At 44.9% G+C, this 71,559-nt stretch overlaps 1 protein-coding gene across 1 annotated transcript; it reads left to right on the top strand.

Moving 5' to 3' along the window:
* Window positions 1-11,461: 11,461 nt before the first annotated feature.
* KCTD8 (potassium channel tetramerization domain containing 8) lies at window positions 11,462-54,582 on the top strand. Its single transcript, XM_060688775.2, has 2 exons — window positions 11,462-12,737; window positions 52,612-54,582. The coding sequence occupies exons 1-2, from the start codon at window positions 11,843-11,845 to the stop codon at window positions 53,070-53,072; spliced, it is 1,356 nt and encodes a 451-aa protein (XP_060544758.1). The 5' UTR covers window positions 11,462-11,842; the 3' UTR covers window positions 53,073-54,582.
* The last annotated feature ends 16,977 nt before the right edge of the window (window positions 54,583-71,559 follow it).

Here is a 71,559-nt window from a genome sequence, read left to right as displayed (position 1 = left end):
TTGTTATGTGAATCTGGCTCCCCCAAAACAGGCTGATTATCTTTTTTCTGAGAACTTAACCAAATTTTGACTCTTTCTCTCTAGGGCAGTGATGGCGAACCTTTTTGGCACCGAGTGCCCAAACTGGAATGTGCATGCATGTGCGCATGCCGGAGCACTAGAAACCCACAGACCAGATGGCTGGTGCACGCATGCCTGTTTTTTGGTAATTTTGGGGGCAGTTTTCAGGTTGTTTTCCGGCGCTATGGTGCCCGCAAAGACCTGCTGGCTGGCACATCAGAAGAGCAGCTGGCGATGGCACGCATGCCCACAGAGAGGGCTTTGTGTGCCACCTCTGGCACACCTGCCATAGGTTCGCCATCACCAGTCTAGGGAATAGTTTTTGCATACTGTTGTGACCTTTTGCATACTGTTGTGAGTCACTACAAGACATAATTGGTCCCAAACAAACCTATTTTGTTGTAACAGCTGAGAATTACGTTCATTCCCGTCTGAGTCCTAATTAGTTGCAAAACAAATCCTTCGGGATAATCACCAACCTTTATCTTCTTATCCTTCCTTCCTTCCTTCCTTCCTTCCTTCCTTCCTTCCTTCCTTCCTTCCTTCCTTCCTTCCTTCCTTCCTTCCTTCTTTCCTTTTCTTTCCTTCCTTCCTTCCTTCCTTCCTTCCTTCCTTCTTTCTTTCTTTCCTTCCTTCCTTCTTTCTTTCTTTCTTTCTTTCTTTCTTTCTTTCTTCCCTTCCTTCCTTCCTTCCTTCCTTCCTTCCTTTCTTTCTTTCTTTCTTTCCTTTTCTTTCTTTCCTTCCTTCCTTCCTTCCTTCTTTCCTTCCTTCCTTCCTTCCTTCTTTTCTTCCTTCCTTCTTTCCTTCTTTCCTTTTCTTTCTTTCCTTCCTTCCTTCCTTCCTTCCTTCCCCCCTTCCTTCCTTCCTTCCTTCCTTCCTTCCTTCCTTCCTTCTTTCTTTCTTTCTTTCTTTCTTTCTTTCTTTCTTTCTTTCTTTCCTTCCTTCCTTCCTTCTTTCCTTTTCTTTCTTTCTTTCTTTTTCTTTCTTTCTTTCTTTCTTTCTTTCTTTCTTTCTTTCTTTCTTTCTTTCTTTCTTTCTTTCTTTTTCTTTCTTTCACCACAACCTCCATAGCTTATCAGAATCATATCATATTCAACCTCATTTTCTCATCTGACCGGCCCAAGAGAGCAGGAATTCTATCCAGTTGCCTTTCAGTCATCAATCTTTCATCGCTCCCTACATTTATTTATTTATTCGCTTTTCCAAGGCTTCGACCAAAGGAACAGCCTCTGTACGTAGGTTTTTGTCAGCGGGATTTGTCACTCTCTGGACAATTACAGTATTCTTGCCCGGATCATTATGAAAATGAAATGGAAACTACGAGGCAGAGCTGTGCAAATATCGTTGTGGAGCCACTCACACCCAGCTGTTTTCCTCGGACTATTACTGACAGATCCATCACAGGGTTAAGGAATGCTGTGGTGACACCACTGACCTTTTCAGATGCCTTTAAAAAAAAAAATATTATTATTATTTATGCACTCATTTCACAGCTCAGCTGCTGTTTTTGAAGGAATGCCACCTTCATCTCCAAATAATAGTTTCAGGCAGGAGTGGGCTCCAAAAATTTTAGAAAGGGGTTCTCTGCTGGTTGCTGGGTAGGCGTGGCCATGGTGGGTGTGGCCTAGTCAGCCTCCTGCACCACAGTGGTGTGTGTGTGTGTTTTTGCCCTCCCCGGGCTCCGGAGGCTTTCCTCGAGCGTCCAGGAGGGTGAAAATGGCCTCCCCAGGCTCCGGACGCCCTCTGGAGGCTGGAAATAGGCCCGTTTCTACTCCCCCTCCCCACCTGAAAGGGAGAGAAGGGGATAAGAGAGGATCAATGGGGCCAGCCTGAGGAAGAGAAAGGGGATAGGAAAGGAGAGGCCTCTGTGGGGCAAGCCTGAAGGAGAGAAGGGGATAGGAGAGGATCAATGGGGCCAGCCTGAGGAAGAGAAGGGGGATAGGAAAGGAGAAGCCTCTGTGGGGCAATCCTGAGGGAGAGAAGGGGATAGGAGAGGATCAATAGGGCCAGCCTGAGGAAGAGAAGGGGGATAGGAAAGGAGAGGCCTCTGTGGGGCAATCCTGAGGGAGAGAAGGGGATAGGAGAGGATCAATGGGGCCAGCCTGAGGAAGAGAAGGGGGATAGGAAAGGAGAAGCCTCTGTGGGGCAAGCCTGAGGGAGAGAAGGGAATAGGAGAGGATCAATGGGGCCAGCCTGAGGAAGAGAAGGGGGATAGGAAAGGAGAAGCCTCTGTGGGGCAAGCCTGAGGGAGAGAAGGGGATAGGAGAGGATCAATGGGGCCAGCCTGAGGAAGAGAAGGGGGATAGGAAAGGAGAGGCCTCTGTGGGGCAATCCTGAGGGAGAGAAGGGGATAGGAGAGGATCAATGGGGCCAGCCTGAGGAAGAGAAGGGGGATAGGAAAGGAGAGGCCTCTGTGGGGCAATCCTGAGGGAGAGAAGGGAATAAGAGAGGATCAATGGGGCCAGCCTGAGGAAGAGAAGGGGGATAGGAAAGGAGAGGCCTCTGTGGGGCAATCCTGAGGGAGAGAAGGGAATAAGAGAGGATCAATGGGGCCAGCCTGAGGAAGAGAAGGGGGATAGGAAAGGAGAGGCCTCTGTGGGGCAATCCTGAGGGAGAGAAGGGGATAAGAGAGGATCAATGGGGCCAGCCTGAGGAAGAGAAAGGGGATAGGAAAGGAGAAGCCTCTGTGGGGCAATCCTGAGGGAGAGAAGGGGATAAGAGAGGATCAATGGGGCCAGCCTGAGGAAGAGAAGGGGGATAGGAAAGGAGAGGCCTCTGTGGGGCAATCCTGAGGGAGAGAAGGGGATAAGAGAGGATCAATGGGGCCAGCCTGAGGAAGAGAAGGGGGATAGGAAAGGAGAGGCCTCTGTGGGGCAATCCTGAGGGAGAGAAGGGGATAAGAGAGGATCAATGGGGCCAGCCTGAGGAAGAGAAGGGGGATAGGAAAGGAGAGGCCTCTGTGGGGCAATCCTGAGGGAGAGAAGGGGATAAGAGAGGATCAATGGGGCCAGCCTGAGGAAGAGAAGGGGGATAGGAAAGGAGAGGCCTCTGTGGGGCAAGCCTGAAGGAGAGAAGGGGAGAGGAGAGGCCGATCATAAATACTCATTAATGTTCAAGCTTTAACTGTCAATTTATCAAGCCCGATTACTTAGTTTCATAGCGGAAGGATGGGTATCCAGGTTCTAGGTTTATATATTTCTGAATCGAATCGAATCTGGACCCTTTATTGTTTAAAACGGCAATCTCTCGAAATACGTTCCCAGCAAGTTTCAAGCTATAACCGTAATACCTCATTTTTTAAAAAAAACCATCAACAATAAACAAACTCCTGTCCTATTTCTTTATACCTCCAGCTATTTTTATGGAGGCATTTCAACAGCTTTCCATTATGCATGATACAATTTCTCGGATATTAATCTGTAAATCCCATACGAATCCGTAACACGGCATATTCTCACTTCAAGGGAAATAGGTAACTTTTTCTTCGCAGGCTGTTTTTTTAACCTATCTGTTATTTTGATGTGCGGCGAGAGAAAGAGAAGTTGTACCACAAAGAGCAAATTTTCTTATTTATCGTGAAACAGGTTAGCTTTCCCCAAGGGAAGTGATCTCACAGTGCAAAATCATACAGAGTGTTTTGCAGATTGATGTAGATTTTTAGAACCTAAATTATATCATTGCACCTTCCCTTACCCCCCCCAAAATATGTCAAATCTTGAAAGATTGGACAAAAATCAAAGAACTTATTTATGCACGCACGCATACAAATTCCGGCACGCAAGAGGGCTAGTAATATTTATCATTTCATCCAATTTATTATTCTCATTTCTGTCTGGTGGTCCACAATTTATTCATTTCTTATGCAAAATGATCACATAATTACTACAAGTTAATGACAAATAGGGCTTGCCTTTTGAAAGCAAAGCTAAATCTCTGGGATTTGACTTTGAACCCCCTGATTTATTCACATATTCTCTAGACTAGCCACGTTCTTCATATGTCTTTAATCATCATTAGTTGCTCTTCTCTGCACTTTCTCCAAAGTCCCAACATCTTTTTTGTAACGTGGTGGCCAAAATTGGATTCAGCCTTCCAGGTGTGGTCTAACTAAGGTTTTGTAAAGCAGTACTAATACTTCACATGATTTTGATATTCCATATTGCATCTTTATGATCAGGTGTGACTTTCCTGTATCTCAGGAAGAACCTCTTTGTTCCTCTGTGGCCACCAGGAGATGCTAAGGAAAGGAAGGGTGTTGCAGATAATTGGAGCACCCCAAGAAGGCACTTTGGAGGCCACAGAAACTTGAACACAACTTAAAGTAACTGGGCAACCTTAGGAAAAGCGTAGCATACAAATGTTCCTCTAGTTTTCAAACCAACTTTGAGATATCAAATCCAGAACCCAGCATGAATAGAACAGAACAGAACAGAACAGAACAGAACAGAACAGAACAGAATAGAATAATGGAATGAAGAATAGAATAGAATAGAATAGAAATAGAAATAGAAATAGAAATAGAAATAGAATAGAGTAGAATAGAATAGAATAGAATAGAATAGAATAGAATAGAACAGAACAGAACAGAACAGAACAGAACAGAACAGAACAGAATAGAATAATGGAATGAAGAATAGAATAGAATAGAATAGAAATAGAAATAGAAATAGAAATAGAATAGAGTAGAATAGAATAGAATAGAATAGAGTAGAAGAATAGAATAGAATAGAATAGAATAGAATAGAATAGAATAGAATAGAATAGAATAGAATAGAATAGAATAGAATTCTTTATTGGAGAGAGAGTGAGAGAGAGTGAGAGAGAGAGAGACGGTTCAGGTAAACCGGTAGTTTCGCCCAAACTGGTAGTTACGGCCAGCGGCTGGACCCGCCCTCCCGCCCTGGTGCTATCCCGTCCTATACAGTTGCCATGCTTTTGACGCAGTGCGCATGTGTACAAGTCGCTCGCACAAACGAAGCTATCCCGTCCTATACAATCGCCGTGTTTTTGACGCAGATTGTATGTACGCAAGCTGCACATATATACACATATTTGATTCTGGGCGAACCGGTTGTTAAATTATGTGACGCCCACCTCTGCCCCTTCCCTATTTTCTTACAGCACAATTTTGTCCCCGCTCACCATATGCTGGGCAATAAATTACGATTTACATGGTTCTGGGAGACGGCGTCGCTGAATAACTGCATTTCTGCACGTTCGCTTACGAGATGGTTCGGCACAGCCCGTCCTCTTTAACCTTACTCCGTGTATTGCCGTACTATTTTTAATTTATCCTTATGATGCATTTGGGAGACTTCAGCTTTAAATGCAGCTTTACTGCAGAATTACGTGGTCGGGTGGGTGAAATCCAGCAGGTTCCGACAGGTTCTGGAGAACTGGTAGCGGAAATTTTGAGCAGTTCAGAGAACCGGCAAATACCACCTCTGGCTGGCCCCAGAGTGGGGTGGGAATGGGGATTTTGCAATATCCTTCCCCCAGGAGTGGGGAGGGAATGGGGATTTTGCAGTATCCTTCCCCCAGGAGTGGGGAGGGAATGGGGATTTTGCAATATCCTTCCTCCAGGAGTGGGGAAGGAATGGGGATTTTGCAATATCTTTCCCCTGGAGTGGGGAGGGAATGGGGATTTTGCGGTATCCTTCCTCCAGGAGTGGGGAGGGAATGGGGATTTTGCAATATCCTTTCCCCAGGAGTGGGGAAGGAATGGGAATTTTGCAGTATCCTTCCTCCAGGAGTGGGGTGGGAATGGAGATTTTGCAATATCCTTCCCCTGGCATGGGGAGAGAATGGGGATTTTGTGGTATTCTTCCCAGTGGTGAAATCCAATTTTTTTTACTACCGGTTCTGTGGGCGTGGCTTGGTGGATGTGGCAGAGGAAGGATATTGCAAAATCTCCATTCCCAACCCATTCCTCGGGGAAAGATACTGCAAAATCTCCATTCCCACCCCACTCTGGGGCCAGCCAGAGGTGGTATTTGCCGGTTCTCCGAACTTCTCAAAATTTCCCCTACCGGTTCTCTGAACTGCTCCAGAACCTGCTGAATTTCACCCCTGATCCTTCCCCTGGAGTGGGGTGGGAATGGAGATTTGGCTGTATCCTTACCCTGCCACGCCCACCAAGCCACACCCACAGAAACGGTAGTAAAAAAAAATTGGATTTCACCACTGGGCTCTAGTATCATTCCGGAGCGCGTACCTGGTAATTGTGTTGGCCTCTAAACCTTTTACATCTTTAGCCTGGTGAGAGGATGGGTGGGAGCACACTCTGCCAATCTGCACCTTCCAGATGTGCTAGACCATAAAATCCCTCGTCACATCTGGAGGCCGCTGGAAATTGGGGGACAATTATATGCAAACACATGCCCACAGAAACCCACAACTGAAGTTGCAGGCAGTTATGGACAGGCGGTATATTTGCACCGACTTTCTTAAACAGGCGTAGCTGATGTCAGCAGTAATTTTCTACAGAAGGGTATTTAATCACGGAATAGATGTGAACCGGAATAATTTATACCTTATTGCATTAAGAATGATGGCAGAGCACCGAAGAGAAATATTTTACAGTCTAGTTAAGGTACGATGGTTTGAAGGGGTTGTGTGGCAAGGAGTGACCCAACGGAGATCCAGAGACTTGGGGTAAAGGGTTGAAGTCAGTGCTGTAATCCAATTTTTTTTTTTACTACAGGTTCTCTCGGCGTGGCTTGGTGGGCGTGGCGTGGCTTGGTGGGTGTGGCAGGGAGGATATTTTATTTATTTATTTATTTATTCAATTTATATACCGCCCTTCTCCTAGTGGACTCAGGGCGGTGCACAGCCAAAACTAAAATACATAACAATACAAAATTTAAAATTAATTAAAAGAATTATATACTTTGGCCCGAGTTAAAACAATGCGAATTAAAACCCATTAACAGATTAAAACTAAACAATTAATAACCATTAAAAACTAAAAAACTAAAAAAGGGGGCGGGGTTCACGCCAGCCCTGCAAAATCCCCATTCCCACCCCACTCCAGGGGAAGGATATTGCAAAATCTCCATTCCCACCCCATTCTGGGGCCACCCAGAGGTGGTATTTACTGGTTCTCCAAACTACTCAAAATTTCCGCTACCGGTTCTCCAGAAGCTGTCAGAATCTGCTGAATTTCATCCCTGCTACTACTCCCCCCCCCAAAAAAAGTGGTTGTCAGGTTTCGATGTCATCTCAAATAAATTGCACTCCCAAATAATTAATCTTTGCTGAAATATTCCGTTTATTGAGTATGACAGATCTGGCCCCGTCTTCGTCGTAGCCAATGCTAACCCTCTGACCCCCAAACCCTTCCCTTTCCGTTCCCCAACTCTCATCTTCTCATTGGCCATCTTCCAAGTCAGTCTCCCCAGCTTCTGACCTCAACCCACAGGAATGTCCCCCTCGCATCCCATCTCCTAGGGGATATTATCTACAGAGAAAATAAGTAGATGAAAAGTCAAGCCTCGTCTCCTCCTTTTTATGGCAGCATCAGAATGCTGACAGTGGTGTGATTAGCTAGTTTTAGAAAAGACACTTTTCCCAAAAGGAGAAAATACACTTTTCCCGAAAGGTTTCCACAATTTTGGCCACTCCGGTAGCGCCATCCTTCTGCTTTCTCTGGAGGGCATCTTGCTTGCAGGAAGCTGACATGACACTTTCACAAAAGATGAGTAGAGATGAAACGTAGGCAGGTTTCTAGCTTTACGGCAATGTTTTCCCGGCGGCCGTTTAGACATGAATCGTAGTGACGATCAGAGCTCCAATTTTAGGTTAAATCTTGAACTGAGAACTGGAGGGGGGGCTTTTCCCCTCCCCTCCCCTTGAAAATGATAATATTGCAGTGATTATGAAAGTAGAAGAGCGGCTGCTGGCCGAATAAGATTCAAGATTTAAGAGCTGCATCGTTTACGGAGGAAGCTCCACCTGGATGTGCCACAGGTAGACAATTTATTTATTTATTTATTGGTTCGATTTATATGCCGCCCTTCTCCGGAGACTCAGGGCGGCTTACAATGCGTTAAGCAGTAGCCTTCATACTTTTGTATACACCTGCTTAGTAGGGCTTTTGGCCCCCCCTAAGCGGTGTTCTTTTTATACAAAGTCAGTTTATTGCCCCACAATCCGGGTCCTCATTTTACCTACCTTAGAAAGGATGGAAGGCTGAGTCAACCTTGAGCCTGGTGAGATTTGAACTTGCAGTAATTGCAAGCACCTGGAGCTACTTAACAGCGCTTTAGTCTGCTGCGCCACCAATTCTAACCGTCTTTGCAACTAGGAGCCCTTCTGCTAGGACAGGACAGGAGGGAGTAAACTACAAGCCAGGCCTGACTGTCACTTCTCCTGAAAAAATAACAACAACAACGAATTCTCCTCCTCTTCTTCTTCGACAAGATGAAATGGGTAACCTTCCAAGGTGGAGCCCTCGTTCGGCCAGAAGCTGGGAAGAAAAGATTTGGCTTATCTTGCTGGGCAATTGAATGAGAATAAATTGCGAATCAGCTCCTTCCTTCCTTCCTTCCTTCCTTCCTTCCTTCCTTCCTTCCTTCCTTCCTTCCTTCCTTCCTTCCTTCCTTCCTCCCTTCTTCTCCCTCTCTCCTCCCTCCCTTCCTCCCTCCTTCCTTCCGTCTTTCCTTCCTTCCTTTCTTCTCCCCCCTCCCTCCTTCCTCCCTTCTTCTCCCTCCCTCCCTCCTTCCTTTCTTTCCTTCCTTCCTTCTTTCCTTCCTTCCTTCCCCCCTCCCCCTCCCTCCTTCCTCCCTTCTTCTCCCTCCCTCCCTCCTTCATTCCTCCCTCCCTCTTTCCTTCCTTCTTTCCTTCTTCTCCCTCTCCCTCCCTCCCTTCTTCCTTCTCCCTCCCTCCCTCCCTCCCTCCCTCCTTCCTTCCTTCCTTCTCCCCCTCCCCCTCCCTCCTTCCTCCCTTCTTCTCCCTCCCTCCCTCCTTCCTTCCTCCCTCCCTCCCTCTTTCCTTCCTTCCTTCCTTCCTTCCTTCCTTCCTTCCTTCCTTCCGCAAACCCCACCCCATTCTAGCACTGATGATGTTATATAGTTGGGTAATGAAATATCTACAAGAATACCACCAAGCTCAGAGAACACTCCTCCTCCTCCTCCTCCTTCTACCACGGATGTTATTATCTAGTTGGGTAGTGAAACATCTACAGGAGAACCACCAAGCTCAGAGAGCATCCAGGACCCCACAATCCTCCTCTTCCTCCCCACCTCCTCCTCGTCCCTCCCTCCCTCCTTCCCTTCTTCAGAAAACGGACTGAAAGATCCGACATCCGACGAAACACCTGGCTATGAAGCCGCAAGCAGGAGCCGCCTCTCCCTCTCCCTCTCCCTCTCCCTCTCTTCTGGAAGCCACGGGACGGTCGCTTAGCACGGCCTCCGCCCCGCCGGGAGGACCTTCGCATCTTTCTTTCTTTCTTTCTTTCTTTCTTTCTTTCTTTCTTTCTTTCTTTCTTTCTTTCTTTCTTTCTTTCTTTCCTTCCTTCCTTCCTTCCTTCCTTCCTTCCTTCCTTCCTTCCTTCCTTCCTTTCTAATTCTCCGGCGCTGCTGGACTCCCGGACGTTTTGTCAGAAAGGCAAAAGAATCCGCCAGTTCGATTCCCGGGTTGGCTTATGGATTTTTCTTTTTTCTTTTTTTCTTTTTTTTTTCTTTTTCTTTTTCTTCTTCTCTCCCCACCGGCGCCAAGAAAGCTTCAGGATTGCAAGGGAGCATAATCCATCCTTTGGGAAGTCCTCTCCCCAATCCCCCCGCAAGCCCCAAACCCTCCCCATCGGCTCTTATTCTTCCTGGCTAGGTAGGCGCAAGTTGTAGCATCGCTCCTTGCAAAGTTGCCCCCCCTTTTCCCCCCCCTCCACTACCCCAGAGCCCCCCTTCCAGCTCCCCCTTCTCTCTCGCGACCCAAGCCGGTGCCATCCTCCTGTCCCCTCCTCTGCTTCCCCCCCACCCCTTCCCCTCACCCCCCACCCCCGCCCTTCCCGAACCGGCTCTGCGCAAGGTCCCCGCGGCTCCGTTCCCCCCCCCTTTTTTTTTTGCTGCCTGCGCTTGACGTCAGCTCGTCTTTCCCCCCACCGGCTGCTGCGGCGGGTCGAGCTGGAGAACCGGCCGGCGGGGACTCAGGGAAGGCTGCGGAACCTGAAGACCCCCCCCTCCCACAGCCCCGGGAACGACCCCACCGCTCCCCCGGCCTCAGCTCCTGCCCTGCGGCGGGCAGGACGGGCCAGCAGCGGCCGGGGGTCCCGCAGGCAACCTTCAACCGGGCGCCCCCAGCAGACCCTCCACTAGAGGGGAAGGGGGGGGGAAATCCCCCAGTGGGGTCTGCCGAGAGGCTGCTGGGGCTGCGCGCCCCGCGGAGAAGGAGCCCTTTCCTGCAAGGAGACCCCCCCCACGCCCCCCGACCCTTAGACGCACCGCCGAGGGGAGCTGCCGTTGGAGACCCCAGAGGTTCGGGAAAAGACTTCTTGGGGGGGGGGTCCCGGCTGCTCAGAAGACCCCCGCTCTTAGCCGCATCGCCGAGAGGAGCTGCCGAGGCTGAGGACCCCAGAGGAGACCCCCACCCTTAGTCGCATCGCCGAGGGGGGCTGCTAGAGCTGAGGACCCCAGAGATTCGGGAGAAGACTTTCTCGGGGGTCCCGAGAAGAACCCCACTCTTAGCCGCGTCGCCGAGAGGAGCTGCCGGGGGGACCCCAGAGGAGACCCCCACCCTTAGCCCTATCGCCGTTGGAGCTGCCGTTGGAGACCCCAGAGGTTCGGGAGAAGACTTCCTGTGGGGTCCCGACTACTTAGAAGACCCCCGCTCTTAGCCGCATCGTCGAGAGGAGCTGCCAGGGGTGAGGACCCCAGAGGTTCGGGAGAAGACTTTTTCGGGGGTCCCGGCTGCTCAGAAGACCCCCACTCTTAGCCGCGTCGCCGAGAGGAGCTGCCGTTGGAGACCCCAGAGGTTCGGGAGAAGACTTCCTGGGGGGGTCCCGGCTGCTCAGAAGACCCCCACCCTTAGCCGCATCGCCGAGAGGAGCTGCCGGGGGGGACCCCAGAGGAGACCCCCACCCTTAGACGCACCGCCGAGGAGAGCTTTCCGTTGGAGACCCCAGAGGTTCGGGAAAAGACTTCCTGGGGGGGTCCCGGCCGGTCAGAAGACCCCCCCCCCCGCCCACAACCTTAGCGGCATCGTCGAGGGGGATTGCCAGGGGTTGAGGACCCCAGAGATTCGGGAGAAGACTTTCTCGGGGGTCCCGGCTACTTAGAAGACCCCCACCCTTAGCCGCATCGACGAGAGGGACTGCCAGGGGTGAGGTCCCCAGAGCTTAGGGAGAAGACTTTCTCGGGGGTCCCGGCTGCTCAGAAGACCCCCATCCTTAGCTGCATCGACGAGAGGAGCTGCCAGGGGGACCCCAGAGGAAACCCCCCACCCTTAGCCGCATCGCCGAGGGGAGCTGCCGTTGGAGACCCCAGAGGTTCGGGAGAAGACTTTCTCGGGGGTCCCGGCTGCTCAGAAGACCCCCACCCTTAGCTGCATCGCCGAGAGGAGCTGCCGGGGGGGGGGGAACCCAGAGGTTCGGGAGAAGACTTTCTTGTGGGAGGGGGTGTCCCAGCCGCTCAGGACCCCCCCCCCAAAGAAACCGGCGCAGGATTTTCGCGCGTGGCGGGAGATCGGAATCGCTCGTGGTGCCGAGGACGCCAGCGCCTGGTGGGTGGGTAGGTGGGTGGGTGGGTGAGTGGGTGGGGGGGGTCTCCCGGTTCAAGCAGCGGGAGGCATGGCCCTGAAGGAAAGCGGCGGCGGCCCCGGCGCGACCACCACCACCACCACCACCATCCTCCCCATCAGCGAGATGGTCTCGGGCTGTTCCTCCGCGGCCGCCCCGTCGTCGGGCTGCGCTTTCCCCGAGGTGGTGGAGCTGAACGTGGGCGGCCAGGTGTACGTGACCCGGCATTCCACCTTGCTGAGCGTCCCGGAGAGCACCTTGGCGCAGATGTTCTGCCCTCGACGGAGCGGCGGCCGGGAGCTGCCCCGCGACAGCCGCGCCCGCTTCTTCATCGACCGCGACGGCTTCCTCTTCAGGTACGTCCTGGATTACCTGCGGGACAAGCAGGTGGCTCTGCCCGAGCATTTCCCGGAGAAGGAGCGGCTCCTGCGCGAAGCCGAACATTTCCAGCTGGCCGAGCTGGTCAAGCTCCTGTCCCCCAGAGTGGCCAAGCAGGGCTCGCTTAACGACGAAGGCTGCCAGAGCGACTTGGAGGAAAGCGCCTCGCCCGGCAGCGGGGAGCTCTTAGTACCTGCGCCTCCCCGGGCAGGGGAGAGGCGAGCGGGCTTCCTCACCGTGGGCTACCGGGGCTCCTACACGGCGGTGCGGGACAACCAAGCGGACGCCAAGTTCCGACGGGTGGCTCGGATCATGGTCTGCGGCCGCATCGCTCTGGCCAAGGAGATCTTCGGCGAGACGCTCAACGAGAGCCGCGACCCCGACAGGCCGCCCGAGAAGTACACCTCCCGCTTCTACCTGAAGTACACCTACCTGGAGCAGGCCTTCGACCGGCTCTCCGAGGCCGGCTTCCACATGGTCGCCTGCAACTCCACCGGCACCGCCGCCTTCATCAACCAGTACAGGGAGGATAAGGTCTGGAGTAGCTACACCGAGTACATCTTCTACCGTGAGTAGCTTCCCGCTCTTTCTTTCCTTCCTTCCTTCCCCCCTTGTGTCCGTCCTTACTCTTCTTTCCTGCCTTCTTTCGTTTGATCTCTCCCTCCCTTTTCCTTCCTTCTCTTTCCCTTTCTATCCCCCCCTCTCACCTTCCTTCCTTCTTTCTTTTAATCTCTCCCTTCCTTTTCCTTTCTTCCTTACTTCATTCCCTCCCTCCTTCCCTCCCTCCTTTTCCTTCCTTCTTTCCTTCTGATCTCTCCCTCCCTTTTCCTTCCTTTTTTCTCTTTCTATCCCTTCCTCCATCCCTCTCACCTTCCTTTCTTCCCTCATTCCTTCCCTCTTTTTCCTTCCTTCCTTCTTTCTGTTGATCTCTCCCTTCCTTTTCCTTCCTTCCTTCCTTCCCTCCCACATTCCCTCCCTCTTTTTCCTTCCTTCCTTCTTTCCTTCCTTCTTTCTTTTGATCTCTCCCTCCCTTTTCCTTCCTTCCCTTTCTACACCTCCCTCCTCCTCTCTCTCTTTCCTTCCTTCCCTCCCTCTTTTCCTTCCTTCTTTCTTTCTTTCCTTCCTTCTTTCTTTTGCTCCCTCCCTTTTTCTTCCTTCTCTTTCTATCCCTCCCTCCGTCCCTCTCACCTTCCTTCCCTCCCTCCTTCCCTCCCTCTTTTTCCTCCCTTCTTTCCTCCCTTCTTTCTTTTGATCTCTCCCTCCCTTTTCCATCCTTTCCTCCCTTCCCTCCCTCCCTTGCATCCTTCCTTCCTGTTCTCTTATTTCTTTCCTTCCTTCCTCCCCTCCCTCCCTTGCATCCTTCCTTCCTGTTCTCTTATTTCCTTCCTTCCTTCCCTCACTCCCTTGCATCCTTCCTTCCTGTTCTCTTATTTCCTTCCTTCCTTCCTTCCCTCACTCTCTTGCATCCTTCCTTCCTGTTCTCTTATTTCCTTCCTTCGTTCCTTCCTTCGTTCCTTCCTTCCCTCACTCTCCTGCATTCTTCCTTCCTGTTCTCTTATTTCCTTCCTTCCCTCCCTCCCTCCCTTCCCTCCCTCCCTTGCATCCTTCCTTCCTGTTCTCTTATTTCTTTCCTTCCTTCCTTCCTTCCTTCCTTCCTTCCTTCCTTCCTTCCTTCCCTCCTTCCCTCCTTCCCTCCCTCCTGACAGGTGGACAGGGTTTTCTTTACGACAGGAAACTGCTCCTTTCATTTTTCCTTAAAGGAGTTGGGAAAGTCAAATAGGAAGTGCCTCTTAAGAGACACGGAGGGTGTTTGCTTCACTCCTCTGGGTAGTTAAAAGAAAGAAAGAAAGAAAGAAAGAAAAGTTTCTTGCAGAACATCAGAGCTTTATTATTATTTATTAGATATGTACAGAGCCTCGCTGCCATCCACTTTCCCCAAATAAAAACAGCAAGAAATAATAATAATAACAACAACAGTAACAACAACAACAACAATAAAACAACCTAACAGTAAACAGAAAAGAGCATAACTGGGTAACCACAAACACACACACAGCATTCAAAAGGGGGCTTCAACCCCCCTCCCCAGTCCAAAGCCTGGGCACAGAGCCAGATTTTCAAGACCCTCTGCAATGCCGAGTTTCCTTCCAAGAAAACCTTTGAGAATTTTGTTAATTAGAATCCACCATTAGGGTGGAACCTTGCAACATTAAAATTAATAGCTTTCCCCCCCCCAAGTAGCAAAGAGCAGCATTTATTAAAGCTGAGAGAGATTGTTCCGGTCTCCAAAAATTCATAACATTCAGGCTAGAGTGAAGATTTGGTCTCCGGAACTGTACGTTCCACCTGTAATTTTCAATTTGTGGGTTTTTTTTTTTAAAAAAAACGTTGTTGTCATTTTCCTCGACGCGTCCTTTTTCAGAAAATCCAATTTGGTAAATTCGTGCGCGCGTGTAGAAAAGGGCTAAATCCATTATACACACACACACACACGCACCCGTTAGTGCTGTGCCTAACGCACAATTTATTTGGGTCAAGGTGTGTGGCGACAAAGGAAAAAAAATCCTGCAGGCTTTCCTTTGTTAGTGTGATGTGTTTTGTAGTTGTTGTTGTTGAAATGAATCAATGCAAACACTTGTTTTTTTTTTAAAAAAAAAGATTTGGGGGGATAAAAGCATGAATGTCTTTGAAACTTGAGGGATGCACTATCGATCCACGTTTGAAGATGGTTGGCCTTTTCTCTCGTTTCTGATTCATTTCTTTTTCCTCCTGATATTCTGATTAAGTGTGGTACCTTATGATTCTTAACGAATGTATCTTGTCTTTTATGTACACTGAGAGCATATGCACCAAAGACAAATTCCTTGTGTGTCCAATCACACTTGGCCAATAAGGAATTCTATTCTATTCTATTCTATTCTATTCTATTCTATTCTATTCTATTCTATTCTATTCTATTCTATTCTATTCTATTCTATTCTATTCTATTCTATTCTTATTCTACTCTACTCTACTCTACTCTATTCTATTCCATTCCATTCCATTCCATTCCATTCCATTCTATTCTATTCTATTCTATTCTATTCTATTCTATTCTATTCTATTCTATTCTTATTCTACTCTACTCTACTCTACTCTACTCTACTCTATTCTTTATTCCAATATTTTTTTCTATTCTACTCTATTCTATTCTAGTCTATTATTACCTAATTCTTCATTACATTATTCTATTCTACTCTATTCTTTATTCCAATATTCTATTCTATTCTATTCTATTCTATTCTATTCTATTCTATTCTATTCTATTCTATTCTATTCTATTCTATTCTATTATTACCTAATTCTTCATTACATTATTCTATTCTATTCTATTCTATTCTATTCTATTCTATTCTATTCTACTCTACTCTACTCTACTCTACTCTACTCTACTCTACTCTACTCTATTATTACCTAATTCTTCATTACATTATTCTATTCTATTCTATTCTATTCTACGCTACTCTATTATTACCTAATTCTTCATTACATTATTCTATTCTATTCTATTCTATTCTATTCTATTCTATTCTATTCTATTCTATTCTATTCTATTCTATTCTATTCTATTCTATTCTATTCTTTTGGGGAGAGGCATATTTCAATGATGTTACCCCACAGCAGTCTTTTTAAATCTCAAGTAGGAACCTTTCCCTTGGATGTGATGTTGACTTGATCCTGGTTGATATGCAAGTTCCACCGATGGTGGTGTAAATCACGAGCTTGGTATTTCGGCAGTCAAGGCGTGCGTAAAGATGCACGAGGGAAATTTGCTTGCTTTTATTTCACGTCGAGCATGGAAATACAAGGGGAAAAAAGGTCTTTCCAGGTTTTTACGGCACAGGGTGGTAGAACGTAAGATGTCGGTGAATTGATTTGATCTGTAATTTCGGCCCCTCAGATTTCCAAAAATAATCTTTCGTAAAGGTTTAGAGAGAGTGGCGTTGTTGGATGTTGAGGGTTGGGTTGGGCTCCTCCTGATGAACGGAGGCTTTGCTGAAGAAGATGAAAGCAAGGCGAGGCTAGAAGTATGGAAAGATGGTTAATATTTTATCACTTCTTTCCCTTCTCTTGAACTACAAAGTAAACAGACTCCATCTGGGCCTATTTTCAGTGTGGAGAGAGAGCGGGAGAGGGAGAGAGAGAGAAGGGTTGGGAGGAAGGGAGAGAGAGAGGGAGAGAGGGAGAGAGAGAGAAGTGTTGGGAGAGAGAGAGAGAAGTGTTGGGAGGGAGGGAGGGAGAGAGAGAGAGAGAGAGAGAGAGAAGGTTTGGGAGGAAGGGAGAGAGAGGGAGAGAGAGAGAAGGGTTGGGAGGGAGGGAGGGAGAGGGAGAGAAAGAGGGAGATAAGGAGGCTGGGAGGGAGGGAGGGAAAGAGAGAGAGGGAGAGAGAGAAAGCGAGAGAGAAAGAGAAGGGGAGAAAGAGACAGGGGGGATTGGGAGGGAGAGAGAGAGTGGGGGAGAGTGAGAGAGAGAGGCATTGGGAGGGAGGGAGAGAGAGAGGGGGAGAGAGGGAGGGAGAGAGAAGGGTTGGGAGGGAGGGAGGGAGAGGGAGAGAAAGAGGGGGATAAGGAGGCTGGGAGGGACGGAAAGAGAGAGAGGGACAGAGAGAAAGTGAGAGAGAAAGAGAAGGGGAGAAAGACGGAGGTTGGGAGGGAGGGAGAGAGTGGGGGAGAAGGAGAGAGAGAGGCATTGGGAGGGAGGGAGGGAGAGAGGAAGAGAGAGGGAGGGAGAGAGAGAAGGGTTGGGAGGGAGGGAGAGGGAGAGAAAGAGGGAGATAAGGTGGCTGGGAGGGAGGGAGGGAAAGAGAGAGGGAGAGAGAGAAAGCGAGAGAGAAAGAGAAGGGGAGAAAGAGACGGGGGATTGGGAGGGAGGGAGAGAGAGAGGGAGAGAGAGAAGGATTGGGAGGGAGGGAGAGGGAGAGAAAGAGGGAGATAAGGAGGCTGGGAGGGAGGGACGGAAAGAGAGAGATGGACAAAGAGAGAGAGAAAGAGAAGGAGGAGAAAGAGACAGAGAGAGAGGGGGGATTGGGAGGGAGGGACGGAGAGGGAGAGAAAGAGCTGAAAAAAGCCTCTGAAACCTCCGTTTGAGAGGCTGAAAAAACAGCCTCTCAAATGGAGGGTTCAGAGGTTGAAAAAAAAAAGCCTCTGAAACGGAGTTTTCGGAGGCTGAAAAAAAAAGCCTCTGAAACCTCCGTTTGAGAGGCTGAAAAAAAAATCAAGGCACAGAGTTTACAACCAAGAAACTGTTGCTAAAATTCACCTCTGGGAACAGCTGATTGGGGGTATTCCGGGAGGCCGATCCACCCGCCAACCAGCATTTTTCTTATTTTCCTCCCCAAAAACTAAGGTGCCTCTTATAGTCCGAAAAATACAGTACTTTAGAATTAGAATTCTTAAAATAACAGAGTTGGAAGGGACCTTGGAGGTCTTCTAGTCCAACCCCATATTATTTCAAACATAGGGTTGTCCAACCTCTTCTTGAAAACCTCCAGTGATGGAGCGCCCACAACTTCTAGTGGCATGTAGTTCCACAGATTAATTGTTCTCGGTGTCAGGAAATTTCTCTCCTTAGTTCTAAGGTTGCTACTTTACACGATCACCTCTCCCGTTCAGAAATAGAGAAATAAGCTATAGGTGGGATCGCGAATTTTCATGAAGTTCATTCAGTTCATCCCGGGACACTGCTACGGTCATAAATATGAGTCAGTGGTCAAGCGTCCAAATGTAAATCATGTGACTGTGGGGATGCGGCAAAGGTCGTAAGTGTGAAAAAGGGCCCTGTCACTTTTCCCGGCGCTTTTGTAACTTCGAATGGTCGCCAAAGCGAACTGTTGTAAGTGGAGGACTACCTGGAGCAGGCGGTATTGCTATTATTTTTTTGGTTTGATTTGCTTTGCTTTATATTTATATTTATATGCCGCCCTTCTCCGGAGACTCAAGGCGGCTTACAAGGCGTTAAGCAATAGCCTTCATCCTTTTGTATATTTATACAAAGTCAGCTTATTGCCCCCACAATCCGGGTCCTCATCCTTATCCTTCTCATCTTGTCATTTCTCGTCTTTCTCACCTTCTCATCTTTCCTTGACTACCTTCTCCTATTGGTATCTTCATCGCTTCCTGTATGTATCTTATGATTTATGATCTATGACTTATCACTTTGTTGCTTGTATGGACACTGAGAGCTTCTACACCGGAGACAAATTCCTTGGGTGTCCAATCACACTTGGCCAATAAAGAATTCTATTCTGTTCTATTCTATTCTATTCTGTTCTGTTCTGTTCTGTTCTGTTCTGTTCTGTTCTGTTCCGTTCCGTTCCGTTCCGTTCCGTTCCGTTCCGTTCCGTTCCATTCCATTCCATTCCATTCTATTCTATTCTATTCTACTCTACTCTACTCTACTCTATTCTTTATTCCAATATTCTATTCTATTCTATTCTATTCTATTCTATTCTATTCTATTCTATTCTATTCTATTCTATTCTATTCTATTCTATTCTATTCTACTCTACTCTACTCTACTCTACTCTACTCTACTCTACTCTACTCTACTCTACCCTACCTCCCCACCCCACCCCACCCCAACCCCACCCTTCCCACCATACCACTCCATTTCATATTCTACTCTGCTCTGCTCCGCTCCGCTCCGCTCCACTCCACTCCACTCCACTCCACTCCACCCCACCCCACCCCATTTCAAACTCTACTCTACTCTACTCTGAATCCAGTTCTCTTCTCTCCTCTTCTCTCTTCTTCTCTTCTCTCTTCTCTTATTTTCTCTCTTATTTTCTCTCTTCTCTCTTCTCTTCTCTCTTCTCTTCTCTCTTCTCTTATTTTCTCTCTTATTTTCTCTCTTCTCTTCTCTTCTCTTCTCTTCTCTTCTCTTCTCTTCTCTTCTCTTCTCTTCTCTTCTCTTCTCTCCTCTCCTCTCCTCTCCTCTCCTCTCCTCTCCTCTCCTCTCCTCTCCCCTCCCCTCCCCTCCCCTCCCCTCCCCTCCCCTCCCCTCCCCTCCCCTCCCTTCCCTTCTCTTCTCTTCTCTTCTCTTCTCTTCTCTTCTCTTCCTCTCCTCTCCTCTCCTCTCCTCTCCTCTCCTCTCCTCTCCTCTCTCTCTTCTTTCTTCTCTCTTCTCTTCTCTTCTCTTCTCTTCTCTTCTCTTCTCTTCTCTTCTCTTCCCTTCCCTTCCCTTCCCTTCCCTTCCCTTCCCTTCCCTTCCCTTCCCTTCCCTTCCCTTCCCTTCCCTTCCCCTCTCCTCTCCTCTCCTCTCCTCTCCTCTCCTCTCCTCTCCTCTCCTCTCCTCTCCTCTCCTCTCCTCCTGTCCATGTCCCTCTCCCTCTCCCTATCTCTATCTCTATTTCTATTCTATTCTGGTCCTGCTCTATTGCAGTGATAGTGAAAAGTATTCTGTTAAGCACTGTGGGAACCAAAACTCAAGGAAAAAAACTACCTCATCTTGGTAAGCTCAAGATGAGGGAAAAGAAAGATTAATCCGATGCACGATATTGACACATCACCCGTTTTCATTATGGAATACCAACCTCAGTGGTGCCTAGATAAATTTTTGGCACCATGGGGTACCCCTCCCTCCCCTCTCTCAGGTAATACTACAGAAATGATCTCCACCTCCTGTTGGAATTTGTAAGAAAAAACATTATTGAAGTTGCAAGGGATTTTTTTCCCCCTTGTGTCATCCAAAAGGAAAAAGGAAAAAGAAAGAATTCCTTCATCGGTGTGCATCTAAGAATATATTTCTGAAGAAATGTCTTCAAGGATACAGCTCTCTCCAGATTTCTTTGCAGCCCTCTGGAATTTATTTTCTGTCGCCGGTTTCAACCCTCCACATCTGTGGGATTTCCTGGTGGCGTTTCATCCACGTACCACGTGGGTCTGCCACTTTTTATCGCTTCAAAAGCCGGCCAAGACCAACCAGAAACGATCGTTTCCGGAAGCTGCGGAGCAAGCAAGCAGACACAAAAAGGTTTCCACTTTCTAAACTGGCCAGAGTCCAATGGATGCATATAGATATTGATTGCATTTTGAAAGAGTTATGATCTCCAGACTGGCCAGAGCTATTTTCTCTTGAGTTTGCTGTTCTTCTCTCTCTCTCTCTCTCCCTCTCTCTCTCTCTCTCTCTCTCTCTCTCTCTCTCTCTCTCTCTCTCTCTCTCTCTCTCTCCATCCCATTTTACTTCCGTGTGGCGTCTCAGATTGCAAAATTGCAGTCGGCTGTAGCACAGTTTGCATTGTTGTGTTGTTTTGTACGGGAGGATATTTTGGGGTGGAAGGGCAGGATGGAAAACACTTTGCATGAAAATGGAGGCATCCTTAAATTCGATATTCTACGGTTCCTAACACCAGCCTCCAGTGCCAGTTAATTTCACTCTCCTCGGTGGTTCTTAAGTTGTCCTTTAAGGATGTCAAAAGTCCTTAATAATCCACAGCTGAGTTTGCTTCCCTGTTTCCCCGAAAATAAGACCCAACTGGAAAATAAGTCCTAGCATGATTTTTCAGGATGCTCGTAATATAAGCCCTACCCCCCAAAATAGGCCCCAGTTAAGATTGCCAGGCAGATGGATGCATTTAGTGCCGTATTTTCCCCAAAATAAAACCCAACCAGAAAATAAGCCCTAGCATGATTTTTCAGGATGCTCGTAATATAAACCTACCCCCAAAATAAGCCCCAGTTAAGATTGTCAGCCAGATGGATGCGTTTAGTACTGTATTTCCCCTGAAATAAGACCCAACCAGAAAATAAGCCCTAGGATGATTTTTCAGGATGCTGCTAATATAAGCCCTACCCCCAAAATAAGCCCCAGTTAAGATTGTCAGCCAGATGGATGCATTTAGTACCAAATTTCCCCCAAAATAAGACCCAACCAGAAAATAAGTCCTAGCATGAATTTTCAGGATGCTGCTAATATAAGCCCTACCCCCAAAATAAGCATCAATTAAGATTGTCAGCCAGATGGATGCATTTAGTACTGTATTTCCCCCAAAATACCTTGATAGTACAGTGGTTTAGTGCACCCTGTCATTAACACAGCTGCCTGCAATTTCTGCTGGTTCGAATCTCTCCAAGGCTCAAGGTTGACTCAGCCTTCCATCCTTTCTAAGGTAGGTGAAATGAGGACCCAGTTTGTGGGGGCAATAAGCTGACTTTGTATAAAATATACAGAAGAATGAAGGCTATTGCTTAATGCATTGTAAGCCGCCCTGAGTCTCCGGAGAAGGGCGGCATATAAATCAAATTAAAAAAAATAAAAATAAGACCCAACTGGAAAATAAGTCCTAGCATGATTTTTCAGGATGCTCGTAATATAAGCCCTACCCCCAAAATAAGCCCCAGTTAAGATTGTCAGCCAGATGGATGCATTTAGTACCATATTACTCCCAAAATAAGACCTAATTAGAAAATAAGCCCTAATGCATCTTTTGGAGCAAAAATTAATATAAGACCCAGTTTTATTTTCAGGGAGATCCAGTATCATTCTGCGGTTTATGAACTCAGAAATAAAAATAACTATCTTTAGCATACGAGTTGTCTCCCCTTCTTCATTCCTTTTTTTAGGGGAGCGGGACTGTGTCTTCTACTATCTTTCCTCTTATATGCTGCAGTCTTGCTCAATTCTCTATCATGGTTTGTTCCTTTGTGGGGTGTTTCGCCTCCTTGCATTGAAACCTGGTTTTCTCCATTTGACGTACAGGTAGTCTTCGACTTACAACAGTTCATTTAGTGACCGTTCGAAGTTACAACATCAGTGAAAAAAGTGACTTAGGGCTGTTTTTCACACCTACGACCACGGCAGCACCCCTATAGTCAGGTGGTCAAAATTCAGCCCCTTGCTCATTGACTCGTATTTATGACCGTTGCGGTGTCCCGGGTTCATGTGATCCCCTTCTGTGACCTCTGTCCAGGGGGGAGCCAGATTCACTTAATGGCCGTGTTATGCATTTAACAACTGCACTGATTCACTTAACGGTGGCAAGAAAGGTGGGCCAAAACTCGCTTAACAAATGTCTCACTTAGCAACATAAATTTTGGGCTCCATTGTGGCCACAGGAAGAGGGCAAAGCTGTGGTGGGATTCAAATAATTAACAATAACCGGTTCTCTGCCCTAATGACTGGCTGGGTGGGCGTGGCCATGGTGGGTGTGACAGGCAGCACTTGGCCTCCTGCACCCCCTGGGAGCAAAAATGGGACACGGGGGGATGTGCCATCTCCCCGCGCCCCATTTTGGGCCTAGTAGGCCTCCCTGCACTTACCTGGGAACCAAAATGGGGTGCATGGGGACTCCTGGAAGGGACAGAGAGGGGCCAGCTAGCAATTTAAATACTGGTTCGCCTGAATTGGCCCGAACCGGCTGAATCCCACCACTGGGGCAAAGTATGTTTTGCTGTCCATCTGGCCGGTGGTATTCCCCTCCTATGCTGACAATGTTGACCTATTTTGTAAACATGTCCTTTGCATCCCAGGTTCTTCCAAATTCCGTCAGACCATTATTCTTGGCTTAGGCAGAATCGCGTTCCGTTCTGTGTTGTCTTGCATTTCTGCTGATTTATTTATTAGCATCGGCATTCCTCTCCGCTCCAAGTGGGAAAGCGGAGCGACAAAAAAACCCACAAACAACTATCCCAGCCACATTTAACATCTCGGCGGCTCCACAATATTTATGGAAATGCATACTGTCTTAAGTCACCTGCTGCTGGAACGTGACTTTCTATCTGTCAATCGTCAGACAGATAAAACATTTGCCTGTCGTTTTCAAGGTAACGTTAAAAAAAACACCCGCTTTTAAGAGATTGAGTTAAATAAATCTCCGTGAAGCCCAACTGCGCTTTTTAAAAGCGTGTTTAAAAGCTATTCACGGAAATTCTACCGAATTAGAGATGGCTAATCAAGGGGGGGAAAAAACCCCATCACAAATACTTTTGTTTCTACTTGGAAACCGTTTCTGGACTTTGTGCTCGAGGTGGGGGAAAAAAATGAACTTTTGATTTTAGGTTTTGTCGAGGAGATAGCTTTGTTGTTATAGAAATGGCTAGTTTAAACTATTATGTAAAAGTAAAAAAGTTGTGGTTTGATGTTACTGTCTTATTCTACTGCCCCAAAGGGAGTTGGAAGTCAATACCTTTTCTTTCTTTTTTTCTCCCTCTTTTTCACACTTTTCCCTTCCTTAGTTTTTCTACTATTTGCTTTTGTATTTTTTTTTTTTACATTAGAAACCAATACAATTGTTTTTAAAAATGGGAATTCTACCTTTTCAACAGCATAATGTGTATTTTCCTATTTTGATGGTTTCTCCCTTCATTCTGGACTTCAGTGTTAACAACTATTGGCTAATTAGTAATTAATTAATAAACCTAGAATCAAAGGTAATGAAAGCTGGAGATTATCCCTACCACATTTGATTTATTACAAGATTTAAGTGGAGTCAGGCTTTTTTTTTTTTTTTAAATGATTATTTACCTATCTTTTATATATAAAGTTTTCTCTCATCACCTTAATAACGAGACGTTTGGCATCACAACTATGGTGAAAATACTGAATCTGGAGTGAGTTTGTTACAAGTAGGCAGTGGTGGGATTCAGCCAGTTCGCACCACTTCGGGAGAACCGGTTGTTAACTTTCTGAGCAGTTTGGCAAACTGGTTGTTGGAAGAGATCATTAGGGCAGAGAACCGGTTGTTAAATTACTTGAATCCCACCACTGCAAGTAGGGGTGGGCTTCAAAAATTTTAGCAAGGGGTTCTCTGCCTAGTTGCTGGGTGGGCGTGGCCTAATCGGCCTCCTGCACCATTGCAGGGTGTGTGTCTTTGCCCTTCCCGGGCTCTGGAGGCTTTTCTCGAGCTTCCGGGAGGGCGAAAATGGCCTCCCCAGGCTCCGGAGGCCCTCTGGAGGCCAGAAATGGGCCTGTTTTGGGCCTTCTTGAACTTCTGGTAGGCCTGTTTTTCACCCTCCCCGAGCCTCCACGCGTGCCCTGCACTTACCTGCATCCAAAATGGGCCACATGGGGAGCCCTGGGAGGGGAGGGGAGGGGTGGGTGGAGCCAGCCAGAAGTGGAACTTGGGGGTTCTCTGAACTGCATAGAATCTTAGTTAGAGGTTCTCCCGAACCCCTGCGAAACCCCAGCAGCCCTCCCCTGGTTACAAGCAATATCATATGCGGTGATGAATACTTGGAATTCATTATTCCGTTACAGGTGACTTACAACGGTTTCTTTAGTGACCATTCAACGTTGCAACAGCAACGCTGAGTAAACTGACTTGTGACCGGTTTTCGCACTTAACGACCATTGCCACATCTCCTTGGTCACGTGATCAAAATTCAGACATTTGGCAACTGACTCGTATTTATGATGGTTGCAGTGTCCCGGGGGGGGGGGTGTCACGTGATCCCCTTTTGCGTCCTTCTGAAAGGCAGGGAAGCCCGATTCACTTAACAGCCATGTTCCTAACTTAATGGCAGCGATTTACTTAACAACTGTGACCAGAACGTTGGGGCAAAACTCGCCTAACCAATGTCTCACTTAACAACAGAAATTTTGGACTCAATGGTTGAGAACTATTGGTATAACTAAAATGGTTCTTTATTAAGTATATTTAAGAACTGAAAAACAAAAGTCTAAGCTTTTCATGTAGTCACCAGGGGTGGGCTGCTGGGGGTTCGTAGGGGTTCTTCTAGCTAAGATTCTGTGCAGTTCAGAGAACCCCCAAATCCCACTCCTGGCTGGCCCCGCCCACCCATCCCCTCCCCTCCCAGGAGTCCCCACACGTCCCATTTTGGATGCAGGCAAGTGCAGGGCATCCACGGAAGCTCGGGGAGGAAGAAAAATGGGCCTATCAGAAGTTTGGGAAGGGCGGAAGTGGGCCTGTTGCCCATTTCTAGCCTCCAGAGGGCCTCTGGAGCCTGGGGAGGCCATTTTCGCCCTCCCGGATGCTCGAGGAAAGCCTCCGGAGCCTGGGGAGGGCAAAAACACCTTCCCCTCCCGCTGTGGTGCAGGATGCCAACTAGGCCACGCCCACCATGGCCACGCCCACCCAGCAACCGGGCAGAGAACCCCTTGCTAAAATTTTTGAAGCCCACCCGTGCTGTTATTCAAAGGCACGGCCAGGAGGACTAATGAACAGAGCCGGTAATATGTATGAGTGTGTCTTTGCCTTTAAAGCAGCTTTTCACCATCTGAAGATGTGTCACTCCATTTCCCCATCTTCTTTATCAACGTTCTGTGAAGCAATATAGATAATTTCTTCGCCATCATTGCAACTTGCAATTACTCACTCCAATCTCCTTGCCAAAACATCGTTCTTTTCTGCTCCATTTCAAGCAGCTTCTGGGGTGATCTTTCAATGCATGCCCTATCCATTCATTCGGTTGAGAAATTAATCCCTCCTCCAACAATTTTTCTGACTTCCTTTTCCAGCAATTATTCAGATTTCCTTCTCATTCCCTTCACTTCCTGTCTTTCATAGGCATCTTCTTCCCCAATTCTGATACTATCAAAAAAGAAGAAAAAATTGTCTGTCCCACATTCCAGTCCTCTCATCATCCTGGTATCCTTCTCTAATTAGTTTAATCTTTCATCATAAATAATCAAATCAATGACGCTTTTAGATTTCCATGCACCGCTTTAAGACACATCTGTGTATGAATAATGTGATGCTTGTTAAATTTATTTGAAACCAAAGGAATTCTTTAAAGCAGATACTCATCAGAATAACAGGACAACAGAGTTGGATGGAATGTTGGAAATCTTTTAGTCCAGGGATCGCCAACCTTGGCAACTTTACGGCTTGTGGACTTCAACACCCAGAATTCCTCAGCCAGCATTGGCTGAGGAATTCTGGGAGTTGAAGTCCACAAGCCGTAAAGTTGCCAAGGTTGGAGACCCCTGTTCCAGTCCATTAATGAGTACTCTTATTCATTATTGGATCTCAATAATTTTCCATCCACTCTCTTATCTATCTCCCGTCTTTTGTCTAACAGTGATGAGATTCAGCTGGTTTGGGACAGTTCGGGCGAATCGCTAGTTATATGAGTCTCCCAGAGAGCAACACAGAGTTGCAGTTTGTCAGCAGAAAAAAGGCCCAGAAACTTGTGAATGAGATTTCACAGAACCAGGGCTGTAGAACAACTTAGTTTACGTAGGTAAAACCTGGCTAGAAAGAATATGCACATAGAAGCCTACGAAAAAGAAAAAGACACATTGTACCTTTACAGGGAGGATATCTGAGAAGTGGGTGTGGCTCACTGATGACGCCTTAAAAGGCAGAAATAGCTACCTGAGTCTCCCAGAGAGCAACACAGAGTTGCAGTTTGTCAGCAGAAAAAAGGCCCAGAAACTTGTGAATGAGATTTCACAGAACCAGGGCTGTAGAACAACTTAGTTTATGTAGGTAAAACCTGGCTAGAAAGAATAGGCATATATATATATCTGTTGTGGCTCCGTTACCGGAGCCTGTGTCATCATCAGGAGAGGACTCCGAGAGTGAAGGGGAGGAGTTGGCAAGGTCTCCCTCTCCAGGACCCTCCTCTCTGGCAATGCCTTCGGTGTCCGCCGAAGGGCAAGAGATAGGGCCAGGGCCAGGGCCAAGCATGTCCATGCAGCCACAGATGGACAGTGCTGAGGGTAATGAGTCTTGGCTGGATCCACGCCAGCGTCGCAGAGATAAGCGTGCGCAACAGAAGGAAAGGCGTGCCCGAGATTAGGCTGAGTCACTGAACCACACCCCACAGGATATAAAAGGGAGCGTGGTGGCCAGTCAAACCTTGTGACGAACAAAGCTGAAAGCTTCCACGCCATTCTGCATTGCCGGACTTTTGCTATAGACTTTGCTGGATTATCTCTTGACTTGTTTGACTCCATAATTATTGAGCTGTTTCTTTTGATGTACCAGAAGTGGGGAGAAGTTATCTCTCCTCTTCGTAAATAATAAACTCTTGGCAGGCAGCCACTAGGTTGTTGCCAAGTTCTGTTATCATAAGGAAAAGGATTTTGCCGGCTGGTTTGGTCTTTAACTCTTGAACGTCTGTTGGTGTGTGTGCGTGTGGGACGGGGACAGAACAAAAAGATGACCATACAGTATTGCTGCCCATACTAAATTGGCCTTTGCTTGTGTGAGAGAGAAGCAGCATTATGGAGTTCATAGTCCTTTATTTATTTATTGGTTCAATTTATTGGTTCAATTTATATGCTGCCCTTCTCCGGAGACTCAGGGCGGCTTACAATGCGTTAAGCAATAGCCGTCATACTTTTGTATATGTCTGCTTAGTAGGGCTTTTGCCCCCCCCCAAGCGGTGTTCTTTTTTTATACAAAGTCAGCTTATTGCCCCCACAATCCGGATCTGTTCTGTCCCCAACTTTTTTCTTTTTATCAGATTACATGAAAATAAATATCCACTAAATCTTGAAAAGGGGGTACATCCCTAAGGGATAGCAACAGACAGATCAATGCGGCAACAGTGATGATTACACACACTTTTCTCTCTCAAGATTCACGTTCTAATTTGAATTTTTTAAAAAAAGATCCAAAAAGTTAGCAATTCTCAGAAGAAGAGGGGGAGAAAAAAATCACTTCAAATACATGCATCTCGGGAATGAAAAAAAATATGCTTGAGTTTGAACTACATGGGAAAAGAACATTCGTAATATATATCGCTCTGCCTAAACATACTTAAAATAGTGCTAATTCTCTACATTATTGATCTATGGGTACTCTACATTTGTTTTTTTAAAAAACTCATAGAATATTTAAGATATTTTTGGCTGAACATCTTCAAAAAACGCTGTTCTCACCAGATTGTCAACAGCCACAGCTATTTTACAAAAAAAAGGGGGAACATGAATTGCACGTTGAAATACAAATGCTACTCTTTAAGAAATGTGAATTCTACGCTGATAATTTTGGGCTTCTGGAACTGATTTTAAAATGACAATGATGGGAAGCTACAATTTGTGTCTTCCGCAGAAAGGCACCGAAAAAATAAAAATAAATAAATCATAGATTTCCCTCTGTTCCAGATTACGTAACAGATGTTATTGACATAATAAGAAAATATTGAGAGTAGCTAATATTTTGCCAATACTAAAAGGGGATGAAATCTAGCCAAATGTAAACCGTTTTTGGATTATTTCATTGGCCTTTAAAGTGTAGAGAATATAATTTTGGCTAGCGTGCGACTCTTTTTTTTTTTAAATGGTGATAATAATGCATCATTTTTGAAAGGACCAAACAGCTTTATCATACAGAATTTCAGATTTAAATTCATGCCCTTCTGTGGGTTTTTTTTTGACTGATCAATTCAATCGCAATTATTATGTCTGTTATGTTTTTTTTTTTTTTTTTGCAACAAGCTTGGAACAAGTATAAACCTCTGGTGAAATCCAAATTTTTTTACTACCGGTTCTGTGGGCGTGGCTGTGGGCGTGGCTTGGTGGGCATGGCAGGGGAAAGATACTGCAAAATCTCCATTCCCTCCCCACTCCTGGGGGAAGGATATTGCAAAATCCCCATTCCCCTTCCCCACTCCTGGGTGAAGGATACTGCAAAACCTCCATTCCCACCCCACTCCAAGGGAAGGCTATTGCAAAATCCCCATTCCCTCCCCACTCCTGGGGGAAGGATACTGCAAAATCCCCATTCCCTCTCCACTCCTGGGGGAAGGATACTGCAAAATCCCCATTCCCTCCCCACTCCTGGGAAAGGATATTGCAAAAGCCCCATTCCCTCCCCACTCTGGGGCCAGCCAGAGGTGGTATTGCAGGTTCTCCGAACTGCTGTTGTCTGGATACAAATAATTTTGAAAAATAATCCTAATATTTACAACAATGTTCATTACATTGATATTAATTCTATAATAATAAAAATAATCATAATCATAATATTTACTTTTCTATCTTAACAAACCTCCCTTGTTTCATTCATCCTTTTCTTATATTTCCGTGTTTCTAGCTTCTGTTTTTGTTAGCTAACCATTGATAAAATAAATCCCACGTCAGAAAGCATTCAGTTTGTTCCTTTCCCTTAATTCTAAGTGTTAATCTATTCATTTCTGCACATTCTAATATTTTTTAAAAAAATCACACTTTCATCTGTTTAGGTTCCTCAATGCCATACATTTTAGTTATTAAACTATTTATGGTTTTAAGGATGTTTTTTTTTTATTGAATTATTACGGCTGTAAATTCTTTTCAATTTATTGTAAAATTGCTTTTAATTGCAATTTTAAGTTTGTGATTTGTTTTTGCTTTTTTTAAACGCGGAAAAGCAGATTAAAACTTTTACATGAATGTTTATTATACAGAATAAGTTCTGCAACCTACGGTGAAGTAAGTTAGTAAAACAAAATAATATGGAAGCAGTTTCTCTTATGCATAATCAACTTCTGAGCAAGTCCATTTTTCTATTTTGCATCTGCTTCTGTACTGCAGCTACTAACGGTTGCAGTAATAATAAATGGCTGTAGCTTCCTTTCAGCGGCATCGTAATGAAGTGGCTTTAATTATTTCCTAATACTTTTGCAAAATAATGCTTCTTCTTCGATAAAAGTTAAATGCTTTTAGAATAATTGGAGGTATTAAAAAAGATTAGACTTCTGTCTCAGTACATGGTTTGGTGGGTTTTTCTCTCCCGCCCCTCCTTCCGCTTCAAAGATAATGCAGAAAAGTGTCATGTTTTAATCTTAGATAATTTAAAGAGTATCTGTTTTGCCCCTTAATTTGGAGTTCGGTTACTCTGCGCTGCCTTTTTTCTTATTGGCAATTTGCAATGTCCGTTCCTTTATTTCTAAAAAGTGAATTTTTAGGCTAAATAGAATGACAGTTTCATTACCTGCTGTGAATTTTCAATGCTCTCTAGACCCCCAGCTAGGCTTATTAATATTGCAACGTTGATTAGGGAAAAATATGTCGTTATTTTATTTTGTTTTCTCCTCAAGCTAAAGGCCATGGTTAAATCCCACAGAGATTTGAATGGCATGCTTTCCCTTTAAAAAAAAACAAAACATCAGCCCAATATTTTCCTACCGCGTTTCTCCGAAAATAAGACCCTGTCTTATATTTTTTTAAACCCTGAAATAAGCGCTTGGCCTTAGTTTCGGGGTGGTCTTATTATTTTGGGGCGCGTGGAGCAAGACGGGTCTCCTCTTGCCATCTTACCTGATTTCCAACTCTGTCTCCCTAACCCTAACCAGAGGAAATGGCGGGGATCGGCTGCACATGCATTGAAATATTTTTGAGGAGGGCTTATTTTCGGGGAACGGGGCTTATATTAGCACATGCACTCAAAAGCCCAATTGGGCTTATTATCAGGGGAGGTCTTATTTTCGGGGAAACAAGGTATTAAGAAGGGAAGCTTGCCATCTTACCTGATTTCCAGCTCTGCATTTAAATATTTTCAGGGAGGGCTTATTTTCAGTGGGAGGCTTATTTTAACACATGCGCTCAAAAGCCCGATTGGGCTTATTATCAGGAGATGTCTTATTTTCAGGGAAACAGGCTAACTACATGAAGACATCCAGGCCATGGCAAATCGTAATGATTTATGTCATTGCGTATTTCTGTTTCTTTTAATTGTAAAAATCAAGTGTTGCATCAGTCTATGGGAAATGGTTCATTATCCCCAGGTTTTAATGTGACAGAATCAGAGTTGGTATTCAGCCGGTTCGGAGCGGTTCGCCTGAACCGGTAGCAGAAATCGTAGGTGGGCCTGCCCACCTGCCCTGGCTCTATGCCGTCCTATTTAGGCACATTTTTGAGGCTGGGCGTATATGCGGAAGGCGCGCAAGCGAGCTAAGCACATGCGTGAAAATGGATGCGAACCGGTAGGGAAAGTAAGTGAATACCACCCAGAACACAGAATACTAAAGAAGAAACAAGACATTACATATTTTTATTATCCAATATTGTGTAGCTCATATTTTTCAAGTGGGGATTGTACATAGTTACATTAATTTGCTTTGATTTGTTAAATCGTTTCCTGTGGTCCTTTGGTACGAAGAGAGTTTGTATGAAGTACGGGTGAATCCTTGAAGTTTTGAAATGTGTTGGTTTTCCCAAAGGTGCTTTTTCAAGAGGCAATTGGACTTTCCGGTTTTTCTTTGAAAAGGTTTCGCTTCTTATCCCAAGAAGCTTCTTCAGCTCTGGGATGAGAAGCGAAAAAGCTCTTCAGCTTCTTCTGAGCTTTCCTCCCCTCCCTCCCTCCCCCTTCCCTCCCTTCCCTTCCTTTTCTGTCTGTCTCCTCCCTCCCTCCCTCCCTCCCTCCCTCCCTTCCTTCCTTCCTTCCTCCCTCCCTCCCTTCTTTTTCTTTCTTTCTTTCTTCTCTTCTTCCCTTCTTTCCTTCCTTCCTTCCCTCCCCACCCCACCCTTCTCCTCTTCTTCCCTTTGTGTCTCCTTCCTTCCTTCCTTCCTTCCTTCCTTCCTTCCTTCCTTCCTTCCTTCCTTCCTTCCTTTTTTCCTTCCTTCCCTCCACCTTTCTACCTACCTACCTTCCACTTCTTTCTTTCTTTCTTTCTTTCTTTCTTTCTTTCTTTCTTTCTTTCTTTCTTTCTTTCTCTTCCTTCTTTCCTTCCTTCTACCTCTAACTCTCTACCTACCTACCTTCCCCTTCCTTCCTTCCTTCCTTCCTTCCTTCCTTCCTTCCTTCCTCCTTCCTTCCTTCTTTCTTTCTTTCTCTCTTCCTTCCTTCCTTCCCTCTACCTCTCTACCTACCTACCTTCCACTCCTCCCTCCCTCCCTCCCTCCCTCCCTCCCTCCAAGCTCAGAGCGCACCAAGGACTCCTCATTTCAACCCTGAGCTGCTTCAGCTTCAGCTTCTTCATCTTTTCCACGTTCATTACATTAACTAAGACTTTAAAATACCCATTCGCTAAATGTGACTAAGCCAACTTTTATGGTGACAGTGATGACTGCAATAAATAATAATAAAATACAGTAAAAAAGCGGGAACCCATCAAGTCTTGATGAGCAATTAGCTGTCGGAAAACCAGTAAAAGGTTGGAAACCAATGCATTGAAAATGTCCTGTTTGCAAGTCTTGTTACCAGAAATGTGACATTTTCTGCACATTTTTGACACTTCCAGCTCAAAATCCAGCCCTGGATTTCATCCAGGGTCACTCAACTGCTGATCCTTACCATAAATATAAAGAAATGTGAAGCCCAATGTCAGTAATTGGAGTTAAAGATCATAGGGGTGTAAACATATTTAGCTATGGGAAAAGGGACTAATTAGGATATAAGATACAAAGGAAACGAGAAAAGCGAAGACTTCAATTTTTCATCGCAAAGAATGCTTTGCACTGGGCTTGGATATAAATTTTTAAAAAGCTTGGCTAGGAAATTGAGCTGTGTTGCATTCAGGTAGAAAAGTCAAGGAGAATATGCTCTCTAGCGTTTTTATTATTGAGTTTTATATCGTAGGTCACTGTTTAAAAATGCATGGCAGATTACAGTCAAAATTGCCTGCTTTTTAACGATACGAACAGCAACCAAAACTTAATATGTATCATAAATCTAAAAGCAAATGGAATTTATGGTGGGATGTATAAATATTGATCTCATAGTTAAAGAAAGAATATTTGGTTTGAGATACAGCATAGGCTAATTTTGCAGAGAGTTCTGTAAAATGCAATTATTATTATTATTATTTTTTAAAAAAGAAGCTGTTTGCTGGTGTTTGGGTTTGGAACTGAGACCAACTACTCGTAATATGAAAAAGTTTCTAGCAAATCGAAAATTCGCTGCGCTTTAGATTTTTGCAGCAAAGTAACATTATCTTATTGCTATAAATAATTCTGCAGAAAATTGATAAGGCAATGTATTTCAAAAGATCACACACAGTAGCTTCCCTTTGCAATATACAAGAAGCGAGAGATTTGAATTTCACGCAGTTCAACAAAATACCTTTGCCAGCTAAGCAGGAATGGATACCATAAGACAATTACAGCGTCTTTTAAAAGTTTTATTTCCTATAATATCAGAAATGTTCAGGAAAAAAGACCACGTTCTCGATTTGATGAAATACTATATTTATTTATTTATTTATTATTTATTAATTTAATTTGTATACTGCCCTTCTCCCAGAAGGGACTCAGGGCAGTGAACAGCCAAAATTAAAAATACATACAATACAAAAGTTAAGATAATTAAAAAGAATTAAATCATTGGCTTCCCAATTTAAAGCCCCCAAGTCTATAAAATTAAAATCCCAATTAAAAACCATTTAGGCTAGGCCGGCTTGATGAAATAAATAAGTCTTCAGGGCCTTACGGAAGGTCCGGAGGTCTGGGATCAGTCGTATTCCAGGAGGCAACTCGTTCCACAGGGCGGGTGCCCCCACAGAGAAGGCTCTCCCCCTGTGGGCCGCCAGCCGACATTGCCTGACCGACGGCACCTGAGGAGGCCTCTCTGTGAGAGCGTATTGGCCGGTGGGAAGTTATCAGTAGCAGCAGGTGGTCTCGCAAATATAAAGGTAAAGGTAAAGGTTCCCGTCGCACATATGTGCTAGTCGTTCCTGACTCTAGGGGGCGGTGCTCATCTCCGTTTCAAAGCCGAAGAGTCACATCTAATAAGAACGTCATTCAAGCAAGGGAAACAGTAACACTGCTGTTTATACAATAAAACCCAGTCACAACTATGTTTTCCCGAAAATAAGCCCTTGTCTTATATTTTTTGAACCCTGAAATAACCACTTGGACTTATTTTCGGGGAGGTCTTATTATTTTGGGGCGCGTGGAGCAAGATGGGGCTCCTCTTGCCGTCTTATCTGATTTCCAGCTCTGCATTTAAATATTTTCAGGGAGGGCTTATTTTCGGGGATGTCATGTGCTCAAAAGCCCGACTGGGCTTATTATCAAGGGATGTCTTATTTTAGGGGAAACAGGATACCATGTTTTCCCGAAAATAAGACCCCGTCTTAGATTTTTTTGAACCCTGAAATAAGCACTTGGCCTTAGTTTCGGAGTGGTCTTATTATTTCGGGGCGCCTGGAGCAAGACGGGGCTCCTCTTGCCATCTTACCTGATTTCCAACTCTGTCTCCCTAACCCTAACCAGAGGAAATGGCGGGGATCGGCTGTGCATGCATTTAAATATTTTCGGGGAGGGCTTATTTTCGGGGGAGGGAGCTTATTTTAGCACATGCGCTCAAAAGCCCAATTCAGCTTATTATCAGGGCAGGTCTTATTTTTGGGGAAACGTGGTATTAAGAAGGGAAGCTACCTGTACTTACGAAAACAGACAGTGGTTAGAAATTGTTCTGTCTGCTCCTTGTCAATCAATAGCCCTTTAAATGAATCCTGTTGAGGGAGCTGGAATATGACAACGAGATAGTTCAGCTGGCAAGAACGGAAGAAACAAACCGATAGGGTTATAACAGCTGGCTGATCAGAAGTGATTGTTGGTGCAAATCTTCCGAGCTAACAGCGGATTTCAAAATGCTTGATAAGGAAAATGAGCCTTCAGCCCAGCAGATGGCTTTAGGTTCTGGAACATGTCAGGTGACAGATCTATTTAAGAAAACAGGCTGGAAAAATGATCACGAGATTGTTTTCCTTAATCGATTATGGTGTTGATCAGCTGCGGCAATACTTTGGGCTCGAGTCCGTTGGCTCATACCAGTAGCTCGGTTGCCATAGAAAGTGGACTTTTACAATAAATTTAAATTGATGAATGAATGAATGAATGAATGAATGAATAATATAGTCTTCCAGTATTTGAGGGGCTGCCACAAAGAAGAGGGAGTCAAGCTATTCTCCAAAGCACCTGAGGGCAGGACAAGAAGCAACGGATGGAAACTAATCAAGGAGAGAAGCAACCTAGAACTAAGGAGAAATTTCTTGACAGTGAGAACAACTAACCAGTGGAATAGCTTGCCACCAGAAGTTCTGGATGATCCAACATTGGAGAATTTATTTTTATTTTAATGGCTGTGAATTCCTTTCATTCACAGCACATGCTGAATCACCGAGAGTTTATAAATAGTCCAACAGAAGTCTGCCACAGTCCTTCGGATAAGGCTGGTAAACACCCACCTTTATCTTCTTTGACAGGCTGCCGAAGACCTAATTGGCAATTATCTTGGCAAGGCCAGACGGAAACATAGAGTCAAAAATGGAGCTTCAAAGTACAAACCGACACCATCCACAATGTTGCTTCCTGCAAAGGCCCTTTATGTCTTATGGAAGGGGCCAATCATCTCCAAGCCTTACTCTCGAGTTTTCCCTTTTGTTTTAACTGTTCTTGTCTTCTGGCAGTTCTGCACATGCGCACACTAGGAACAGACTCCCCCTGTTCCTCTGCCTCTCTGATATCCGACTCTGGAGGCTCTGGAGTCCACACATAACTCCCAGATGGCCCTGGCCCCATCTCTGACTCTGACGCAGAGCCCTTGTCCGGATCTTCCCCAGACTCCAGAACTGGCCCATGTTCCTCCCCAGCCTCCTCACTCTCTGACTCGACTGACTTGATTCCATGTTAGTGCGCGCATACCAACCAGAGGTAGGATTCAGCCAGTTCAGACAAGTTTGCCCGAACTGGTAGCGGAGATTGTGGGTGACCCCCCCACCTTCCTGGCACTATGCCGTCCTATTTAGGCATGTTTTCGAGGCCAGGCGTATGCATGGGAGATGCGCGCATGGGGCGAACCCGTGGTAACAATGTCTGAAATCCACCGCTGATACCAACCAGAGGTGGGTTTCAGCAGGTTTTGACCAGTTCTGGAGAACCGGTAGCGGAAATTTTGAGTAGTTCGGAGAACCAGTAGTAAAAATTCTGACTGGCCCCGCCCCCATCTATTCTCTGCCTCCCGAGTCCCAGCTGATCGGGAGGAAATGGGGATTTTACAGTCTTTCCCCTGCCACGCCCACCAAGCCACACCCACCAAGCCATGCCACGCCCACCAAGCCACACCCAGAGAACCGGTAGTAAAAAATTTTGGAACCCACCACTGATACCAACACATAAATATGTGTGTGTGTGCGTATGTGCTTGTATGTGTGTCTCTTCCAAATAATCATTTCCCCTTCCCATACCAGAATTTTTAACTCTTTGTGGCATGTTTTCTTCCGTTTTGGGATCTTTATGGCCTTTAATAAAGCAAGCAGCTGCTAAATTTATTTTATTTATTTATTTATTTTATTAAATTTGTATACCGCCCTACTCCCGAAGGACTCAGGGCGGTGAACAGGCACAAGATAAAATACAGAAATACAAAAGTTAAAAACAATTTAAAACCAAATTAAATAATATTGGCCCACGACTAATGATTGGCCCACGATAAATGAGGACGATGCGTAAACCCTTTTTTAAAAAAAAATAGTTTCATTAATTTATAACATGACCTGCAAAGAGAGCACAAAAGGAAATATTAGGGAAATTAGGAAAGGGAAAAGGGAAGTGGATAGTGGGGGGAAAGGAAGGGAAAAAAATAAAAAATAAAATAAAGGCATTGACTTCCGACTCCTTTGGTGCAGTAAAATAAGATTAAAAATCTACCCTCAGCTTTTTACTTTTTCCTAATAATAGAAACTCCTAAGACAGTGATGGCGAACCTTTTTGCCATCACGTGCCAAAAATGGGGGGAGTGCAGGGGGGGGTCGTGTCTGCGTGTGCCCACACCCATAATTCTATGTACCCCACCCCCCTGTGCATGTGTGTGTGACCCCCCCGCGCTCCCCCCACTTTTGTCATGCGATGGCATGGTGGGCCTGGTAGGCCCGTTTTTCGCTCTCCCCGGGCTCCAGAGCCTTTCTAGGAGTCTGGGGAGGGCAAAAATGGCCTTTCCCACCCCTGGAGGCCCTCCGGAGGCCAGAAACAGCCTATTTCCCAACTTCTGGTGGGCCCAGAAGGCCTGAAAATCAGCTGGCCGGCACGTGCATGCACGCTGGAGCTGAGCTCGCGTGCCCACCGATATGGCTCCATGTGCCACCTGTCGTTCGCCATCACGGTCCTAAAATAAAGTCATAAAGATTAAAAGGAAAGACTCTTTTGGGGTATCTTTTGAGGTGCTTACAGCTGAACCCTGAGCTGCATATATTCTCCGTTATTGCAAAGATCGTTTTATTTTTCTCAGTATTTTTCCCCCTCGTATATTTTTGCAACCCGTTTCTTCTGAAGCACTACGTTCCAAAATGGATTCAGTTCCCACCGGACAATTTTTTTCCTAACAACGTAAAATGCTGTGTATGAGAACAAACCCCGAGGAGTGATTAGAAACGGGCAGGGGATGGAACGCTTCACACGATTGTGAGTTCTCTCTGGCACTTTTGCTTATGAAATATTTTTTAATTAAGACCAGGAAAAAAAAAAAAGAAGTCTTCAGCTACTTGCGTAGTTGAAGAAATTGAGGTTATCTCGGGAAACCCCATTGACCTTCCTTCCTTCTTTTGAAAACAAAATATCGCAACTTCATGAAGATCGCGCTGAAGGCTGTAGGCGGGAGGAAGGCCGGTGACAAAATGGGCACGGCACATCATCAATGCATGCAAGTTTTGTGGCTTAGGTAAAGACCTGGATGTCAGGTCTTAATACAGGTCGTCCCTGACTTATGACCACAACTGCAGGGGGCTGGACTAGAAGACTTCCAAGGTCCCTTCCAACTCTGTTATTCTATTCTATTCTATTCTATTCTATTCTATTCTATTCTATTCTATTCTATTCTATTCTATTCTATTCTATTCTATTCTATTCTATTCTATTCTACTCTACTCTACTCTACTCTACTCTACTCTACCCCACTCCACCCCACCCCACTCCACTCCACCCTATTTCATATTCTACTCTACTCTACTCCACTCCACTCCACTCCACTCCACTCCACTCCACTCCACCCCATTTCATATTCTACTCTACTCTACTCTACTCTACTCTGCTCTGCTCTGCTCTGCTCTTCTCTGCTCTGCTCTTCTCTGCTCTGCTCTGCTCTGCTCTGCTCTTCTCTGCTCTGCTCTGCTCTGCTCTGCTCTTCTCTGCTCTGCTCTGCTCTGCTCTTCTCTGCTCTGCTCTGCTCTGCTCTGCTCTTCTCTGCTCTGCTCTGCTCTGCTCTGCTCTGCTCTGCTCTGCTCTGCTCTTCTCTGCTCCGCTCCGCTCCGCTCCGCTCCGCTCCGCTCCGCTCCACTCCACTCCATCCCATTTCATACTCTACTCTACTCTACTCTACTCTACTCTACTCTACTCTACTCCACTCCACTCCACTCCACTCCACTCCACTCCACTCCACTCCACTCCACTCCACTCCACTCTGCTCAAATTCTATTCTATTCTCTTCTGTTCCCTTCCCTTCCCTTCCCTTCCCTTCCCTTCCCTTCCCTTCCCTTCCCTTCCCTTCCCTTCCCTTCCCTTCTATTCATATTCATTCTATCCAAGGTGGTGCAGTGGTTAGTGTGCAGTACTGCAGGCTACTTCAGCTGACTGCTAGCTACAGTTCTGCAGTTCAAATCTCACCAGGCTCAAGGTTGACTCAGTCTTCCATCCTTCTGAGGGGGTTAAAATGAGGAACCAGATTGTTGGAGGCAAGAGGCTGACTGTAAACTGCGTAGAGAGGGTTTAAAAGCACTAGGAAGCGGTATATAAGTCTGAGTGCTATTGCTATCCTATCCTGTCATATCCTATCCTATCCTATCCTATCCTATCCTATCCTATCCCATCCCATCCCATCCCATCCCATCCTGTCACCAATAGCCCTGATGATGCTATCTAGTTTGGCTGATGAGGCTTTTAAGATTGGACAACTATTTGTCTGAATTCGTACATGGATCTCCTGCCTGAGCAGGGAGTTGGACTAGATGACATCTAAGGTCCCTTCCATCTCTGTTACTATAATTTGAGTTGACGGCTATGTTTAATCTGCTGACCATGGACAATATTGGCTGTTACTGCATTTCCAAAATCTGCACCCTCACCGAGGTATGAATCAGCCTTTGAAGTGCAGTGGTTAATAACAGGAAAGTTAAAAGGGGAAAAAAAAAATTAAAGTTGCCTGCTGTTGACGTAGTTGTTAGACACTTAAGAACATGGGAGGTTTAATGAATAGTTGTGGGTTTCAGTGAATAATTCTTGCCATTAAGCTGCTTGCCATTAAGCTGTTTTGACTAATTTCTTAAGTCTATGTTTAATGCACCGTAAACAACAAGAAAGATGCATTTTTTTACTGTACAGGAAGGACTTGATATTGGTGTTTACACAGAAATAGTGCACTACTAGGCTCGAAATTCTCGGTTTGGATAACTTAGAACTATGTCGCTTGCGGTTAGACCAGGGGTGAAATCCAGCAGGTTCCGACAGGTTCTGCAGAACCGGTAGCGGAAATTTTGAGTAGTTCGGAGAACTGGTAAATACCATCTCTGGCTGGCCCCAGAGTGGAGTGGGAATGGAGATTTTGCAATATCCTTCCCCCAGGAGCGGGGTGGGAATGGAGATTTTGCAGTATCCTTCCCCTGCCATGCCCACCAAGCCACGCCCACGCAGCCACGCCCACAGAACCGTTAGTAAAAAAAATTAGGATTTCACCACTGAGTCAGACCTAGGTATTGCATACAAAATTGTACATCGTAATGCTTTACCTGTAAATGACTTCTTCTGTTTTAATCACAATAATACGTGTGCGAACAACCGCTTTAAACTCAGTGCGAATCGTTCTAAACTTGACTATAAAAAAAATATGATTTCTGTAACAGAGTTGTCAAAGTCTGGAATGCCCTACCTGATCCAGTTGTCTCAGCTACAAATTTTCACAGTTTCAGTCACAAATGGGCTTCCGTGGACCTAACTTCATACTTAAGGGGTCCGTAGAGGAGGCGTGCATAAGTGCACCTCCTGATAAGTGCGTAAGAAGGAAAAGTGCATAAGTATACCCGATGTGGCCCTTAGTGAAATCGAGTATGACACCCTTGATCTAGATCTTTTCCATAGCCTTTGGCCAATTATTGCCTTTCTTGGAACTGAGAAGACCTTATGACTCATGTTCAGAGATGGTATTCAGCCGGTTTGTAGCAGTTCAGACAAACCGGTTTCGGCGACTACGGGTAAATAGGACGTAAAGCAGTCGTATTTAGCCATGTTTTTGAAGACGCAGTTCAGACAAACCAGTTTCGGCGACTACGGGTAAATAGGACGTAAAGCAGTCGTATTTAGCCATGTTTTTGATGTGTGAGCAAAGCACATGCACGGAAGACTGGGCACATGCGTGAAAGGTGCCCACTCACGCAAAGTGAGCATGCTAACTGGCTGTAAGCATATGTGGAACCCACCTCTGCTCATGTTCTCCTGAATTTTGACGGAGGGGAGATCTACGAGTCCTACTTTTTAATCTGCATTTCTTTTCGTTCTTGAGTCAGTTTGACTGGGCAGCATATACGAATTCTGTATGTAATAACTGCAAGCTGTGAGTTTTTATACTTTAATGTCTTCTCAAGGAACAAAATATTCCGTGGCAGGCCATCTGTTTCGTCTCTTGCTGACTTTCACTATTCACAGGAAAACTGGTTTCCTGCCTTGTAATTAAGCATCTATCATCAATGTTGTTTTCAATAGATTACAAAAAAAAAAAAAAAAAATCTATCTTGTGTTATGGTCCGCCAGCAGCCTGCGGAGCTGGCAGCGGAATCAGACAGTGATGAGGCTGAGGAAGAACATGGGCCAGTCCTGGAGGCTGGGGAAGGCTCGGATGAAGGCTCTGCATCGGAGGCAGAGATGGGCCAAGGCCATCGGGGAGTGATATGCGGACTCCGGAGCCTCCAGAGCCTCACAGGAGTCAGCCAGGGGAACAGGAGGAGCCTGTTCCTAATGCACGCATGAGAAGAGCTGCCAGAAGGCAAGAGCAGCTCAAGCAAAGAGGACGACTCGGGAGTAAGGCCAGGAGATGATTGGCCCCTCCCATAAGGCTTAAAACAGACCAGCAACGGCGTTTGGGTTTTGCCGGAAAACAACGTTGGTAGCTTCGTCTTCTTCTTTGTCTACGTCTTGTATTTATTTTTGTATCTGTGACTTCTGAACGTTTGCCAAGAAAGGCCTTTGGCAGTTTGCCTAATTGGGCCAAGGTTTGCGATAGGACTGAGGAATTTGTGTTGGGAGGAATTTGCTTTAATTTAGTTGAACGACTCTGGGAATGAAGTAATTCTCAGCTGTTCGAATAAAGTTTGTTTGTTTTTTCATGGACTGATTTTCCTACTACTTACTTGTGTTATGGAATGATGGGACCAAACAACATTCCTGGTCAGCCAGAGACAGTTTATTGCGCAGTTTCAGAATCAGATTTGTATCTGCAATTCTGAACCCAGAAGAGCTCTGATACAACTGCTTTTATACATCTCCAAGACAAAGGATTTTGCGAGCACAGCAGTTTTCCATATATGGTTAACATACATTTGTTACATTATAATTGACACTTTCTAATTACTAAATTCCTTCATTATTTTCTAGTGCATAAGATTATCTTAGCTAAACAACCTTCCTCAGTTCTGTGATTACTGATGCGTAGATTCATGGCTGCTTTGGATAATAAGTAACTTTTGTTTCATATGGATGTCCTTGCATCCTTGACAGCTAGGCCCCTCAGAAGATATATTACCAAGAATGGAATTTAGCTGACTTAGTGTAATCTCTAAACAAGCACATTTCTTTCTTATAATAATGTGAATAAAGAGGGTCCTTCAGTGTTCATATAGCTGACCTGTACTATTCCTACACCATTCACATTACTTGGGCCTGGATCACAACATCTTGAACTCATTTCTTCTCATTTCGGGCGAATAGGTTGTAAAAAAAATGCTTTTAAAAGTAAAAAAACAAAGATCGCACACCGCAGGTGATCACCCCCCCCATCCATGCGCTGTTCTACTAACCCCATTCCTCCTTTTGGCATGCACTGTGCATGTGCGCGCACCTTGCATTTGGTAGTAAACCAGTTCAGATTTCACCATTGGCTTTGATCCAGCTTCTTTGGTGATGGGACAGTTCCAGAAGGGTTTTTTATTAAAACAGCTTTGTCTTAGAAAAAGATTCCATGTCTCTAATAGTTCACAGGATCATGGTTTCCCGGCTTCTTAATTACAGTTTAGCAGGAAAAGCGTGGGATAGAATTGGTTTAAGAAGAGCAACTTGCTCCCTGTATTCGAAACGTGTTTCAACACGAAATCAATCTGCTACTGGTGTCGAATGTGAGACTAGACCTATGAGAATCACATGCCAAATTTTTTTTCTGCATCGCTGGCAGTGGTGGGTTTCACATATTTTTTCCTACTTGTTCACCATGTGCATACACCTTCCATGTATGTGCTTTGCTCACGCACATGCCTTCCGTGCATGTGCCTGGCCTTGAAAACGTGGTTAAATAGGACGGCATAGCGCCGGGGCGAGTGGGCCGGCCCACCCGCGATCACCGCTACCGGTTCACCAAAACCAGTCCGAACCGGCTGAATACCACCACGGATCACTGGCGAACTCCGGGAAGAAATTACAAATTGAAAAAAAAAAAAAGATCATCCATCATCTTCTTTTAATGACCCCATAATCTCTTGTGGGGTGGAATCTGGGCAACTGAATGGAGCTGAGTGTTTTACTGGCCGGATGCCCTTCCTGTTGCCAATGAGGAGTTTTGTTCAGCAGATGTGTGCCTAGAGAGAGAGAGAAATATCTGCCTCTACCTGGGATCGAAATCGAAAGATCACCTATGCCTAGTATTAAATGGCATTAGCCAAATAAGTCAAACTGTTCTAATATGTTTTCTTTAGCTCTCCAAAACATATTATTCTGTGGATTTATCTTACTTTTGATAAATCAGTACACAGGTGTTTTGCAACAGTTGGCAATTCGTCTTTTTCTTGATTTATAGCCTGCAAGGAGAAATAGAAGGAGAGAGAGAGGCTAATTAAATATAACGAACATCCGGTGCGCATTTATTGAAATATTGACATTTTGTGACCGATTAGACCATGTTATTCTAACTCATTATCCTGTTACCTTGCCTTTCTTAATCCCTTTAGCAAGAATTATTTATTTTTTGGGATGTATTTTGTGTGTGAGAGAGAGGTGGTTACTGGTAAACACACGCAGGCCTATCATTCAGAAACGTTACTCCTTCTGCCTTTTAAGGACTCTGTGTAATAGTAATTCATCTTCTGCTGTGCAAATGGTTTCTGAATTTTGTAATGGAATTTAGTTAACATTTCTACATCTACATTGCGGGGTGGGTTCTAAATTTTTTTACTACCGGTTCTGTGGGCGTGGCTTATTTTGTGGGTGTGGCTTGATGGTCATGTGACAATTCTTTAGGACTTAGCAGAGGTACTGGTCTACCAGGCTTTTAACTGCTTGCAGAGCTGTACCGATCTACCCATTTATTTTTGCAGGCACTGGTCTACTCATGTATTTTTGCAGGCACTGGTCTACTCATGTATTTTTGCAGGCACTGATCTACTTATGTATTTTTGCAGGCACTGGTCTACCCATTTATTTTTGCAGGCACTGGTCTACTCATGTATTTTTGCAGGCACTGATCTACTTATGTAGTTTTGCAGGCACTGGTCTACCCATTTATTTTTGCAGGCACTGATCTACTCATGTATTTTTGCAGGCACTGGTCTACTCATGTATTTTTTCAGGCACTGGTCTACCCATTTATTTTTGCAGGCACCGGTCTACTCATTTGTTTTCTTTTAACACTGATCAGCTGTAGGGCGGCCCTTTGAAGCCCCGCGGCAAGAGTTTAAACAGTTTTTTTTCCCTCTAGCCATCAGCTGGGACTCAGGAGGCAGCAATAGATTGGGGGTGGGGACAAATAAAAGGTAAGAATAATGCGTGGGGTGGGTAGGGGGCGCGTGGGTGGGTGGGTGGGTGGCAGAACCGGTTTGGTGACATCATATTGTCACCGCTACCGGTTCGGGAGAACCGGGCCGAACCGGGAGGAACCCACCACTGGGCAGACCTCATGTTGCTGCACGATAGGGTAATATACAGTATTCCTCGACTTACGACCACAATCGAGCCCAAAATGGCTAAGCGAGGCATTTGTTAAGGGAGCTTTGCCCCATTTTACAACCTTTCTTGCCAGCTTGTCGGCTGAATTGCCGACCTCTCGATTGACAAGCTCAGCATTTTTAGCCACTGAGCCACTGTGTCCCATGGCCTCTATCCACATTAGAGCCTACTAAAAATCATTTCCATGGCAATACGGGTCCTGCTTGACTTATGAGCCCAAAATTTCTGTTGCTAAGCGAGACATAGGTTAAGTGAATTTTTACCTCATTTTAAGACCTTTCTGACCACAGTTGTGAAGTGATATTGGTCTGTTGTTAGCCTTGGAGTGTAATGTATGCTGAACTGGTTGCTGATTACGGATAAAGAAATGCTGGAGTCTTTTTCGTTCTCTTTTGGGCTGGTTGATTGTCTCTTCTGCGTAGTCTATAAATGTCGTTCATGTCTATGTGTCTGTTGATGGCTGATTTGTCGGAGTGCTAAATCCAGGCCTGAGAACTGGAATCTATATACATAAAAGCGAAAACCACTCACTCATTAATCGCGAAATCTCCAGAACCGTAAAGCCTACAAACTTGAAATTTACCACGTATGTTTCTCTTGGCTCCTAGGTGCTCACTAAGAAAGGATTTTTCGAAATGACCATCAGAGCATTAGTATTTCCTATATTATTATTAACACGCTCTGATTCTAAGAAGTTGTACTCCCCCTCCCCACCTCAAAAGAAATCTGTTCCAAATGCAAAACACAGGCAGAGGAGAGGAGTTTCACTTTCAGTTTTACTTTCACAGCAGCAAGCAGCTTTACTACAGAACAGTTGAGCTAAGCTACGCCCTGCCTCCTTCCTGCCTCCTCCTTGCTCGCAGAGCAAATACTGTTTGAGTTTCCAAACACCCCTCAACTCTCTCACACACTGACAGGATGCTAGCCAGATGAATACCAATGGATGCTGCGGGCTGGGACGTTCTACTCCTCCTCCACCTCTGTTCCAACTGCCAGTTGCATTATATTAACGCACACTGATGCTACGGAGTTACACATTCTACATTAAGTTTCAGGCTGCAAGTCTCAATTTATCAAGCCCGAGCACATAGTTTTGTAGCGAAGCACGGGCGTCCAGCTGGTCTTAAATGATTTTTAGTAGGCTGTTTCTCTGTTTATTAGAGTTTAGAGAAGCTGCATTGACTTTTGCAGATGACAGCAACAGCTTTTGCTGAAGCTAATCAAATATAATCTTCCTGGACTGGATAAAAATACAAACCTTGATTAAAGTGAAAGCACGGTCAACTGCCTGCGTGCGACAGGTCTAGTAATTATTTCGTACCTCATGAAACAACCCCTTGAAATGGTTAAGCAGGCAATCTTTATTATAACATACGAGAGGAGAAAGTAGAGATTTGATTTATATGCCGCCCTTCTCCGGAGACTCAGGGCGGCTTACAGTGCGTTAAGCAATAGCCTTCATACTTTTGTATATTTTTTACAAAGTCAGCTTATTGCCCCCACAAACTGGGTCCTCAATTTACCTACCTTAGAAAGGATGGAAGGCTGAGTCGACTTTTCCTTTTGAAGACGTTTCACTTCTCACCCAAGAAGCTTCTTCAACTCTGACTGGATGGTAGGGAATGGAAGGATTGATATTCCTTGCAGACAGCTGGTCATTTGCTTTCTTTTAGTGGGTCATTAAGGCCAGTTGGAGGTTTAACTGTGACCTCAGGGTCACCTGAGCAGTGCAAATGGTTTCTGTAGTCCTGTAGTGAGTGGTTTATCTTTTCAAATGATCTTTTGGGGTCTGGAGATAAATAAATAAATAACTTTATTGTCATTGTACGTGTATACACAGTATACCCATACAACAAAATTCACTTAACCACCCAAAGACCAGGTCCAACACACATAACAATCCCCAAACACCCCCCCTACCCACCACAAATTCACCACCCCTAAACCACCCAAACATCAACACAACAGACCAAGTTGTTAGGATATGGTTTGAGCCTAACAAGTTGTCCAGGCAATATATGTGTTCTGTGACTTTAACATGAATATGTATTGTGTGACTTTAAAGTTTTACTGCTGATTCATTGTAATGCTGAGTCATGCTGTAATTAGATAATCACTAGTTGTAAACGTATTTAAGAAAGGTACTGTAACGTATTCAGTTGATGATATGCTACCATTGTGTGTGGAGTTACTATCCATTGTGCTGTCATCGGTTGGATGGATCTGCTACCATCGTGGTTTGTGAACCAGAGTGAGCTTGTTATTCTAACCGACTACTGTTTGTGTGGTAAGAAGAGTTTTTGTATCACTGGACTGATTTAACTGGCAAAGACTTGGATTGATTTAAAGACTATGAGATTGTTTTTTCACTGTAAAGTAAACTTTTGATAAACCAGTTTGCACATCTCTTATTCATTGCTCTCAGCAACGTTTCTCTGTGCTCTACACTCTGCTGGTTGGTAAAAAAACAACAATATCCTTAACATAGGTTACGAACCCAGAGCCAACTAACTAGGATTGTTAAGAGCTAAACTGAGAGTTAATGTGAATAGTACAAACTGTGTTGTCCAACAGTTGTCCAACAGCTCACTGATGGTGGCCCTTTAGTTCATTGTTGAGTGCAATTGTAGCTGTGGGATAAAAACTATTCAGAAAAAATCTGGTCCGAGTTTTAATTGTTCTGTATTTTCTGCCAGAAGGCGACATTCCAAAAAGATTGTAAGCAGGATGGGAAGAGTCTCTGAGAATGTGATGCAACTTTCTCAAAAAGCGAGATTTGAAGGTGTCGTCCAGGGCTGGTAGCTGAAGGCCGATGATATTCTGGGTAGTTTTAATGGTTCTCTGTAGAACTTTTTTGTCCGCTACAGAGCTGCTCCCATACCATGCAAGATCCTAAGCGGAATTCTATTCTTGACCTCTCCTCACTTATTTTCAACATAATCAGTTTTTAAGAAGGGCGTTTCTCGACCATGGCGACTTGAAGCTGTGTGGACTTCAACACCCAGAATTCCCCAGCCGACAGAATTCTGGGAGTTGAAGTCCAAACATTTTCAGGTTTGCTAAGATTGAAATGTATGGCTTGGATCATGCTTCATTTCCTTCCTCAAAGTGGAGAAACAGAACATTGCTCTTCTTATGGGCTCGTTTCCTGAATTAGCAACAGGAATAGAGATAGTCTTCCATTTACGACCACAATTGAGCCCAAAATTTATGTTGCTAAGTGAGAAATTTGTTGAATGGGTTTTGCCCCATTTTACGATTTTTCTTGACCTGTTTGTAAAGGGAATCACTAAAGTTGTTAATTTAGTAACATGGTTATTAAGTGGATCTGTTTTCCTCTTGACCTTTGCTTGTCAGAAGTTTGCAACATGATCCCGGGATACAACCAGGGGTGAAATCCAGCAGGTTCTGACAGGTTCTGGAGAACCAGTAGCGGAAATTTTGAGTAGTTCGGAGAACCGGCAAATGCCACCTCTGGCTGGCCCCAGAGTAGGGTGGGAATGGGGATTTTGCAGTATCCTTCCCCCAGCAGTGGGGAGGGAATGGGGATCTTACAGCATCCTCCCCTGGAGTGGGGTGGGAATGACGATTTTGCAATATCCTTCCCCTGGAGTGGGATGGGAATAGAGATTTTGCAGTATCCTTCCCCTGGAGTGGGGTGGGAATGGAGATTTTGCAGTATCCTTCCCCTGGAGTGGGGTGGGAATGGAGATTTTGCAATATCCTTCCCCCAGGAATGGGGTGGGAATGGGGATTTTGCAGTATCCTTCCCCTAGGGTTGGGTGGGAATGGAGATTTTGCAATATCCTTCCCCCAGAAATGGGGTGGGAATGGAGATTTTGCAGTATCCTTCCCCTGGATTGGAGTGGGAATGGGGATTTTGCAGTATCCTTCTCCTGCCATGCCCACCAAGCCACGCCCACCAAGCCAGACCACCCCCACCAAACCACGCCCACAGAACCGGTCGTAAAAAAATTTGGATTTCACCACTGGATACAACTGTCATAAATGTGAGTTGATTGTCAAGCATCCGAATGTAGGTAAATCACGTGGCCAGGGGGATGTTGCAACGGTCATAAGTGTGAAAAAACTGGCCCTAAGTCCCCTTTTCCGGTGCCGTTGTAACTTCCAACGGTCCCATTGTAAGTCCAGGACTATCTGTAGACTCCTGGTTTGGTATAGTGAAACTTTAATGACGATGTGAACTTACGAATGGAGCAATCCGGATGGTGCTTCCTCCGTAATATTTTTAATAGCTTCAGCGTTTGTTTGTTTTTTCCCCCTGGATTTTCCCATTGAAGCAATACAACTATCACCCTGAATGTTTTACGGAAACGAAGACCAGGCGAAGGTCTTAATCTGTCACATTTCAGGACTCCTTCAGTTGTTTTTTTTTTTTTTAATTTGATTTATATGCCGCCCTTCTCCGGAGACTCAGGGCGGCTTACAATGCGTTAAGCAATAACCTTCATACTTTTGTATATTTATACAAAGTCAGCTTATTGCCCCCACAAACTGGGTCCTCATTTCACCTACCTTAGAAAGGATGGAAGGCTGAGTCAACCTTGAGCCTTGGAGAGATTCGAACCAGCAGAAATTGCAGGCAGCTGTGTTAATAACAGGGTGCACTAAACCAATGTACTATCAAGGCTCTTATGTTTTATGGTGCTTATGTTGTTTTATGGTGCTTATCGTGCTAAAACTAAAACTCGGAGGCTTTGAAAGAAGGAATGCAGAATAAATATCAAACTAGGAAATATCAGATAGCTTTTAATTGAAAGTATTATATAGGTATAGAATAATTGAATTTTATGAAGATGTGAAAAATATACAGGGGATGGAGGGGTTCAAGTTTTATAAAAAGGGGATTTTGATTTGGATTATATTTTGTGGAAGTCCGGGGGGGAGGGGAGGGTTAGGGGGGTTAGGGAGGGTTAGGGGGGTTAGGGAGGGTTTGGGGGGGGGGAAATTGGGGAGAAAATGTAATTGTAAAACTTTTTCAATAAAAGAAAAAAGAAAAAAGAAAGAAGGAATATTTTCCTGAATGAAATTCCATTAAGTCCAAAATGGCTGCTTTATAATTATGCAATTGAGCCGTATGGTGGGGTAATGTGCCTTGCCGGTTTCTCGGTAGCGATCTGGGAAGCTAATTTTAATTTTTTTGCTGTAGGCTAGGCTTTCATGGTGCTTATCCAAGTGGGAGGAAAGATAAAAAAATAAAATAAGGCAAAGTGAATTAGAACTGCCTCTTTTTTTTTTTTTAAATAAAAAAAAAATTGCAGTCAAAGCAGTTACTGCCTCTTATCCTTTGCCCATATTGGCCTTGGGTGATTCCAGGCGGTAGCAATCACAGTGCAATCTGTTTGGATTAACAGAAGAATTCTGCAGAATAACAGAATAGCACTGAGTTGAAAAGGGGCCTTGGAGGTCTTCTAGTCTAACCCCCTTGCTCAGGCAGGAATCCCTTGTCAGGGCATTTATTAATCCCATGTTTGGCTCTGGGACTAATTACCCTGGTTTAATTAGAGGAGATGAATCGAGGCTTCTCCTTGTTTGCAATATTCTAAAAAAGAGTACGGAAACACGTAGCTTACTGATAAGAAGTTGGCAAGCTACGGAGAGTCTGACAGTCCAGAAATGATGAGTTCAGCTGGCAAATAAAATAACGCAGTGACATCCCTATACCCGTAACGGCGAACCTATGGCATGCGTGCCACAGGTGGCACATGTAGCCATATCGGTAGGCACGTGAGCTCAGCTCCGGGCCCACCAGAAGTAGGTGCTGGAAAACAACCGTTGAGATGCCGAATTCCAAGGGTGGCCTTACCAAGGCCTTATAAAGTGGTATTAACAAGAGCCTTGGTAGTACAGTGGTCTAAGGCACCCTGTTATTAAGCTGGTTATTAAGACCAGATGCCTGCAATTACCGCAGGTTCGAATCTCGCCAAGGCTCAAGGTTGACTCAGCCTTCCATCCTTTCTAAGGTAGGTAAATTGAGGACCCGGTTTGTGGGGGCAATAAGCTGACTTTGTATAAATATACAAAAGGATGAAGGATATTGCTGAGCACATTGTAAGCCGCCCTGAGTCTCCGGAGAAGGGCGGCATATAAATCAATTTAAAAAAAAAAAAACACTTCACGTGATCTTGATTCTGTCCCTCTGTTTATGCAGCCTAGAACTGTGTTGGCTTTTGATCTCCTTAGATTCAATCATATTATGGCATTACTGGTAGTTACTGGGGTCTGGCGCAGAGGTCTCCAACCGTGGCAACTTTATGACTTGTGGACTTCAACTCCCAGAATTAAAATTTTTAATTTTTTTTAATTTTAAAACTCCCAGAATTTTAAGCAAAGCTAGCTGAGGAATTCTGGGAGTTGAAGTCCACAAGTCATAAAGTTGCCAAGGTTGGTCTGGAGAATGTAGATAATTGTAGGAGCAGACATCCCAGTTAAGAAGGGGGTGGAACATAGAAAGAGGTTTTGAAAATAAAATACGGTTGTGGTTAGGAATGATCCTTGACTGAATCCCTAGGCAAGCCTGGAAAATAAAATAATGTTCTAGTGAGAAAGCATCAGACATCCAAATTTGAGATTGCATCATGGCCTCTGCCTGCTTTGAAAGACTCTGCCAGGGATCATACGACACTCCGACGGAGCGCTCCAAACTCAACCAGATGGAGAATGATTTCTTGGACAAATTCCCAGACCTACGACTGATGCATCAGCTCAGTTCTTCAGCTTCCAAATCAAGATTGGCCATGATCTTCTAAGGATTATCAGGATGACCTCTGCCATCTGTTCTTGTCCCAGTCAATCTCACAAAATCAACAAGTATACCGCACTGGATGTTCCAGCGCTTGAAACAATATTCAGTAAAGAACAGAAAAAGGAATAAATAGGAAATGCAGGTAGCCCTCGATGTACGACCACAATGGAGCCCAGAGTTTATGTTGCTAAGTGAGAAATTTGTTCAGTGAGTTTTGCCCCCATATTCCGACTTTTCTTGCCCCGTTTCTTAAGTGAATCGCTGCAGCTGTTAAATTAGTCCCACCGTTGTGAAGTGAATTGGGCTTCCCCATTGACTTTACTCGTCGCAAAATATGGTCATATGACCCCATAACAAAATTCACTTCACAAAGGTTTCACCTAGCGACAGACTTTTGGGCTCCCGAGCTCCGTTTTCGGCTGTGATGGCCTCCTGCAACACTCTGTCAGTGAAAACGGAGCTCGAGAGGGCCGCGTATAGCCTTCGCTAGCTCCGTTTTTGGCCACGATGGTCTCCTGCAGCCCTCTGCCAGTGAAAACGGAGTTCGGGTGAGCCACGCACATCCCCCGGGTCCTGTTTTCAGCTGTGATGGCCTCCTGCAGCCCTCCCCGAGCTTCCTTTTCACTTGCAGAGGGTCCGCGAGCCGTTCCTTTGCTGTTTCCAGGGTGGCCCTGTGGGCCAGATCTAAGCACCCTGCAGGCCACATCCAGCCCACAGTAGTATTAGTATTAGTATTTATTAAATTTTTATACCACCCCCTCTCCCGAAGGACTCGGGGCGGTGAACAGCCAGAATTAAAAACACACAATACAAATATTAAAATACATTAAAACAAAATTAAATTATCTTTGGTTTCTCCAATTTAAAACCCCTTACCCATAAAATTCACCCAATTAAAATTTTTTAACCCAGCCCGGCTTGCTGAAATAAAAAAGTCTTCAGGGCCCGGCAAAAGGTCCGGAGGTCCGGGATTAGTCGTATCTCTGGGGGTAGCTCATTCCAGAGTGCGGGTGCCCCCACAGAGAAGGCTCTTCCCCGGGGGGTCGCCAGGCCTTGAGTTTGACCCAGGGGTGAAATGCTCCCGGTTCGGACCAGATCAGGCGATCTGGTAGCGATTGTGGCAGGTGGTTCAGAGAACCGGTAGCGATGGCGGCGTGAGGCTCCGCCTATCCACCTGGGTGTTGTTACTTCCTGGTTTTAACCAAGAAGTAATGTGTTTTTCACTCTCTGCTCATGCACAGAGAGTCTGCACATACATGTGATGCGTGCGCGTACTTCCGAACCGGTAAGGAAGGTAAGTAGATTTCACTCTTGGTTTGACCCCCCTGAAATAATAAAAGCACTCAAAAGCAAACCTCAACATTACAAAATATTGTAAACTGTGTAAAAATCCTGGCACTCATTAAGCTAATTTGTCAGCTGTCCCAGAACTGCATGCTGTGTGTCTGTGTTTCTCTCTCTCTCTTTCTTCTGCCCATCGATAAGCTTTCTTTCCAATCAGCCTCCATTTTGTTTCCAGGGTCTTTCTCCCAGGCTTGGAACTGAACCAGATGGATTTTCCTTCCAACTTCCTTCCTTTCGTAGTTGTGTGTGCTTTAAAGTTAACTTGCAGAACATTGAAAATGTTTGCAGATTGGCTGTTGTGTCTCCTAATAATCTGACCCCTTTTGTCTATTAGGGCCACCCCAGAGGACGGTGTCTCCCAAGCAAGAACACGAAGATCGGAAACCCGAAAAGGTGACGGACAAAGGAAGCGAGAGTGGAACGTCCTGCAATGAATTGTCCACATCCAGTTGTGAGAGCCATTCTGAAGCCAGCACGCCTCAAGAAAATGCTACAAGCGCTCAGCCGCCTACGGGCCACGAGTCCAATACCCTGACGTTGGATCGCCCATCGAAGAAAGCTCCGGTTCAGAAAATGCCTCCACCGGACAAACGTCGAAACAGTGAACTTTTCCAGACTCTGATGAGTAAATCCAGAGAAATAAACCTCTCCAAGAAGAAGGTCTCCGAGAAGCTCAACGTTGAGGAAGAGATGAAAAAATGCATTCAGGATTTTAAAAATATTCAAATCCCCGACGATTTCCCGGAAAGGAAACGTCCGTGGCAATCTGAACTGTTGCAAAAATATGGACTATAGTTTTTTCGGTAGTGAATCTCATGTCCCTGGTGATTTAAGTGTCTATTCCATTGCCGGTTACTTGTGGTTCTACTCCTTGGAGTTCTGCGGCTTCTTTCTTCTTTCTGTGAACTGGATGTTGGATAGGACATGGGTTGACTGTTTTTTCCCCCCTTTCTTTTTCTTTTTTTTTTAAAAGGATACAATTAATGAAAATAAAACCTAGATCGTTTTATAATAGTTAACAAAGTGCATGGTCAAGACATTTGAGGTTTAAGCCTCCTCATAAGTGGTGGGTTTCAATTTTTTTTACTACCGGTTCTGTGGGTGTGGCTTGGTGGGCGTGGCATGGCTTGGTGGGCGTGGCAGGGGAAGGATACTGTAAAATCTCCATTCCCTCCCCACTCCAGGGCAAGGTTACTGCAAAATCCCCATTTCCTCCCGATCAGCTGGGACTTGGGAGGCAGAGAATAGATGGGGGTGGGGCCAGTCAGAATTTTTACTACCAGTTCTCCGAACTACTCAAAATTTCCGCTACCGGTTCTCCAAACTACTCAAAATTTCCGCTACCGGTTCTCCAAACTACACAAAATTTCTGCTACCGGTTCTCCAAACTACTCAAAATTTCCGCTACCAGTTCTCCAGAACTGGTCAGAACCTGCTGAAACCCACCTCTGCTTCTCATCCATGGAATAAATATATCATCTGGTCGCGCACCATTTTATATACATAATAGTAGTGATATAAAGTTCCACAGCACAAAAGGATGGGTCTAAGGCAGGGGTGGGGAACAGTGTCCCTTTTATGACTTGTGGACTTCAATTCCCAGAATTCCCGAGCCAGCTGGCTCTGGAATTGTGGGAGTTGAAGTCCAAAAGTCATAAAGGGTCCATTGTTCCCCACCTCTGCCTTAGAACCTGAGTCTCACATATTAAAATGGCGGCCTTAGGAATTCTGGGAGTTGAAGTCCACAAGTCATAAAGGGGCTATAGTTCCCCACCTCTGCCTTAGAACCTTTCATATTAAAATGGCGGCCTCAGGAATTCTGGGAGTTGAAGTCCACAAGTCATAGAGGTGACCATCTCTGGTCTAAAGATACGGGATAGAATTTGGTGCAAACACGTTTTTAAAAGTTAGCACAATGAAGGAAGCTTCCATTTTGCCTGAGCACAATAGGGACTAGTAGCTTACACGAAGGAACAAAAGGTCGCGGGCTGCTGGGATAGATATTTTGTTCGTTGCCAAGATTATAACTGTAAAATGCCTTTGGAATTGAACCTTATGAGGATTTGTGTGTGTGGCTGTGTGTTTTTCTTTTTGTAAGGAGGATGTAAATATGCCTTATATTGTTAAACGATCACACCAACCTTCACCTAATCAATGTTTGCCAGGGTTATTTCTGTGAAATGCAAAAAAAAAAAAAAAAAAATTATCAGCGGATTGTGAAACTGGTTTGACGATCTCAAAAATCTTCTGTTTTCATGTTAATCAGCGATGTTGGAAAAATAAAAATAAACATGCTCTTAATGCATTGGTTTAATACATTACTGTTAAACCTTCCTGATTGATTGATTGATTGATTGATTGATTGCTGTTTGAACCTTCAAGTGCATTTTAAGATTTTACTCGGGGTCCTCATGATTCATCTATTTTGCTACCATATTGTAAATAACACGTTACAGACAAAATGAATATTGCATTCAGTTTTGGTCGCCACGATGTAAAAAAGACGTGGAGACTCTAGAAAGAGTGCAGAGAAGAGCAACAAAGATGATTAGGGGGCTGGAGGATAAAACATATGAAGAACGGTTGCAGGAACTGGGTATGTCTAGTTTAATGAAAAGAAGGACTAGGGGAGACATGATAGCAGTCTTCCAATATCACAAAGAAGAGGGAGTCAAACTATTCTCTGAGGGTAGAACAAGAAGCAATGGGTGGAAACTAATCAAGGAGAGAAGCAACCTAGAACTAAGGAGAAATTTCTTGACAGTTAAAACAATTAATCAGTGGAACAACTTGCCTGCAGAAGTTGTGAATGCTCCAACACTGGAAATTTTTAAGAAGATGTTGGATAACCTTCCCTTCCAACTCTGTTATTTTATTTCTATTCTATTTGTCCGAATAATGCTTGGGTCATCAGTTTGAGTTTTAATTAAAATGTTCAAAATAAATTCAACAAGTTAGAATCCGACAACATTCAGGATAGTTGTGTTAAAATCTTACCAGGAGTGCACAATTCTTATCCGGCAAAGAAAATAGCATTTCTGAGAATTGATAGTAAATTAGTGTAAGATACTAAATTATTCCTAATAAGATACAGCCATCAACATACATCTCCCCAATTTATGAATAGTAATACACCAGGGTGACACAAAACAATCTAGAAAAACAGGTTTTGTTATAAATTAAGAATTTGCAGAGACAAGTGAAATATTGCTGTCTATTGAGGGTTGTTTTTTTTTTTTTAAAAAAAATATACAGACAGTTTGTTTTTTTAATTCAAATGTTTCATGCCTTTGTTTGCCACACTATTGTATCATCAATAATTTAATTCAGCAGATCACACTTGGAAGAATTCCTTGGTGACATGAGAGTGGAAATATTTACAAGTATTGAGATTTTTGTAGCCTGCCTTATTTTGTGAGTTCAATCTATATGTTTAGATTGGAGCCTGAGTGGCGTAGGAGGCTAATGCCTCCTACTAAGGCAGCATTTAACATCCAGCTGCCTGCAATTACTGCGAGTTCAATTCTCACCAGGCTCAAGGTTGACTCAGCCTTCCATCCTTTCTAAGGTGGGTAAAATGAGGACCCAGATTGTGGGGGCAATAAGCTGACTTTGTATAAAATATACAAAAGTATGAAGGCTATTGCTTAACGCTTTGTAAGCCGCCCTGAGTCTCCGGAGAAGGGCGGCATATAAAAATAAATAAATACATAAAAAAAAAAAGAAACACATTTTTGCAGTTTTGACCAATAATCATTGCCCAGTGGTGGGATTCAGCCGGTTCCAGACCGGTTCGGGCGAATCGGTAGTTAAATTGCTGGCTGGCCCCGCCCCGCCCCTTCCCACACCACCCATTCCAGGAGTCCCCATGATCCCATTTTGGCTCCCACGTAAATGCAGAGAGGCCTCCTAGGCCCAAAATGGGGCACAGGGGGGCACCGCCCCCTATGGCCCATTTTTGCTCCTAGGAGGCTTCAGGGAGGCCTCCTAGGCCCAAAACGGGACACAGGGATGTGTGGTGCAATCCCGCCACAGCCCGTTTTTGCTCCCAGGCGGTGCAGGGAGACCTACTAGGCCCAAAACGGGGCACAGTGGGGTGGTGGTGTGTGTAACTGTTGAATCCTCGCGGCTACGACTTCAGTCCAGTGGAGCTGTTGCTAACCAACGCGGATTGGCTAAGACGCGAGCAGAGAATTCGCGGGAAGTCCCTGCTCGCGTATTGGTCCTTTCCCGATGACAGGCTCCTATTTAAGGAGCTGTCAGATGTGTTGTTGTTGCTCTTGTTATAGTTACTCGTGTTGTTCCACTGGTGTTAATAAAGTTGGTGTTTATCAGCAGCCGAGCCTCCGATAATCCTTGCCGTGCCAATAAACTAAACAGTAACCTTGAGGCAAAAGTCACTTAACCCATGTCTCACTTAGCAACAGAAATTTTGGGCTCCATTGAGGTCGTAAGTCAAGCAGGACCTGTATTGCCACGGAAATGATTTTTTAGCAGGACCTACCCTGGATGACCTTCTGTGTTTAAGGCGAGGGGCTGCAATCATTTCTCTAGTCGTGGCTCAGACGGTCTTTGGAAATGCAGCATAATATCGGCGGAGTGCCTTTCTCTGCATTAAAGGGAGCAAAAAAAAAAAAAAAAAAAGAGCACACAACACACAATCGAGGAAGAAATAGCAGATGTGAGACATGCACCGTGATGGGGAAAACAAATAGAAATGTAGTTTGGGGCTTCTGTTAATTCCCTGCCATTTCTTTTCTCCTAGTTGAATTTTCTGCCTTGTTTTTATTTCCTGGTTTTGGGCTTCCTCCCACTGGAGGCTCGCCAAGTTGGCCGGAAGATTTTAGCGCCAAAGCCGATCTTAATCCTTTCTTGGCTGATTTACAGTATCTATTAATAAAAAGCTGCCCAGCTTGACTTTCCTTGCTTATATAAATGGTGTACGCTTTTCTCCAGCAGAGAAACGAGGGGGTAAATGCTATTTGCAAAGACGTCGTACGCTGCAAATGCATGAGAGTTGTACTTTCCAAAAAAAGAGATGTCACAAGGACAAGAAAACAGGGAAAAAGGGATTTTGGAAGAAAATAGCATCAGGGAAAACATAAGGGGTTGGGACAAAATGTCATGTTATTCCATGAGGGAGACAATCACAGCAGGGGTGAAATGCTCCCGGTTCGGCCCGGTTCGGCTAAGCCGGTAGCGATGACGGCCAGTGGTTCAGAGAACTGGTAGCGATAGCAGCTTGAGGCTCCACCTACCCACACGGTCGTCGTTACTTCTTGGTTTTAACCAGGAAGTAACCTGTTTTTACCCTCTGCGCATGTGCAGAAGAGTTTGCGTATGCGCAGAGGGTCGGCACGTGCACTTCCGAACCGGTAGGGAAACTAAGTAGATTTCACTCCTGAATCAAAGGGGTGCAACTCTTGCCTCTGCCTTAGGGGTGAAATCTACTTACCTTCCTTACTGGTTTGGAAGCGCACGTGTGCATGTGTCATTTGCATGCACACACCTTCTGCACATGCCCCCAATAAACCCTTCACAGAATCAAGATCACGTGATACGTTAAATGCCACTTTATAAGGCCTTGCGCTTGGAATATTGCATCCAGTTTTGGTCGCTACGATGTAAAAAAAAAAAGATGTGGAGACTCTAGAAAGAGTGCAGAGAAGAGCAACAAAGATGATTAGGGGACTGGAGGCTAAAACATATGAAGAATGGTTGCTGGAATTGGGTATGTCTGGTTTAATGAAAAGAAGGACTAGGGGTGACATGATAGCAGTGCTCCAATATTTGAGGGGCTGCCACATGGAAGAGGGGAGTCAATCTATTCTTCAAAGCACTGTTGTGGTCCACCCGCAGCCTGCGGAGCTGGCAGTGGAGTCGGACAGTGAGGAGGCTGAGGAAGAACATAGGCCAGTCCTGGAGGCTGGGGAAGGGCCGGATGAGGGCTCTGCGTCGGAGGCAGAGATGGGGCCAGGGCCATCGAGGAGTGATGTGCGGACTTCGGAGCCTCCGGAGGCTGACAGTAGAGAGGCAGAGGAACAGGAGGAGCCTGTTCCTAGTGCACGTATGACAAGAACTGCCAGAAGGCAGAAGGAACTAAAGCAAAAGGGATGACTCGGGAGTAAGGCCAGGAGATGATTGGCCCCTCCCATAAGGCTTAAAAGACCAGCAATGGCTCTTGGGTTCTTTGCTGGAAAACAATTGTTGAGAGAATTGCTTCTTGTTTTGCTGTCTTTATTTCTTCTGTTCCTGAACTGTTGCCAAGAAAAACCTTTGGCAGTTTGCCTAATTATCCCAAGGTCAGAGATAAACTAAAGACGGGTGTTTTAAGGACTTTGCTTTCATTTCATTTGGAATACGCTGAGAATGAGTTCATTCTCATCTGTTTTAATAAAATCTGTTTGTTTTTTTGGAACTATTTTGCATTTAATATCAACTACATGGGCCTGAAGGCAGGACAAGAAGCAATAAGGATGGAAACTCATCATGGAGAGAAGCAACTAAGGGGAAATTTCCTGACAGTGAGAGCAATCAACCAGTGGAACAGACGTTGCCTTCGGAAGTTGTGGATGCTTCAACTCTGGATCTCTTTTAAGAAGAGATTGGATTACCATTTGTCCCAAATAGAATAGGGTTTCCTGTCTGAGTAGGGGGTTGGACTAGAAGACCTCCAAGGTCCCTTGCCTTCCTGTTGATTTCATCAGTCTTCAGAATGGATCAAAGGATCGCCTGTTCCTTGATATGGTGTCCCCAGAGGCTCCTACTGTGACTCATGCAGCCTAACACAATTGGGATCCTGCAACAAAGTCACAACATTGGGGTCAGTCAGTCACACAATGCTCAAGGACATTATGGCAGTGGTGAAATTTAATTTTTTTTTACTACTGGTTCTGTGGGTGTGGCTTGGTGGGCGTGGCAAGGGAAGGATACTGCAAAATCTCCATTTCCATCCCACTATAAGGGAAGGATACTGTAAAATTCCCATTCCCTCCCCACTCCAGGGGGAAGGATACTGCAAAATCTCCATTCCCTCCCCACTCCTGGGGGAAGGATATTGCAAAATCTCCATTCCCACCCCACTCTGGGGCCAGCCAGAGGTGGTATTTGCCAGTTCTCCGAACTACTCAAAATTTCCTCTACCGGTTCTCGGAACTACTCAAAATTTCCACTACCGGTTCTCGGAACTACTCAAAATTTCCACTACCGGTTCTCTGAACTACTCAAAATTTCCGCTACTGGTTCTCGGAACTACTCAACATTTCTGCTACCGGTTCTCTGAACTACTCAAAATTTCCTCTACCGGTTCTTGGAACTACTCAACATTTCCACTACCGGTTCTCTGAACTACTCAAAATTTCCACTACTGGTTCTCCAGAACCTGTCAGAACCTGCTGAATTTCACCCCTGCATTATGGTAAGCGAGATGTTCTTTCACCTGTTACTTTTCCTGCAAAAGAAGATATTGTGGGAACAGTTACCATTTCCCTTTTCCTCGTGAAATAATTAATTATGTTTTGGATTCAGATAACAACTTTAGCAAAGATCTACCCAGTAAGTGCTTCCTGGAATAATCAGAATGCCAAAAAGAAAATGGCCCAACTGCTGGGAAAAATGCAAAACCATTTATCCGATAATAGACCACAGGATCTCTTTTTCAGCAGCTCGATGAAGAAGCTAAATTATATTTCAGGCGAGATAATGTGGCTCGTTTCCATTACTCATCCTCTAAACTTGAAGTGTGTTCAGAAAAACACGAGATCTTTTGTTCTCACCGTTTAAATAGATGATTGCAGTTCTTTGGTAATTATCCAAGTAATGATCGGATGGGTTCTTAGATGCTGCCTGAATTTGGTTACTTTCCTGCACCATGCTTTCAAGACCAGGCTAGGCAACATCATCAGGGCAAGAGAGAGTGAGGTGTCTTGGCTGTTTATATATATAAAAGTTTGCCCTGTCAAAATTATCAGGAGCTTGCCCTACCATCCATGATGGTATGGTGGCTTCTTCCTACACACTATTATCAGTGTCAGGGTTCCAGATAATACACCCAGAGCAAACAGAACTCTGAGGCAGGTAGGTTCCTCAAAGAATAGTTTTATTGGACGTATCATATTGGCACGGGATGGTGAAAACCGACTCTGAATGTTCCTAGGGTTTTCACCTATCGTATTTTTCAGAGTATAAGACGCACCTTTTCCCCCCAAAAAAGAGGGTGAAAATCTGGGTGTGTCTTTTACTCCGAATGTAGCCCCGCCCGGCTTCTCAAACGAAAGTTTCAGAGGCTGAAAAAAGCATCAGAAACGAAGCTTCAGAAAAGAAGCCTCCAAACAGAGCTTCAGAAAAAAGCCTCCAAACAGAGCTTTGGAAAAGAAGCCCCCAAACAGAGCTTCAGAAAAAAAGCCCCCAAACAGAGCTTCTAGAAAGGAAGCCCCCAAACAGAGCTTCAGAAAAAAAGCCTCCAAACAGAGCTTCAGAAAAGAAGCCTCCAAACAGAGCTTCAGAAAAAAGCTTCCAAACAGAGCTTCAGAAAAGAAGCCCCCAAACAGAACTTCAGAAAAGAAGCCCCCAAACAGAGCTTCAGAAAAAAAGCCCCCAAACAGAGCTTCAGAAAAGAAGCCCCCAAACAGAACTTCAGAAAAGAAGCCCCCAAACAGAGCTTCGGAAAAAAAGCCCCCAAACAGAGCTTCGGAAAAGAAGCCTCCAAACAGAACTTCAGAAAAAAAGCCCCCAAACACAGCTTCAGAAAAGAAGCCCCCAAACAGAGCTTCGGAAAAGAAGCCTCCAAACAGAGCTTCGGAAAAGAAGCCCCCAAACAGAGCTTCAGAGGCTTTTTTTCTGAAGCTCTGTTTTGGAAGCTTTCAGAGGCAGGAAAAGAAGTTTTTTCTGAAACAGAGTTTCAGAAGTTTCAGAGGCAGAAAAAAAAGCAAGGCACAGAGCTGACAACCAAGGAACCTGATGCTAAAATTCACCTCTGGGAACAACTGATTGGGGGTATTCCGGAGGTCGATCCACCTGCCAATCATCTTTTTTCTTATTTTCCTCCCCAAAAACTAAGGTGCGTCTTATATTCCGAAAAATACGGTAATTAAAAGTAAAAGTTTCTCCCCCTTTTCCAAACAATCAGTCACATGGTCCAATCAGGGTGCCTTCCGGTTGCTGGGTAACTTCACTCCTCTATCCGACCACCTGTGAAAATGACCTTGGTTCCCAGGAGAAACTATTTTGTTTTGGCTAAAAAAAAACCCAGCTATCTCAATTGCCCGCTCCCTATCCCTCAGCTCCAGTGTGGCCACACTGAAGCCTCAAAATGGCGCCAGTCAGGTCAGCTTCAGGGTTGACTATCAGGTCACTAATCTTTCCTGCAGAAGGAAGATAAATAGAAGAGTTAGGGGCAACGAAATGCAGTTCAGGCAGAAACTTACTTAAGCCTTGGTTCTATTCAACGATTCTAGCTACAGTCCATTAACACAGGACCTCAAGGCTCAAGAGAAACCAAATGTAAGGGGAATACCAAAATGTAAGAGCTTATGTTCTGTGACCCACAGCTGTTTAACACAGGAGGTTACAAGAGGAAAAACATCAAAGTCAGGGGTGAAATGCTCCTGGTTCGGACCAGATCGCCCGATCCGGTAGCGATGGAGGCGGGTGGTTCGGAGAACTGGTAGCAAAAATCCCTCGCCACCCCCATGCCCAGCTGAGCCGTGCAACCATCAGAGGCTTTTTATTTTATTTTTAAAAGCATTTTTTCTACAACCTCTTCGGCCGAAAAAATGCTTTTAAAAGTAAAAAAAAAGAAAAGCCTCTGCCGATCAGGCAAGTCAGCTGGGATCGTCAGAGACTTTAAAAAAAAAGAAATGCTCTGCCGATCAGGCAAGTCAGCTGGGATCATCAGAGGCTTTTAAAAGCATTTTTTAACAACCTCTTCAGCCAAAAAAATGCTTTTAAAAGTAAAAAAAGAAAAGCCTCTGCCGATCAAGCAAGTCATCTGGGATCATCAGAGGCTTTTAAAAGCATTTTTTAACAACCTCTTCGGCCGAAAAAATGCTTTTAAAAGTAAAAAAAAGAAAAGCCTCTGCCGATCAAGCAAGTCATCTGGGATCGTCAGAGGCTTTAAAGAAAAAGAAAAGCCTCTGCCGATCAGGCAAGTCAGCTGGGATCATCAGAGGCTTTTAAAAGCATTTTTTAACAACCTCTTTGGCCGAAGAGGTTGTAGAAAAAATGGTTTTAAAAGTTTAAAAAAAAAAGTTGGCCACGCCCACTCAGTCATATTACCCCCCCGTACCCACATGCGCCTGGGTACATGCGTGGACATTTGCAAACTGGTAGGGAAGGTAAGTGAATACCACGCCTGCCTCCTCTGAACTCGTGAGGTCCGGGACCTGATCCACGACTCTCTTTTTCCCCATTCCATTTGCTAAATCCAGATCCCGGATGTGAAATTAAACTGGCGTATGGCAAAGACAAAAATCAATCAACAGGCCTCTCCAGATGTTATTAAGGCTACTAATCTACAACTCTCAGCAGCCCTCATGACGGGCCTGTTTATAGCTAACAACATCTGCTCTTCATCCCCCAATGTTTGCACGGTGACAGGATTTGACGGCTGACTTGAAGTCTCCTCCGTTAATGAGTTGATATTTGTAGAACGCGTTCTTTGACAGCCTCAAGATGGAAAATCTCTGTGACAAACAGGCAAAGGTAGTCTTAATAACTCTCCAAAGAGCAGACTTCGTTTCTTGTCTTTTCCGACAAGGTAGCCCATCTGAATGTGACATTCAACCTTTTATCAGGAAAGTCAGGTTGCCTGTTTCGATGTAATTTGCGGAGATGCTCCTCACCCGAGTAAGGGATGTAACAGTTGAAATGCCAGGTGACAGTTTTAATAATAAGAAATATTCTTCTTCTGCAGATTTTTTGCACGCAGACAGCTAAGGACGTACGAAGTCGTTAGAAATCCCTGGATAATTTCCAGAGATGTGAGTAAATTGCCTTTCCTGGCTATTGTTAAAATACTCCTCAATTTACATACCGTATTTTTCAGACTACAAGACGCACCGGAGTATAAGACGCACCAAGATTTCAAAGAGGAAAACAAGAAAAAAAAATTAGTTTTTGCCCTCCCCGGTTCCCAGGAGCACTCTGCAGGCCTCCCAAACCCTCTGCGCACCCCGTTTTTGTGAAAAACGAGCCCGTTTTTGGCGAAAATGGGACGTGCAGGGTGGGGTTTCAGAAGGCCAAAAAGAGCTGTATTCGGTGTATAAGACGCACCAACATTTCCACCCTCTTTTAGGGGGAGAAAAAGTGTGTCTTATACTCCGAAAAGTATGGTACATACTAACTGCTTTGATTGAAGGAAAAAAAAAAAAACTGCAGTTACTTTTATTACTACTTGGAAACCACTTCTGGACTTTGTGCTCCTGGTGGGGAAAAAAATGAAATGTTGATTTTGGATTTTACTGATGAGATAAGTTTGTTGTTATAGAAATGGCTACTTTGTATTATTATGTAAAAGTAAAAAGTTGAGGTTTGATGTTGTTATCTTATTCTACTGCACCAAAGGGAGTCAGAAGTCAATGCCTTTTCTTTCTTTCTTTCTTTCTTTCTTTCTTTCTTTCTTTCTTTCTTTCTTTCTTTCTTTCTTTCTTTCTTTCTTTCTTTCTTTCTTTCTTTCTTTCTTCCTTCCTTCCTTCCTTCCTTCCTTCCTTCCTTCCTTCCTTCCTTTCTTTTTTAATAATTAAAATTGAGAAAAAAAAGAAGAAATTTTTACAATTTCCTTCTTTTCAACATTTTCACATCAGTAAACATTTCGTACATAGCTATTTTTTCCCCCTTATTTCAATTTATACCAGGGGTCTGCAACCTTAAATACTCAAAAGAGCCATTTGGACCCGTTTCCCACAGAAAAGAAAACACCGGGAGCCACAAAACCTGGGTGGGCGTGGCCAACTCAATGTCACTCACTTCCTACAGTCACATGACCCCTCCTAGCCACGCCTACCCAGCCGGTCATTAGGGCAGAGAACCCATTGTTAAAAAACACCGGGAACCACAAAAAGGATGGGGGGGGGAGAACCGGTTTGGTGACGTCATATCGTCACCGCTACCGGCTCGGCCGAACCGGACCGAACCGGAAGGAACCCACCACTGCTCTCCTCTAACCATTCATACCATTTCTCCCATACCATGTCGTATTCTGTTTCTTCCTTTTCTTGTATTTCTTTTGTGAGTTTGTCCATCTCTGCGCACTCCAAAACTTTTCTAATCAAATTTTCTTCTGTTGGTGTATTATTATTATTTTTCCAATTTTGTGCATATATTATTCTTGCCACTGTTATACCTCTGTAATTGAAATAAATGAAGAGAAGGACTAGGGGAGACACGATAGCAGTCTTCCAATATCTCAGGGGTTGCCACGAAGAAGACGGAGTCAAGCTATTCTTCAAAGCACCTGAGGGTAGGACAAGAAGGAATGGGTGGAAACTCATCAAGGAGAAAAGCAACTTAGAACTAAGGAGAAATTTCCTAACCGTGAGAACAATTAATCCGTGGAACAACTTGCCTCCAGAAGTTGTGAATGCTCCAACACTGGAAGTTTTTAAGAAGATGTTGGATAACCATTTGTCTGAAGTGGTGTAGGGTTTCCTGCCTGGGCAGGGGGTTGGACTAGAAGACCTCCAAGGTCCCTTCCCACTCTGTTATTCTATCCTATTCTATTCTATTCTATTCTATTCTATTCTATTCTATTCTATTCTATTCTAGTCTAGTCTAGTCTAGTCTAGTCTAGTCTAGTCTAGTCTAGTCTAGTCTAGTCTAGTCTAATTTGTAATTTCCATAATGTTGAGGTCCACAAACCATTGGAGAAGAAGATTTCGGGGGGGTTGGAGAGAGAGAGAGAGAGAGAGAGAGAGAGAGAGAGAGAGAGAGAGAGAGAGAGAGAGAGAGAGAGAGAGAGAGAAAGCAGCAGTTAGAAATGGGCAACTGATCAAGATTTATTCATAAAAGAAGGGGGAGAATTTAAGATGAAGTCAAGAGAACAATGCCCATAGAGGATTTTCCTTTCCAATGGTTTTCATATGCACAATTAAGAGAAAGACTTAATACAGATAAAAGGATAATGGGGCGTGAGCAATATAAGAATGAATTATGTACAAATGATGAACCTATAAGGGTCCCAAAAGAGACAATTTGCCTTCCATTTCGTATTCTTTCACCTCCTGTGCTTAGGATCTTGAATCATCCCTGTCTAAAGATCCAGACAAAGGTAAGTAGAATCATGTTTAGTAAGACAAGCCTTGATATATTCCAATGGGACTTTACAGATCATAATCAGATTGTTGGGATGAAACCGGTGCAGTGGCTGCCAAAACAAATATAATTTATGGAATGACTTTTCCTGCCAACAGTGTGGGATTCAGCCGGTTCGAACTGATTCGGGTGGAAATTTTGAGTAGTTCGGAGAACTGGCAAATACCATCTCTGGCTGGCCCCGCCCTCCCGCCCTCACCTGTTCTATATTCCTTTTTTTTTAGCTCAGCTGATTTGCGCGGCAAAGTGGATTGCCACGCCTCAGCTGAGCTTAACAACAGCTCAGCTCACCAGTGCTGACACCGAGGACGATCGTTCTATGAGAGTGCAAAGGTTGGCAACCAGCCCAGAAAACAAGCTACGATAAGACACTCACTCTCCAAAATGCTCTGTAATAATTACACGTTGTTTCCAGCAAGAAATTACTAACTGCGTGCGACTTAAATAGGCTAAGGGAGTGGCCAATTATCCTCAAGCCCTACTCTCAAGTTGACCTCCTCCTCCTGAGTAGCCACTCCTGCCTTTTGGCAGCCCTGCATGCTCGAGCATTGAGGAGAGGCTCCTCCACTTCGCTCTCTCCACTTGAAGGAGCCTCTGGAGGTTCTGAAGGCCCTGGCGGAGTCTCTGCCTCTGGCACCACATCCTCTTCGGCCTCCTCGCTGTCTGACGCGAACGACGGCTGTGCAGGCTGCTGGCGCGACACCACACTAGCCTCCTCGTCGTCGGGATCAGCCACAATCCGCGCAGGCCACTGGCGGGCCACAACAACTATATTCCAAACCAGCTTTATCTTCAAGGGACAGTTCCATGTAGAATGCATTGCAGTAGTCTAATTGTCTGATCTGGGCATGCAAGAATGTCATCACAATTTGATCGAATTCATTGAGAATTACACCGGAGTATGAAATAGAATTCAGGGCTCTTATTTGGTACATTCGCTTGTTATTTTTCTGCTTTCCTTCAAGGAATCTCATTATCTGCTTTTGGGGAGATATTTTTTTTCAATATGTCAAACTAAATGGATCGTTAGTTTGCTCGTGCCTCATTTACCGTATAATCTTATTTTGGTCCCAGTCTTCCACGAACATTAATGGATATTGAGCCGTTGTTTTTAAGCGTGGAATAACAGCTTCCGTTTAATGAGAGTGTAATATCTTCATAATGGCTGGATGGAGAATCTCTACAGACTTGTAGGAAGTTTGCTCTGAAAAGAAGAGATGTCTGCCTTTCACAAGTAGGGAAAGATCATAGCTCGGTGAAAAGCACCTGCATTGATCCTCAGAGGTTCCAAGTTCAAATCCTTCACGAAAAATCCCCTGTGGCTTTTGCTTTGACTAACACTGTCCCAGAGGTGAAATGCTACCGGTTCAGGCTGGTTCGCCCAAACTGGTAGTAAAAAAATGTAAAAAAAAAAAAAAGTTCCGACGATCGTGCGTCGGTCAGCTGATCATCGGAACTTTTTGGTTTTTTTTTACTTTTTAAGCATTTTTTTACTACCGGTTCAGGCGAATAGGTAGTAAAAAAAATGCTTTAAAAAAGTTTTTAAAAAGGTTCCGACGATCACGCAGCAGAGCTGTGATCGTCGGAACCTTTTTCTTTACTATTTTAAAGCATTTTTTACTACCTATTCGCCCGAACCGGTAGTAAAAAATGCTTTAAAAAAGTTATTTAAAAGGTTCCCAATATCGCGCACCACAGCTGTTTCCCCCCCTTCGCTGTTCTACTTACCTTCCCAAGCCTCCTTTTGGTGTGTACTGTGCATGGGGCTCATGCAGGACACAGTTGATGTGCAGTATGCATGGGCGGCCAGCAAACCAGTAGCAAACCGGTTCAGATTTCACCACTGCAGTGTCCCTTCAATTCCACCCCAGTCTGCCAGCCGGAGATGGACGTTCATGCAAAAATAGGATTCTCCATGCTTCTGTCTTAGCCAATTCCCCCAACTCCTCCTGCTAGAGCAGGGGTCAGCAACCTGCGGCTCCGGAGCCGCATGTGGCTCTTTGGACCCTCTGCTGTGGCTCCCTGTCAGGTGATCCCACCACTGGCTGGCCCCGCCCCTCGCCCTCCCATCCCTGTCACTCCTCGCCTGGTCTGAGAAGGTAAGGGCGATGGTAGGAAATGGAGAAGCAGAAAAGACAGAGAGATACAGAGAGAGGGGGAGAGAGAGAGAGACATAGAGAGATACAGAGAGAGGGGAAGAGAGAGAGACATAGAGAGATACAGAGAGAGGGGGAGAGAGAGAGAGAGACATAGAGAGATACAGAGAGAGGGGGGGAGAGAGAGACATAGAGGGATACAGAGAGAGGGGGAGAGAGAGAGAGACATAGAGAGATACAGAGAGAGGGGGAGAGAGAGAGAGAGAGACATAGAGAGATACAGAGAGAGGGGGAGAGAGAGAGAGAGAGACATAGAGAGATACAGAGAGAGGGGGAGAGAGAAAGACATAGAGAGATACAGAGAGAGGGGGAGAGAGAGAGAGAGACATAGAGAGATACAGAGAGAGGGGGAGAGAGAGAGACATAGAGAGATACAGAGAGAGGGGGAGAGAGAGAGAGACATAGAGAGATACAGAGAGAGGGGGAGAGAGAAAGACATAGAGAGATACAGAGAGAGGGGGAGAGAGAGAGACATAGAGAGATACAGAGAGAGGGGGAGAGAGAGAGACATAGAGAGATACAGAGAGAGGGGGAGAGAGAGAGAGAGACATAGAGAGATACAGAGAGAGGGGGAGAGAGAAAGACATAGAGAGATACAGAGAGAGGGGGAGAGAGACAGAGACATAGAGAGATACAGAGAGAGGGGGAGAGAGAGAGACATAGATACAGAGAGGGGGGGAGAGAGAGAGACAGAGAGATACAGAGAGAGGGGGAGAGAGAGACATAGAGAGATACAGAGAGAGAGGGAGAGAGGGGGGAGAGAGGGAGAGAAGGGAGAGAGAGATATGTCAAAAGGATTTTGTGGTTCCCGGTGTTTTTTAACAACTGGTTCTCTGCCCTAATGACTGGCTGAGTAGGCGTGGCTAGGGGGGGGGTCATGTGACTGGTGGAAGTGAGTGACATCGAGTTGGCCATGCCCAACCAGGTTTTGTGACTCCCGGTGCTTTTTTTTTTCTGTGGGAAACGGATCCAAATGGCATGTTGTCATAAATGTAAAGGTGCATCTTTTAAGTCATTTTGCTCCTTCATATCAATGTTGCTTCTAATAATCTCAGACATGTGCACCTTACCAATGAGCGAGAATTAATGAGAGCCATTATCCACACGGGGAACAAAGATTAATGAGACAGCCTTTTCGTGCCCAACAAATTCACAAGTGCCTCTTCATTTTGGGGATCGGGGGAGAAAATACATTCATCATTTTTTTAAAAAAAATTGATTTATATGCCACCCTTCTCCGGAGACTCAGGGCGGCTTACAATGCATTAAGCAATAGCCTTCATACTTTTGTATATTTATACAAAGTTAGCTTATTGCCCCCACAAACTGGGTCCTCAATTTACCTACCTTAGAAAGGATGGAAGGCTGAGTCAACCTTGAGCCTGGGGAGATTCAAACTTGCAGTAATTGCAGGCAGCAGATGTAAGTGGATGTTAATTAGTCTGCTGAGCCACCAGAGCTCCCTAATTTTTGGGGGAAAAAGGTGCGTCTTATATTCTGAAAAATATGGTATATTCCAAAAATCTTTGTCTTTTGAAGCCCTGTGGCCAGCATTTTTTTTAATATATACAACCCTCCCAACCGTTCAAACAGGTGAGGAAGTTATATTTTGGGGGCCACAAATGATTTGACCCGATTTGTGGGGGCAATTAGCTGAGTAATTGCAGGCAGCTGAATGTTAATGACAGGCTATTAGTCTGCTGCACCACCATTCTCTTCTTCTTCTTTTCACGAAAACCAGGTGACTGCTGGCATCCACTTTAAGTCTTCAGCATTAACCACGATCCTGGCATACAGGTTGGACAAGAGTGATGGATTTGGCCAAGGCAAGCCGGAGGATTTTATGCAAAGAACATTGGCGCTGGAACATTGACCCAACGGTGCTTCTTTTTCAAGACGCAACTGGACTTCCGGGTTTTTCCTTTGAAGACATTTCCCTTCTCATCCAAGAAGCTCCTTCTTGGTGGGGAACGGAAGGATTTATATTCCTTGCAGACAGCTGGTCATTTGCATTATTTTTTTTTAGAGAGTTGTCGAGGCCGCTTGGAGGTTTATTTGGGTTCTCAGGGTCACCTGAGTAGTGAAAATGGGTGTGGAGTCTTCTTGGAACTGTTGAAAGAAGTAGTGGGATTTAGCCGGTTCTATCCGGTTCGGGCGGTGACTGCGGTAGGCTCCGCCCACTCACCCGGATGTAATGCGGTCCTATTTTGCCATGTTTTGGAGGCATCTGCTTTCGCGGAAGATGCACTCGCGAGCATTTGCAAACCAGTAGGGAAGGTACGTGAATCCCATCTCTGGTTGAAATGATCTGTGTTGTAGACTGGAGATAGATGATGTCATATCCCTTCCCCTCTGTTGAGAGAGGGCTGTTCGATTTTGACATATGTTAGGGAATGGCTATTGCCTAACTGGTTGGGTTGGCAATATATATATATATAAACCATCAATGCATGTTTGCGGTCAAAATGTAATGTATAGCTTTAAGACTGTCATGCTGTATTGCATCATACTGTATTCTGATTGGCTAGCTCTGTAGCCCATGTACTTAAGAGGAAGCTTGAATCATGGCTTATTTTTCTTATTACATTATTATTGCTACCTCTGCTCCTCTCTGCCTGTTCTCTCTGCATGGTCACTGCTTGATCATTGCTACTTGTTGTTTCCTACTCTTTTACTGATTGTTTTACTGCTGTACTTGTTCCTGTTTGCAACTCCAAAAAGAACTGTTTTATTGCATATGACTACAACAACTGGTAAGAAGACTTTGTTCTTAGAATATCCCTGGATTGACAATTTAACTATCTTTATCTGTGTATGACCTGGATTGTTTATTGGACTTTGCTTTACTTTTTCCTAAAAGTAAAAGAATATCATAACTAAGTGTGTCTGTGTATTGACAGTGCTTATTTACAATCACCTTCAGCTGTTTCTCATGTACACACCTTGCTACTCAAGGGTTACTCTGCGCATATTCCTTAACAACATAGATGACCTCTTAGACTCCCTCTTTGAAACCAGCGGTCCTCTCAGTCCAAAACTAGAAACTCTAATTGCCTCTTGAAAAAGCACCTTTGGGATAATCATGACCTGGAAGACTGAGAATTGCCGTTGGCCTTGGAAAGCTCTTTTGAAAGTCCTTTGCCGATGGGAATGCTGTTCCCAGGGCTTTCCGGAAGTCCCTTCCAGTGGGCAGCTACTCCTCCAACTTCCGGAGCTGGATGGACATGCATTAAGTTAAGATCATCCATCTGACTTCCTACAAGCGAGTTCATCTTCCTTACTTGGAGTAGGATTTATTGTGGGGAGGAAACTCTAATCCATGAAATAAAAAGTGTGTCATTATCTAATTGAGTGCTACGAAAAATGTGTTTTGTTTTCCTGGGATGATGATTCAGAAATCATCCATGGGGGGCACACAGCATACCGTTTAGGCTTAATTTATCCGAGGGAGACAAACGCGATTGTTGTTACTTTTTGGAGTCAACACATAGCTTGTTCTGACCCAGCCTTAGTAGAACCAATAAACTGACTCTTTGTCCTGAAAAACCCCTCTTTATTTAGCTACTGTGAATTAATGGCATTCACACACCAGAGGTGGGTTTCAGCAGGTTCTGACCAGTTCTGGAGAACTGGTAGCAGAAATGTGAGTACTCAAATTCTGACTGGCCCTGCCCCCATCTATTCTCTGCCTCCCAAATCCCAGCTGATCGGGAGGAAACGGGGATTTTGCAGCAACCTTCCCCTGGAGCGGGGAAGGAATGGAGATTTTATAGTATCCTTCTCCTGGAGTGGAGTGGGAATTGAGATTTTACAGTATC

Source organism: Pantherophis guttatus, chromosome 8 (genome assembly GCF_059756535.1).
Source record: "Pantherophis guttatus breed Tessera chromosome 8, ASM5975653v1, whole genome shotgun sequence".
In the NCBI taxonomy this organism is placed as follows: domain Eukaryota; kingdom Metazoa; phylum Chordata; class Lepidosauria; order Squamata; family Colubridae; genus Pantherophis; species Pantherophis guttatus.
This window is presented reverse-complemented; position numbering and strand designations above follow the sequence as displayed.

Bases quoted from the DNA above. Each gene is read 5' to 3' on its own strand.
- KCTD8 (XM_060688775.2), top strand. From the start codon at position 11,843: ATGGCCCTGAAGGAAAGCGGCGGCGGCCCCGGCGCGACCACCACCACC. The intron at 12,738-52,611 runs GTGAGTAGCTTC...TTTGTCTATTAG, and splicing joins CACCGAGTACATCTTCTACC to GGCCACCCCAGAGGACGGTG.